The sequence below is a fragment of the Argentina anserina genome, chromosome 3 (genome assembly GCF_933775445.1).
Source record: "Argentina anserina chromosome 3, drPotAnse1.1, whole genome shotgun sequence".
NCBI classification, from domain to species: domain Eukaryota; kingdom Viridiplantae; phylum Streptophyta; class Magnoliopsida; order Rosales; family Rosaceae; genus Argentina; species Argentina anserina.
The window spans coordinates 7,086,291-7,157,820 of NC_065874.1; the positions used below are offsets into that span (position 1 = coordinate 7,086,291).

Here is a 71,530-nt window from a genome sequence, read left to right on the forward strand (position 1 = left end):
CCATTCAAAATTTAATTTCTTTTTTTGGTTTGTAATCTTTCACTAGAGATTTAGAATCAATTGAATAAACAGTATATATAATTTTTGTATAAACTTGTCTGTATTTTGAAAATTTTAATTTTTTTATTTTCGGCAAAAAATTTGTACGAGTTGTTCATATAATTAAGGCTAAATCATATATCGGTAAAAATTTATTACCAACCCAAAGTCTTAATATACGAAGAAGTTGGTACACGGATTTCTGTAATTGATAATGATAATAATTTTCTCTAGATTAAAATTTAGTAGATGGCATGGTAAAAATAAGTCGGTATCGTACTATCGTATCGAACTCATACCGTCCATATGTGAGTTGCAGATATCTATGACAACTTGTGATAATATTGTAATCAAAGTCGACAGACAAAAAATCAGTAGCCAGCTAGAAGGATATAGTGGTTATTAATCTATCATCAGGTTTCAGGGTGGTTCAGAAACAGGGTACGTAGGGCAAACTGCAGAGTCAAGGGAGGACAGAAGCAGAAGCAGAGTCAAAAAATAGGGACAATGATAGCTTATGGAATATCTCTTGTATGGTCCTTTTCCATCTCTCTCTCTCTCTCTCTCTGGCTAGATGTAAATGACGAACATGCCCCCATCTGCATTCCTGCCTGCAGATTCTTCAGTCATTTTTCTTTTCTGGGATTTAAGGAATATCAAAAACCTTTTTGTAAGAGAGTTTGTAACAAAAATTGGCTATTGCAGGGCTCCGGCACCTACCTAGAGGTGCTTCACATCAGAAAGTTTGATGTGCTTTGTGTATAAAAACACAGAGAGGTCAGAGGAGATAGAGAGCTGTAGCAGCTCACTGTTTTCTTTCATACAATTTTCTAGTTGCTCCACTCTAAATAATTAGCTAGTTATGGTCGATCAATTCTATGAAGCAAAGACGATTAAGATCTTATTCATCTATGGTTGAAGAAGCAAGTTAAAAAGGTTCTCACTCTGCATGGGATGTTTGTTAAAGTCCTACATAAGTACCCCCTCAAGCACTTGCATCTTACTCGGATTGTACCAAACCTCATCTTAGTTTGATTGTACATGGATACCTCATCTTCATTGTTTGACTCTGTACTAGATTACGATCATATCATTGTGAGACTGAAGTCACTGAACTCAAACACACATTAGTATATATGCTTTGTAAAACTCAACACGTTACAAATCTGTTATGCGTTCGCTTAAACTTTTAAAACAAAGTAATATTATTCGACGTTAGAATATTATGTTGATATAGAGATTGACTAACTCTATGTATCGATCAGTAGCTCGGTCTCGACCTAACCTAATTGATTGATTTTGGAGAATCAATGCTCAGATACAGTGGTGTAGCCATAGAGCCATACCAGTCGAATGAAAGCAACTTTACGGGCTAGAACTCACGTCCAACTTGTTTATAGATTAGAGAAGAGACTAGCTCACACAAATGCACCATTTCCGGCGCCATTGATTTTCAGTACGTACTAGCTGGCTCGCTAGTGACTTCAGGGAGCTAGAATGATGATGGTTTGAACGGAAATTTTGGTCAATACTCGTTTGATCATTTCAAGTGGGTTCCAGATTGAAGCTTCTCTGGAAATAATGATAGTAAAGGCTTCTAGTTCTATTTCACGTTCGTTAATCTCATCTACCTTCTGCAAAAGTTACTGTGAGAAGGAGACTTCTGATTGAAAGAAACAAGCCACTAACGAAAGCGAGATTCTTGCTGCGAATCACAATGTAGATCGATGCATGTATAAACATCAGGATTGGATCGAGTGCTACAGCTCACCTTATCATGTTAAAAGAACCCTAGCTAGCATGTATGTACATGCATTTAAACCTATTCCCAAGATTACATTATAAATTTGAAAAACAGTTTCAGATATCAAAGGATTATTTAGTTCTTTGTCCTTTGATGAAAATCTGATAACCTGGGGGAACTGTGTTGAAGCTTCCAAAACTGATCGAAATCAGCAGGTTTCCATCTTCATGTATATACCAGTAGCTAATCAACTAAACTGTAGTAAAATTGTAAAACGGGCGCATCACTTCTCGTGGATGTAGCATTGCGACAGGAGACTGCCAATTAGTACAAACAGCTCGATTAATCTAACTATCCAAGATTCCAAGTAGCTTTAAAGGTGAATTCAACTCGATGAGCGCTCCCACGACAGAATTGGCCCCTAGGTTCCCTCTGTGATTGGGGGTACGGTTAGCTGTAAGCTATTTGTATCAACTCGATCACGAGCCTTGTAGTTTATTGGCTACGTTTCAACTCATTATCAATTTGATTATAGAGACTTGGTTCCAGAATTTCAGACTTTCAGGTGGGCTGGAAGTGGGAGGTGGGGTTCGGTATGAGTTTATGACTTATGACACAATTTACATAACCCTAACCAATATACGTACAATTTTCCCCAACAAGGCAACAAGAACTCTAATCAAGTCGATCAATTATTAAGTTTTTTATTTTCTTGGACTTGGATCTCCATCAGTGCATGTCTATATTTGGAGGGTTTTATAGATTGAATCTGTTTATAGTATCCAAAGATGAGAAAATGAAATTTTCACCCATTTTTTCTTCATCTTCATCCAACTGTTGCTGAGATACTAGAGGATCGAATTGGTTTGATACATAACTGTTACGGGTGCTGAATTTAGGGGATCATACGTCTCGTCGCATGTATTCCGATGTAACAGCTCAGTAGAACATGCACACAACAAATGCCAAGTCAATTGGGCCAGCGGTGCGTTGGTCTTTGACCCTCCGAAGCTTAAGTTAGTATATGAAGTGAAATTCAAGTTCGGGAATTAAAGACTTAGGAACTAAGCTGCATGGAATCGGGCGCGGGTACGTGGAAGCGAATTGTTTGGAAGCGCGGAAGCGATTTTTTTGAATTTTTTTTGAAGTGGATACGTTTTAGAAGTGTCATAATAAAATAATATATATTTATATCTAAAATATATTATATAAAACAACAATTAATTACTAAAACATTATAGAAGAACAATATGATAAAAAATTAGCCCAATAAACATTTTATAATGGCCTAGAATAAACAACACAAACATTTGAATAACTAACATGATACTAGTAGTGTAACTAACCACAAATGATGCGTATCACCTTTCAGTTAATCCATCATACACCTGACAAGCTCTCTAATCACACTAACCAAGTGTGTGAAATAAAAAATGCATATATCTACATTTTGCAATGAGCAGCGCACCCTAAAGCTGAATGTCATTGCGCTCTCTCTGATCTTCATCTTAGTCTAGCCCCAAAATCCACAGCATTGATTTTTCACTCATCTAGTTTCAATCAGTATCTTGCTCCAAATCAAACTCATGTATAATCTTATATGCCCTTGTTGTCCCACACAAAACTAAAAGCTCAAAACAAATCCTCAAATCTCATTAAACTTGCTTGAACGATGCTTCAACTGTATGTTTTATGGGTTTTCATTCAATTCTAGATTTTGATTTATCTTTGGAATTATCGAGTCCTTAGAATATGAAGATTTTATGAAGAGATTTATATTAGAGACGGAAAAGAGAGAAGAAAACTATAAAAACCCAACAATTCTCGCGCTTCCACGACGCTTCCAATCCGGAAGCTTCCGCTTCCGATTCTGATTCCGAAGCGGGAATCGGACCTCCAGTGAAGCTTCTGTGCATCGTAGCTTAGGAATACATTACCATTTTAGGAGGTTTTTGGCTGTTTTATAGGCACATTGGAAAAAACGCAATTCCCTATTTCCGATGTGGGAAAACGTGTATGAGCACTGTGAATTTACTATTCTAGTGAGTTACTTTGGACGCCGCCAACAATAATGCATGAACCAGAGATTATGTGGCAAGTCATGCGCCAGCCTGGCACCTGGCTGCGTTGGGCCCCTTCCTTTCGGTCCGGCGATTAGAATAGGAGGAGATTTCGCCGTGAAATGTCTAGTTAGAGAGAGGTGTTAACAAGTCCCCAGTTGGGAGATTCCTTGGGTGAGGAGTTTAAATTATTTATTTCTGGTGAAAAAGTCCCCGAGCCCTAGCGGCTCGGGTTCCGGGCTGGTCGGAGTGTGACCTAAGATTTCGGTGCTAGGCTCGAGGGTTAACTAGCAGCCAGAGTACCCATGGATCTGGAGAGTGATCTAAGATCTCGATGCTAAGCTCGTGGGTTAACTAGCAGCCGGAGCACCCATAGATCTGAAGAGTTACTTAGGATCTCAGTGCTAGGCTCGTGGGCGAACTTGCAGCTGGAACACCCATGAATATGGAGAGTGACCTAGGATCTCGGGGCTAGGCTCGTGGGTTAACTAGTACTCGGAGTACCCATGGAACTGGAGAGTGATCTAGGATCTCGGTGCTAGGCCCGTGGGTTAACTAGCAGCTGGAGCACCCATGGATCTGGCGAGTGGCCAGGGTTATTTAGCGTATATTTGTCCGGAGTACCATGGTGAGTCCCTAAAGTCCCCAGTCAAGGAATGTCCATTTAAATTAACTAAGGTGGGCCGGGGCAAGTGGCGAACTTACCGTGAGGCTTATCATTTAATGTGATGGACAAGAATGAGTCCTTTGAGGAAGTGAGTCGTCACTGATGTCGACCGTTATGATAACGCCATGGGAAGTGGGTAGAGTTGCCGGTAGCATGTGATAACGTCATGATAACGCCATGGGAAGTGGGTAGCATGTGATGCGTGGTTGGGGAATTGTGGCATTTCAAGGGTTAGTGGGGCACGTGCTGATGATCCAACGGTTGTATATTGTTGGATTCCACGGCTCAGATTAAAGCTGGTGCTTATATATAAAAGGAAAAGAATTTGAGTTTCTCTTTCGCATTGTCTGAGTTTTGAGAGAAAATGAGAGAAAGAAGAAAGAAAAAGAAGAGAAAAATGAGAATTTTTTGCGGTGATTAGTCGTAAATGGACAAGATCCCGGCATTTGCAACCACCAAAATCAACTTTGAGTCCAACTACAATCACCTCAGGTATCTCAAAGCGTTTATGAGTTTTTGAATTTGGGAGAAGTGGGTTTTCTAGGTTGGACTAATTTTGTGAGTGTCGTGGGGATTGTAGCACATGGGAAAGTCAACCTAGTCCTCGGCCTTCTCTGGGTCGAACACCCCAGAGTAGTCTGTCAGTTTGGAGGAAGGCGGAGCGGCGGGTTTATTCCCAATGAGCGATACGGGGTCCACAAATAACCCGCTCGGTCTTTTGTTACAAGTAATCGAATAAATGCCAAAAATGAGAGAAACTGAGGCGGGTTCTAGCGGGGCGCAAAAGGATGGGTTTTGGTGATTTTCTGGGATGAGCACCACCGAAGAGGAGATATCAGCCATGCAGATGCTCTTTAAAATTTCAGCGGAGATCGTTCTAAGGCCCTTGGCGAATGGGGAGTTGGTGCACGATCCACCCTCGGCGAAGTGCTGCATGTCGGACCACGCGCTGGTGTATGGGTTATCACTCCCACTACCGTGGTGCATGTAGTATACGCTCTCGTGCCTCAACATCACTCCGGGGCAGGTAACCCCAAACATGGTGAAGTAGTTGCTGGGGACCATGGTGATCTTCCGTGCCAGGAGGCAGTAAAAGCCATGTTGACCGGAGTTCCTGACGAGTTGGGTGCCAAGTACTCCGACAAGACAAGGAGCGGGGGTTGCGTGAGTTTGGCTACTCGGGGCTAAAAGTATGCCCCATTGGTAAATGACCTGCCCAGTGGTACCCAGATCACTAGCGAGAGCGGGTGTTCATCGTGGATGGGGCGTGGAATAATCTTGACACACACTTTATCGTGCTCGGGTCCTTTCAACCAATGTGTAAGTACATCTCCCTATCAACGTTGTTCTATGCACTGTAATGTGTGAACACTTGTTTATTCTTGGCAGTTCCCATTAAGACCAGTCTTACACCATAGATGGAGAAGCGGTTGACGAGGTGTATGCTAGCATTTTCTCCGGCAGATAGGTCGACATTCCGGTTGTGCCATCCAGGGGTATAAATTCTACTGCTTTGGGAGATTTCCTGGTAAGTCACCATATCCGGGGTGTTGAGTTATTTGTTTTTGTTTAAAGTGAGGTGCTAATCATTTTTTGATTGCAGAGGCGCTGGTGGAGGCCGCGATGCCCCGCAAGAGGAACCATGGTCCTTATGATCTTCTAACAGACCTCGAGGTCCGGGAGGCGTTAGAGGAGCACTAGAAGGAGCAATATGAGTTTGATGTGGACGTAAAGACCATGTAGATGTTTCCTGCTGCGCTGCAACTACTGGACGACAAGGGGTTCTACCGGATGTTGCTATCGGTGAAGGAGTATTTGGAGCTCCCGGAGGAGGTTGCCACATTTTGGGGGTGACGATGGCCGAAGAACCCCTTAATGGTCTGAAGGGTGTGGTGGAGCCGCTTAAAGGCCTAGAAGTTACGGAGGGGTTGGTTGTGGGGTCACCGGGTGAGAGGAAGAGGCGAGAAGGGTGATGGTGGAGTTGGAGTTCGGGTCGTAGTGGGAGAGAGAGATATTGGGCGAGTCCCTTAGAAAGGAGCAAGTATTGCCACTGGCGCGACTGGTCGACCCAACTCGGCCGGCAAGAATATCGGAGGTGGTTGAGTGGACAGCGGAAATGGGCATCGCTCCAGTCGTAAGGGGCAGCAGGGGTGATGGTGCAGAGGTAGGTGGGGCGATTGTTACGTCTGAGGCCCACCGAAAGAGGAGTTGTGGTGAGGGGTCGGACCAAGGGTCTAAGAGTGCTAAAAAAATCAAAGTTCTCCAGTGGGGAGATCTGGTCCAAGGGTTGACCAAGGTCGGGGAGTTGGCACCCCACCTACGCCGAACGGTGGAGCATATGGGTCATAAGTTCTAGGGGCCCACCCTTCGATACAGCGAGGATCCGGCGGAAAACTTCCGGGAGGAGAAGAAGAACATAGTCCGGGTATGTGCAACTCCCTTTGTTGTTTTTCCTTTGTTTTCGTAACAGCTGCTGGTTCTTGATTAACCGTTTGTTATCCGTAAGTCCTTGACACCAGGGACTTCCTGGAGCCGCATGCCCGGGGCGAAGTGGCAGAGAAGGAGAAGGAGATGATCATTGAGGAGTATGTGGCGGCGAACCCACGGCTCCTGATAAAGGTGAATGAGTTGGAAGATCAGCAAGCGGGTGACTCGATCTGGTTGGCTGAGGAGAATGGGGCGGTGGAGGATCTCCAGATAAGTAAGGAGTTGGTCACCGCCAGCGATGCGAGGGTGGTAGAGCTGATCTGGGAGTTGTCAAAGGTGGAGGAAGAGATGGCGACCATGAAGGCCAATAATCACAAGAGGCATATATTTGACGCCATGATGGAGTATCGGTTGAAGGCGTGGGAGAAAAAGAAGGCATAGTGGGAGTAGGAGAAGAAGCCCTTTGACGAAAGGCACACGGCGGCGCATAACGAAGAAAAACGACCGGCTGAGAAGGCAACTGCAAGCTTCCGCAACCGCCCAGCTACATATAAGGCTAAAGGAGGAGTATGAGTGGGTGGGAAGCTGTAAACCCGAGAGGACGAGTTCATGAAGCAAGTTGAGGAGGAGAAAGCTGTGGCCGCGGGGCGAGCCAGGGAGGTCTATTAGGAAGGGGCCATTGATGGGTGGCAAGAAATTTTTGAAATCGGGCTGAAGCTTAGATTATTAATTTCAATGAGCCTCATATCTACTTGGAGGAGATCAATGTCTGAGCGGCGGAGATGGAGGAGTAGTAGAAGAATGGCCTCGATAACTATCTAGGCCCATCATTTTTTTGTAATGGGCCAGGATAAGCTTAGATATTTTAGCTCATGGCCCGGCCCAACCCGAGCTATTTTTGGCCCAGTATGGCCCGGACACGATAAATTCATGAGCCGGCCTGTTAAACACATAATTTTATATTATTTATATAAATATTTCAATAATTATAATAATGAGAATTGAATATTAAACCTTTTAAATATAAACCTCTTGATTATTTCAATATTTTAATTACATTATGTCACAAATATCATCAAAATAATGATAAAAAAAGTCATAGTTTTGGCATATATGACGTTTTAGAAGTAAGATTATAAAATATGTTGTAGTATTTTATTTATTTCACTATTCTAAATAGTTATATAAAACAAATATTCTAATTACACAATTTTTTTTATGTTAATTGAGTCTTATAAAGCTAATGGGTCGGGCTGGCCTGTTTTCTACCTGGCACGGGCCCGAGCCTGACCTAACATGGGCTTGGGCCGGGCCGGGTTTAGCATTTAAGCAAACGAGTCGGCCCAAACATGGCATAGGCACAGTTTTGGCCCGCTTAAAATGGGCCAAGCCGGGCCCGTTTGCCACCTCTACAATCAGAGTGTCGATATAAACTTGTCACTGAATCAAGGCGAAACATTACTAATCAAAACTTATCATTTAACTAAGTCTATAGGACAAATAATACATTGGCAAACATTAGAGAAAATAAACTTGGAGAAAACAAACTGACAATTGCTAACAATTGATTATGTAACCGGGTGGTCCATTATTTGGGAAAATAATGGAGATGTTGGGCGTTCCAAGGGTGGGTGAGTTCTCGGCCATTGGTGTCTCAGAGGTAAAATGTTTCCGGGCTGGCACAACAAATTATCTCCAAAGGACCTCCCCACTTGGGCTTGAGTCCGAGTAGCCTAGGGATGACCTCTTTCATGACCCAATCGTCAATGACTAAGTTTCGCGGCCGGACCTTCTTATTGTAGTGGTGGGCAATTCGTTGTTTACTGTTGACATTTCAGAGGTGGGCATTCTCTCGGCGCTCCTCTAGTAAATCCATGTTGAGCTGGAGGCCGACCATGTTTGTTTCCAAGTCATAGGCTTCAACCCGGTCTGTGGGGACTTCAATTTCAACTGGGATTACTGCTTCTGTCCCAAAAGCCAGGAGAAATGGAGATTGGCTAGTGGCTTCGATGGGTGTGGTCCAGAGCGCCCATCTAACCTCAAGAAGCTTGATGAGCTTGTTAACGGCCACAAGCTGACCTTTGGTCTAGGGATGAACTAGAGAAGCATACAAAGCTGTAGTGCCATTCTTGAGGGCAAACTCTTAATTCTTAAAACTTATTGTTGTCAAACTGTGTGCCGTTATCCGTCACAAACACCTCAGGATATCAAAATGACAGTAGATGGAGTGCCACAAGAAACTTATCACCTAATCTGTGGTGATCTTTGCTAAAGGCTCGGCCTCAATCCACTTGGTGCGGTAATCAACCGCTACTATAGCATACATGAATTGTCCCGGAGCGGTTGGCAATTCTCCAATCAAGTCTAGTCCCCACTGTGCAAGGGGGCATGAGGACAATGACAGAAAGTGGTGTCGAAGAGTTTTTGGTGTAATTGGCGTATTGATGGCATTGTATGCATGCTCCGAATATGGCCTTTAAATCTGCTTCCGTGGTGGGCCAATAGTATCCGGTTCGGAGGGCCTTAAATGCCAAGTTCTTTGCCCCGACGTGATTACCGCACACCCTGGCGTCCCTACTCTGGAGCTAAACACTTACGCTCGGGAAATGACTGGCCCATCTAGTATAATTGTCTATCCCAGACCATATATAAGGCAGCCTTGTGGCGTAGGCGCTTGGCCTTTGACCCATCATTGGGAAGTTCCCCCGTTGTAAGATACTTGACAAATGGATCTATCCATGATAGTGGCGGTAACTGGTCGATGGAAAATAACTCATAATAGGGTTCAGAGATGCTGGGTTGACCCAAAGTTTCCACGTGGACACCTGGTATGGTTGTTCGGGCACTGCCGTTGCCAACTGGGCAAGTGCATCTGCCCTAGCGTTCTTGGTCTGGAGTATCTACTTGATTACATAGGAGTTAAACTTCCGGAGTAACGACCCAGCCAAATTTTGATACAAAACCGAGTGTGGGTGGTTGGACTGATAATTCTCATTAACCTCATTGACTACCAACTAGAATCACTGAATATCCGGACATTTGTCGCCTCCAACTCGCGATATAGCTGTATCCCAACGATGAGTGCCTTATACTCGGCCGTATTGTTGGACACTTGGAATTTAAACCACATGGCGTAAGGGTACTCATTCCCCTACGAATAAGTGATAATAATGTCAGCACCACTAGATGTCTTGTTGGCAGACCCATCAACATACATGTCCCAAGTTCGTGCGGGTTTGGCAATCTCGAGGTTGGCCCCAACCGAGGCTCTCTCTGGCGGAATGAATTCTGCTATATAGTCAACGGCTTGACCTTTAAGGGCCATCCAGGATTTGAAATGAATGTCAAACTCTCCAAGTTCTATAGCCCACTTTACCAGCCGCCCAGAGATGTTCAGTTTCTGAAGGACTTGGCAGTGTGGATGGTTAGTCAAAACATAGACAGTATGAGCCTATAAATATTGGCGGAGGCGTCGGGTTGTGATGATCAGTGCCAGGGAGAATTTCTCGATTTTCAGGTACCGGGTCTTAGGGCCATTGAGAACTTTTCCATTGTAATACACTGGAAACTTACTGTTGCCCTCTAGCCGGACCAAAGCGGAACTGACCGCTGTCTAGGAGACTGCCAAGTAAAGATACAGGGTTTCGCCGGGCACCAGAGTAGAAAAAGCCGAGATCGAGGTGAGATAGGTCTTAAGTTGGAGAAAAACAATCCCTTACTTCAGGCCCCAGGATATGTGTTCTTGGTGATGGGTCCGAAGTATCTTGAAAAGAATGGGGCACACTTGTCCGTCAGATGAGAGATGAACCGGGCCAAGGCCACCACCCGACCTATGAGACACTGAACTTCGTTCCTGGTCTTTTGGGGGGCCATGTCTAGTATCGCTTGAACCTTCTCAACGTTGGCTCATGCCTTGCTCACTGACCATGAAGCCCAAAAACTTACCTCTGGCCACAGCCAGAACACACTTGGTGGGGTTAATCCGCGAGAAGTATGGAGAAAATCTTATCTATATTGACGATATGCCCCGAGGAGATTTTACTTTTGATCACCATGTCGTCCACGTAGACCTCCACGGTCTTCCCAATCTCTAGTTCAAACATCTGGGTGACCGCCATCTGATAGGTCGCCCTAGTGTTCTTCAGCCCAAAGGGCATGACTTGATAACTATATAAGCTCTTATCAGTCACAAAAGTAGTATTCTCTTGGTGATCCAAGTGCATCTTGATTTGATTGTATCCGGAATACGCATCCAGAAAACTTAGCAGCCTAAACCTGGCTGTGGCATCAACCAACTGATCTATCTAGGGGAGAGTGAAGGCATCAATTGGGCAAACTTGGTTTAAGTTGGTGTAGTCCACACACATTCGCTATGACCCATTCGATTTCTAGACCATCACCACATTGGAGACCCAAGCGGAGTAGTTGACTTCCCAGATAAACTAGATGTCCTGGAGGGTTGAACTTCTGCCTGAATGGCTTGATACTTTTCCTTGTTATAGGCCCTGCATTTTTGGCAAATTGGCCTGAGCCCTCAATGATATTAAGCTTGTGAGAGATGAAATCAGTGGAGATACTTGACATGTCCACATACTACCAAGCGAAAACATGTTGGTGTTTCTGGAGATATGTCACAAGCTGGTCCTAGAGACTTGGCTCCAAACCCATTCCTATCCTGAATTTTCAATCTGGGAGGCTCACTCACTTTGTGTCCTCTATTAATGCTAACCTAGCTTTTGGTAGGTGTTTATTGAGTTTCTTTTTGCTTGTCTTTGAAGGTTCCCCCACCAGGAGATCATCTCGAGGGTCATCGATGGGTTCCATCGGGGCTAGGGGCATCATCTTAAGACGGCTACGCCTGACGGTAATGAGATCGATGTGGTTCTGGAGCATCCACCTTGTCCCCGGTGACTGTCAAGATACCGTCCGGGGTCGGCACTTTCAACATGAGCTTATATCCCGCGATTAGACACGGGATCCCCCATAATATATCTCGTCCCAAAATGATGTTATAGGTAGAGGGACAATCAACAACAAGAAACCGGGTGATGTTCCTAACCAGTTTGGACCGTGATCCGAGGCTTAATGTGAGGCAATCCGACCCGAGGGGCTGGACAATCTCCCTGACGAAACTAACAAGTGGTTCGTGGTTACTGGAAAACTTTGTTTGGTCCCTGTGGAGTTTACGGTAGCAATCGGCGAACATGACACTGAATGTTGCCCCGATGACGACCAATGCACGGTGGCTCGAATAATGATCCACATGTACCGTGATTAGTAGTAGATTGTTCTGAGAGGCCCAAACTGCTGTCTGGAGAATTGGATCGTGTCCCAAACGGCCGGGGCGGCCCGTACTCTCTGTTCGAAATATCGGCGATATGGCCGATATATCCCCGATATATCGCTGATATTTTGAATCCGATACGATAAGAGCATATCGGTCAAAATTTATCGGTCAACGCAAAAATGATGGTCAACGGTCAAATATCGGTCAAACTTTGATTTTTTTATTATTTTTTCAATTTTTGTTTAATTTTTTAATATTTATTTCTTCTTCTTTTTTTTTTTTGAAAAACTTATATTTTTTTTTCATTTTTTCATATATATTTTTAATTTATATAAATTTTAAATATATATGATGAATTTCAAGTCTAAATAATCATTCTTAAATACCTTTTTTTATTATTAGATGTCGTTCATGTACTTTAATTGTCATTAAATCAAGTATTTATTTTCTTTAGTTTACTTAGTACCGTTTTTTTAGTTTATTTGGTACATAATGAAGTATAATTTTATAAATTTTATTGAAAATAAGCAAATCCGATAAAACCGATATATCCCCCGATATATCGTTTTACCTCTCGACCGATACGATGCCGAAAACGATATTTAGACCATTGCCCGTACTCCTTACCGAAGATCGAAAGCTCATTGGTTTTTTGTCGCTTCGCTGGTCTGTGAGGCGGGGGTGGAAGGGCCCCGCCCCATAGAGTCAAAATCACCCCATGAAGTTGTATTGCGTTGCCATTAGTACCCGGGGTCCGATAATGATCCAACCGACCGGACTTGACAAACTCTTGTATGGCAGTCTAGAGAGCATGGCAAACATTCGCATCGTGCCCACTATTTGCATGGTAGGCACAATGTTTCCGAGTCTTTCACATTGGTCTCTTGTCATACCTCTGTCGTTGAGGCTGTGACAAAATATCTTTATGATGCTCGTATATTTCAGAGTAAGACGTGGTGAGGTTGGTGAAAACTTCGTTCCAGGGGGCGCTGACCTATGCCTTAACGGGGATCTTTGATTCCGGACCGGATAAGGGTCAACTTGGACCCGGTTTTCTCAGTGGTACATGTCTCAGCGCCAGTCTCCCGTTTGATTTTCTTGTTGCCCTGCATCCCTAGAGTCATCCCTGCCCTGGGCGGACTGCTGCCCGCGGTCCGGCTCAACACACATCAAATTGAACTGGGAAGAAGTACTTGCAGCATTAGGGTTTCCATAGGTGTGGTACTCAACCTATGTCCATCGGGTTGATGCTTCCATTAACTCTTCATAGGAAGACAGAGGGTTCTCGTTGATCTTCAAAAGCAAAGTCCCCGGGTAGATTGCTTGTCTAAACACTGCCTCGGCGATTGAATAATCCAAGTCATGGCACCGTGCCGTGGCGGTCTGTTATCTGGATACAAAGTCTCGGAGGCTTTCATCCTTCTGTTGGTGTATCTTGAACATAGTATCGGTGGTATGATACATACTGGTTCGGAGGATATACCGGTTATAGAACTTATCAGTGAGTTGCCCCAGACTGTCTACCGAATCTTGTGGGAGGTTTAAGAACTAACTCAAGGCTTTTCATTCGTGAGGGTTTCTTAGAAAGCATGACATGTCATGGCGTCCGTGTATCTGGTACAGTTCAAAGTGGATTGGAAATTCTCTATATGAGTCCATAGGTCGAAGTGATCATTGTACTTGGTGACTTAATGGGTTTATCCCTAGCAGGCCGCCATCTACTTGTATTTTTTGGGTGAATTGATTGGCGCGACAATCACATCCCCCTTGTAATGGGCGTGGCACACTTCGGATCTGAATCCTTCTACCCTTGTAATGGGCGCGACAATCACATCCCCCTTGTAATGGGCGCGCCAAATGTTACTGGTGCTGAATCTGGGGGATCTACTCCTCGTAGCCTGTATTCTCATGTGTCAACTTAGTGGGACTTGCACACAACAAATGTCAAATCAATAGGTCAGGTGCGCCGGCCTTTGACCCTCCGAAGTATAAGTTAGTATCCAGAGCAGAATTCAAGTTGAGAGTTAAAGACTTAGAAATACATTACCATTTTTAAAATGTTCCTAGCGGTTCTTTATAGGCACATTGGGGAAAGCACAATTCCCTATTTCCGATGTGGGAAAACGTGTCTGAGCACTCCACATTTATTGTTCTGACGAGGTACTTTGGATGCCGCTGACGATAATTCTGAACCAGAGATTATTTGGCAAGTCATGCAAACATAGCACCTGGCAGGATTGGGCCCCCTCCTGCCGGTCCGGCGACCAGAATAGAAGGAGATTTCACCGAGAAATGTCTCGTTAGAGAGATGTGTTAACCATAACTGTCTTCAGTCAATGTGGTAGTTTCGATCGTGATCATCTTCAGGTGATATAAAAGATCCATTTGTTGTCTAACTTATCAGTTATCACAGATAAGAATAGATTCTTTCAATTTAGATATAATAGTGACCAGCCAATTGATCGGTATATGTGATACAGTCTGCAACCGCAACCTGCATATGGTAGTCCATAACTTGGTCATGGGCAGTGTTCCTTCTTTATTGGTGTTAATTCAGGACCTTCCACTTTTCTGATGAAATAGGAATGCAGAACTATATGTATGGATGTGTTTGCAAGACAAGAAAAACTAACAGTCCCAAAATTAGTAATTGTATGGTTAGATGTGTACAAGAATTTATGGTAATTACTCGTAAGTGAGTCTATGTTGGTACAACAAATGGTGATGTTCCGTCAAAATGTACATGAGAGTTTCCGACAAGCACGACATTTAAATACACGACTCAATGTGAATTACCAAAATAAATGACTTTAATATAAATTCATAATGATCAATATAAATGGCTAAAATTGCATTTTAAAATTACACACCGTGCATTTACTTTAATTTCTACAAACGGTCCGGTATACCCTAATAACAGGGTCATCTCAACCATTTTGAAGGCCTTGTGCGAAAGTTTACAATGCGGCTCTCAAAAGCTTTTTCTTATATAGAACCTAAAACTTCAACAAACTCATAATATGTAACCAAATACCTCTGTATTTTAACAATGTAACAATGTGTCCCTATAAAATTTTACTCATATATAAAATTTAATTAAACTTCAACAAACTCGTAGTATAGGCAAACTCGTAGTATAGAATTAATTAAATAGTCGTGCATTCAATGCCCGAATAGTGAAATTACAATTCAAGCAATGAGTTATAAACGTAAAATACCTCATAGGATAAATGAACCCACAAATAAAGTAATTACATATCTATTACAAGTATAAACTTACAATAAAAGATAATTATAAAAATGTGTTTGATCTAAAAAACAATTAAACTTGTGACTTATAAGAGATGTATTAAGGTGGGTTGATGAGGTGAGAATTGAGATCGGGAGGAAGACAGAGCGCAAATGGCCAAAGAACTTTGTCGAATAAAGGTAATTTTTTCCTATTTACTTTTAATTTATATTTATTGTAATAAAAAAATTAATAATGTAAAATGAGTCATATCAAGATGGGAAAAAACTACTTACAATTCCGTAGCCTTATATTACACATTAGGAAGGGCATAGTTTTAAGTCTAATGATCACAATAATGCATTGGCATAGTTTTTAATGGTTTTCTATACCAGAATGACCACTACAATATTTAATCAACCAATTGTCACCAGTAGCATTCATTGTTTGATATGAATTATGAAACATCATGACATATTGATGCGAACGCAATTGATGCCAGTTTGTAGAAATACCAACGAATTTGATGGCAAATACTTTCTTCTTTGGATTGAATAATGAGATTGAATTCTCAGACGTCTGAAAACAAACCTGAAAAAAGAACAATGTAGAACTCCATGAATTTCAACAACACATGCCAAAAAGATTTGATAGTAATTAGTCGAATCCTATGGGATCGAGAAGAACTGGCTTTAAAAATGGTGTAGAATTCGTAACCAAACCTATTGGATTTGACGGAGAGTTTGATAGTGTCTCAACTGAACAGGATTATTAGGAGACGTGAAGGAGAGGGGGACTGGAGGAGAGATGTGCGCACGTACTTGTCGGTGTTGAAAATTCTGTTATTGTTTAACTTTTTACTATTCTATTGACTGAACTGGAGAAGTGGAGATTCGGATGACGTGAGGGGAGAGGGGGGGGGGGGGGGTTTACGGAGAAGTTGAAGATTGAAATGCCTTTTACTGTTTTGTCCTTTAGGTGTTTAGTTTTCTTTAGGATAATATTTATCGGGAGGGGTAGAAAAAGGAAAGAGTTGCAATAACTTCTACCATTATTTTTTATATTTTTCATTTTGTTAATTACAACTATATTCTGCATATATTAAAAATTTATTGAAATTAATCTATAACCTAAAATTAGTTATTTATTTTAATTGATAAAATGTGTTTGAATTATTAATAGTATAAATTATATATAGTTATATACACAAATATATAACCTGAAAACTATTTCATTTTGTGGCCCTATACAGTCGCCCATTTTGCACATGCTTAGAGCTGCCTAATAAGATCACGTTATTTCGATTAATGTATGACAAACTGCTCTATTTATATCCTCTATTTTCAACTATTCAACTTGTGAATCCATCTCTTCTGCCCTTCTGGCTATCAAACTTTACATATATGTTCAAAACTAAACGTAATAGAATCATTTCGGTTCACTCCACCAACATTATTATCTATATCATAAGACCTATTATTCTATACTCAGATAATGTTGGATGATTGTCTATTCGAAAATAGTTGAAGTGACATGGATTCAAAATATATACGTCTCCTGCATGGTAGTGATGCCAGGTGTAATAACCCCAAGCATGCCGATGTGCCTAGGTTGGGAAGTTCCTAAGGAAACCCAAAACAGAATGCGACAGAGCCATGTGCATCACCCTGACTACACCTACCCAATAATGGAGATGTTTGATTCTCATCATATCTTAGGACTAAGAGCCTTGGATACCTAAGTAGCATGGAATCAGATTCAAGTACGTGAAAAAAAAAATGTTTAAAAATGTAAGAGTGATTTTTTGAATTTTTTGATAAGATGGTACATTTTAGAAGCGTTATAATAAAATAATATATATTTATATTTTAAAATGTATTATAGAAATAACAAATTAATTACTAACATTATAAAAAAAATATGATAAAAAATGAGCTCGATAAACATTTTGTTATGGTTTAGAATAAACAACACAAACACTTCAATAATTAACATGATACAATTAGTGTAGCTAACCACAAATTATACGCATAACCTCTAAGTCAATCCATCATACACTTGGCGATCTCTCCAATCACACTGACCAAGTATGTGGAATTAAAAATATATGTATCTACATTTTGCAATGAGCAAAGCACCCCAAAACAGAATGAATTTGCGCTCTCTCTAGGTTTCATCATAGCCTAGTCCCAAAATCTACAATATTGATTTTTCACTAATCTAGTTTTCAATCAGTTTTTTGCTCCAAATCAAACTCATATATAATCTTATATACCCTTATTGTCTCACCCAAAACTAAAAGCTCATACAAATCCTCAAATCTCGTTCAACAAGTTCAAATGAGGCTTCAACTGTATGTTTTATGGGTTTTCATTCAATTCTAGATTTTGATTTTATCATCATGAAATATCGAGTTCTTAGAATATGGAGATTTTTAATAGGGATTCATATTAGAGCCGGAAAAAAGAGAAGAAAACTATAAAAACCCAACCACCGTCGCGCTTCCTCGGCGCCTCCGCGTCACTTCCAAAAATTTATTTTTCGGGAGCGCGCTTCCGCCGCGTTTCTGATTCCGAAACGGGAATCGGACCTTCGATGAAGTTTATGTGCATCGTTGGGTGTACGTCATGTTTTTATTAGTTGAGTTACATATGATATACGTGATCATCGTCTCGAAATGACTAACTTAATTACTCTCGGTCTTTAACTCATTAAATATTACGTTTTGGTTAATACTCAATCAAAACTAAATTGATTTTATTTGTTGTTTCCAACTTATCATTATTTAGTTTACTTATTTTACTAATTTGATGTACTGAATTTATAGTTTACTATACTTTTATTTTAGTTTTTGTTTTAAGTTAAATGCGAAAAATTATTACGGATAATAAGTTATATAACTAAAATCGAACCAAACCGAACCGAGTTGTAGGTTAACCAAAATCGTGGTTTTTAGATATTTTTTCCGATTTCAGTTTCAAGAAATACAAAACTGAAAAATCTTGATTTCAATTTTTAGTTAGTACTCTTAAACTGAACCGATAGAATCGAGTCCACCCCTAGGCCCAAGTGCTTCTCAAAGCTTCAAAGGTACATGTTGACTACGAGTAGAAACAAGTTGTTAGAGAGTAACAGATCGATGAATGTCATGGCGCTAAGACATGCATGAATGCATGATAGTGGTGCACAATAGATTTGTCGGTGCATGTTTTATGGATTTCATAATATATACTATGTATGTGTATTCTTCCCTGAGGGATTTTTATTTATAAGATCCAAGGGTGATTCTCTTATATAATAATATAGGGTTTAAGAGACTCACGGCATTTTAACTGTAGTTTGTCGGTCGATGTGAGTGTACATTTTTGGAAATTAGTGACCGTTAGATATTAAATTATATCTGAGCAATAGACTTAATAAATATGTCAAAAATATGAACTGTTGCAATTCATAATTAAATAAATTAATACACCACATACATTTTTGAATACTTTTATGATTTTTTATTCGATGAAAAAAACATAATTTACTTAAATATGTATGCTTTTACACTGAACGTCGAGATGTGGATATGCAATCTAAATGCATGCAAGACAAGATCTACTCTTATATGTGTGCTTTTACACCCATTCAATTTAGACATGCAATCGAAATGCATGCAGATAAAGTAAAATAAAACCATTAAATTGTCTTCGATCATTTTATAAATGCTCGTTAGAATAGCTACCCGATCCCATATATCTCCAAGGAATCTCGTCTCTCAATATCAAAAATAATTTCTTGCATGCATCGCTTATTGAAGAAAAAGGCTAGGCAAACCTAGTGAAAAGAAGGTAAGGGGTAGAGGTGGATGAGACTCGGTAAAAGCAAATGAGGCCGAGAAAGAGAAACGCAATAATAAAGTAGTAAAGGGTGGCTGACAGGATCTTGTTTGTCAAAACTCAAAACTAAAGATTAGAAAGTAGTAAGGCTCAATTGTAGTGCAGCATGTGGAGGCAGCTCAGAAGTGCTCGATCAGCCTCAGCCTCTGCCGCGTCTGCCCGGGTCTACAAGCTCATGTCATCTTGTGTGTGCTTATTATGTGCTATGATTGCTGCAAAGTGCAAGCCAAACCAGCTCACCACATTGGAGACTGGCTAGCTAGTAGCTACTACACCGGCGGCAGTCTCATCACTCGCATGCCTTCATGTCATCAATCATGTATCCTTCTGTCGTTGAAAATGTTGGCCATCTCCTTAGTATTACCAGGATTGAGGTATGCATGGACACATTTATCTGGGTTTGAGTGTGAGATATGAATTGTTGTTGGAAGCAATTTCAGAGATTGCAAGCTCCAAGAGCTGTATAAATAGTTGATGGACATATCATATCTTGTACATAATCATTGATGGACAATCACTTGCAACTTGGTGCCTACGATACTTTTCAATCTTTATAATGAAGGTTCGAAAAATATAATGGTGTATTAAATTTCTGATCACACGCTTTTAAAGAGTCTTTCAATATATCTTTTGTCTATTGTATCGATTTGTTAAGTTGATTGATAGGAGAACTAAAAATTCACATTGACTATAATCGTCTTGCATAATCATAATGCACACATATATAATTAATACCATTCGCTCCATGTGCAAGATATCTCTACTCTGGAGGGTTGGGGTTCCAAACTTATTGCCAACTAATTGCATTGGTTTACTCCGGCCTCCAGGCTCACTGATTGCATTGTACACTAAGAAGTATGTGAATAGGAGATTACTTTCGTTTCCTACTATTCAGTGTAGTGGTATGGTATCAGCAGTTAGTAATTACTTTGTGAAAAACAGTTAAATGCCTGCTTAATTCAGTTAATTGCATGGCTGATAATTACATCCCTCTAGTTAACAGTTTAACTTACTTGATAGAAAATGAAATTGAAATTTACAAACTACTGTAGTCTAAGACGTAAGGTCTGTGGAACCCATAACCGGGCCATCTGCCCTTCTGGAAAAGGAGCTACTCTGACGTCTGTGCTTCCTCAACCACCATTGTTTCTTCGATTAAGAACTAGCCACTGCTTACTCTCTGCCATGCCCCCTCAGCTATCATATATGATATATCAGACCTTTATAACAGTTTGCGACTTATTTGCGTTGGTCAAAACCGTTGCCGAAAACGAAAGCAAGATCAGAAAATGAAAACTTTTTTTCCTCATTTTGGCTTTGCTGCTTTTAACGAACTTCTCTGCGTCGACCATCATGAACTGTTTTGTATATTTTATTAACCACGACGTCGTGAACTCGTGATCATCACCTTATTTTTTCCATACAGTACATTACACCACCACCACAGTCCTCACAATTCTACGATTGATTTCACTAGTACTGTTGGCTGCATTTATTTAATGCTATGAACACACGTACATAAATAAGTTGACTACATAATTAAAACACTTAAAACAATCTTAAGTTAGTTTATATTTGAATTATAGTATTATAGCAATCTATTTGATGTATGAGCACTGCTAGGTTTAGGGTCGTTACAACATAACGTCAGATTCGACGTCATAATCATAATTGGTATGCACTGTCAACTTATCACGTCATTAATTAAAATAATCATTAAATGTCTTTTTTTAATGAAAATATAATCATATCTTATTAATTCAACAGCTCTAGATTATTATAAAAATTAATTTTTACGAAAATATGCTTGAATATATATATATATATATATATATATGTGTGTGTCTGTGCAAAAAATATTTTTAAAATAAAATTCATCCGATAAAAATATAGACGTGTGTATCCTAAATAATTTTGTTAGAATTTTTTTCATATTTTTGTAATCTATTTAATATTTCGATAGAGAATATATGGTAATTTTAGTAATTAATTATAGCCATTAATATAATTCGTAAATATAAATAAAATTTAAAATTTGAAAAAAGTCATAAATTAATTTGAAAATTTTCTTGACATATTTAGTGATAGAAAAATGAGATTTTTTGGGTAAGATTCTTAATTAAGAGGAAACACAATTCAATGATAATTGACTAATTCAATTAGATAAAAAGTTTTTGGTAAAGATTCTTTTATTTTGGTGATTAATTATCCCTTAATTATTACCGATATCATCTCTAATAAATTAAATTAAATTATTTATAAAGATATAATTGTTTTTTATTTAAAAATAAAATTTTGTGATATTTTAATTACTGACGTGACATACCACATAAGATTATGTTGACGTCATATTGTGACGCCCATACATTTTACTTGATGTATATAGTCATTTTAATATCTTCATGGTTTTCTAAACGGTAAACCTAACTAGTGATATTTCAGTTTGTGATATGGTCATGAGTTATTATAGGTCATTGTACCTATCCATGAACTTAATAATGGTTCCATCACTTCTATACATGTTCGATCAGTTGCATCCAAAATTACTGCAAACAGAAACAAAAATGAATGGGGATCAATTTGACCAGTCCAGCACCAAACAGTAGAACTGTATAGAATAACAATAACTCAAAGAAGCAAATAAATTTAAAGCATATATACCAGCAAAGGTCCATCGTCTTAGCTTTACATACAAAACAAAATTGGTAGCGCTGAGAGCCTATAAACCCTTCAGATAATAAGATAATATACTAGCTCTCAGCAGCCACCTAAAGCCAGCAATGGAAATGCTCCCATGCACATTACCCCGTAATTAACACTCACTAATACAAACAATACATTACACAGAAATTTAAGCTATATTAAGTTATTAACCGTGGATCTAGACCAGCCCTTTGTATTAGTACCTAGTTAATAACATATTTCATAGGCTGGTGTCGATAATTGAAGCCCTACGACCATTTTTTATTATTCATGCATAGTTGATAGTTTGGCCGGTCACTAAGAAAGAGGAGCCCTCTGAGGAGCCCCCTTTCTCCTGCTGCTGAGAGAGAGCATGATCCCTGGGATGATCCCTTTCTTCTTCCTCTTGACGACGACCTCTGGTTCACGTGACATTACCGAGTCGCTGTTGTTGGAGCATGATGAGCCTCTCCACTGCATTTCAGGATCCCCTACGATAGAGCTAGCCATCATTTGGCCATCGTCATCGATCACCTCCGAGCCATCCATCCGCAGCCCCTCGAATTGAGAAATTGTGAAGTCAGATTCATCAAACCGGTAGAGTATCCCGGATAAATCTTCCTCTTGGAGCACCAAGTGATTGACCTGAAATAAGTTCTCGGTTTCAATCTACATCAGCGACACATTATGTGATAGTATCAATTAATTATAACAATCCTACACTAGAGAACCACATTAAGTGTCTGAGATATGTGTCAATTATCAACTAGCTTAGAATCTTATGAGGATTTAGCTATGATAATTGTAGGGCAAGTGTGTCAGAAACTGTGGAAACCCTTGAAATAGGCAATTGGACAATGAGAATTGATATGGACCTTGCATGAGAGCGAACAAAAGCGAAAGGGCTCTTGAAGAATCCTGTCACAAGTGAAACAGATATTGGCGGCAAAGCCTTTGTTGCAATTAGTCCGGGACAGTGGCCTTGACTGTGGCCTCTGATTCAGGAATATAACTTTGGCACCGTTATTGGAGTAGGGCTGCAGTAAGTGCATCCAAACAATGAATACAATATAGCGAGGCATAATGGTTAACAGAATTGAGAAAACAAAAATATACAGCAACTTGTGACTAGGCGAGTGACCCGATTCATACTTCTTTCACCATCATGATTCATGAACACATAAGAAGAAGACAAACCACACCTGACATAGCCTAAATGCATGTCTTTTTTCTTCTTCTTAGAATATATATCATGCGTTAAATTTTTATTTATTATATAATAATCTTACAACTAATTGCATAACATTTACAATTCAAACAAGCATACGGTATTAATAACAAAATTACTATATTTAAACATACGGTATTCACACAGTTACATATAACTAAACAAAAGACAATTAATAAGAAACTTGTTAAAATGTTCCAAGTGAAGTAATCATCTTTAGTAGAACTATAATCATCCAAAAATTAACTCTTTTGTACCATAATGACAACAATTTTATGGATATGTCTGTAAATGTCGGTATCACATGCATGCAGGTAACTGTGGATTTCCCTTGCATTATATACACTTATCTGAAACACAGCATGATATAATTTTTGCTTTACAATTCAGTTTGTTTGATATTGAACCAAAACCTCAATATACCTGAATATAGGAACAGTCAATGAGCTTCTCAAGATCTCCCAATCTAACTACATCATGGTAGACATATCTTCTAACCTGTCATATGGAGTCAAAAAGATTATGTCAATTGGAACTTGTCTGGCCAGAAACTAGTGTTACAATACCAAAGAGTTAACTGAACAAAGAACATTTGAGCTGATTTTTTAAACCCGATTGGGTTTGAACCCACACAATTGAGTTATGCATATGACATCAGATTAAGATGATTAACAGTAAACACCAAAGTTTAGGTAACTTTCAACTGCAGAAATTTCCTTTCCAAACATAGTAATTTATCAGAGATAACCATAAGTTATTACCTCACCAGGAAACCAGTTAATAATTTAAGTGCATTCATTTATGTAATTGGAAAGATCTAGTCAAAGTTTCACTTCCATTGAAAGCAACAGCTGAGAGGAACTTTTGCAGGGTGCAAATGGATAAAAGGAAATCTTCTACTGATAAGGAAAAAAGGAAGCAAGTCTAAAAAGTGGGATACAGAGAAGTCATAATGAAACTCTTTCTGGGACATCACTCTATCAAAATTAAAAGAAATTGCATGAATACAGAGTAGTAAATGAGACACATAATTGAAGGATCCAAAAGTTTAACAAGAATTATCTTCTTCTTTTTGTTTCTTTGGCAAATCAAGATCATCAGAAATCAAAGAAAGTTTCTGAAGAAGTAGAAAGTAGAAGATTCAATATAAGTTGACAAATTTCTGGAGTGTGAATTACAACATTTCAGCTAAAAATTTGCAGAAAGGTATCATGGAAAACCAAACAAAGTACTAATCAAGACAGAAATTAGGAGAGACCCGAACTAATCCAATTCCTAGAGTTTGAGAAAGATCCATAAGAATGAATTAGTTCATGGGTAGCATTCAATTAAATGAAATCTTCAGTGAAAATTCACCCTGATTGTGCAAGTACTCGAAAATCCAAAGAAAGACAAAGAACCAGAACTTCTTTTTCTTCCCAGACAAAATAATTAAGTACAACAAAAATTCAAGGCCAAAGTTGCAGAGCTGCACATGAATTCAACAAGTAGCTGCAGAGTGCAGAGGGTAAGAGAATTCTACAGTGGAATTGCAAAAGAATTTTGGACTAGACCCAGAAAAAGTACATAACAGAAAAATCCAAAAGGAAATTTGCCAAGAATGAATCGAAGTTGAAAACTTGAAACCAGAAAGAACCATAATTTATAAGAATTGAAAAAGTAGTCAGAATTCAACAATTCTAGATGAAAGCAAGCTTCAATTGTAGATGAACAAGAAGATGATGATGATATTTACTTAACCTGAAGTAGAGGATGGGAGCGATGAGAATGAAGGCAGTGTGGGCAAATAGAGAGGCAGCAGTGCAAACAGAAGACGTTCTTCTCGCTCTTCCTGCGGTTCTCATGGACCCCACAACCACCAAAGAATGTCTCCCCCATCAAACCTTGTAGCCATGCAGGCTTCATGTGATTCATTTCATCATCCTCCATACATGTTGTGGATGAGGAAGAAACCTCTCTCTGATGATGATGATGATGTCTCACCATAATTCAATTGATGAGATTCTCTCTCCACTGTCTTGAAAGAAAGACTCAAAGAGTGAGTGGTGTTGGTGTGTGAGCTCAAAAGGGGTATTTAAGCTTATGGCCACCCAATAGCAAATTTGATTTCTTTTTTATTTTCCCAAGCGGGTTTGAAAACCCTAAACCAAAACTTGGTCTTTTATAGCAGGGGAGGTTCCAGAACTGTTGTCGTTTAGAGACTCAGGGAGAGAGACTGAGGGAGAAGGTTTTTATTTGAGAAATAATCAAGAAACTCCAGAAAGAGCAAACATTTTTGCAATAGAGAGAGAGTGGTGACTGGTGACTATTGTAGGGTGCGGGGGAGTGGAGTTAATGGCGGGAAGACAGCCCACCAATCTGTACTTCTTCTTCTTGTGCAGTACTACTAGCTAACTCGCTCACTGCATTTGCATACTACAAAATTGAAAATTCCAGTTCCTGCAATCCTGCTTATAGCTATATATTACAATGCACTCTTTGCTTTGCTTTATTTGAAGGGTGCACTTATATTTTATGTTTTTGGCCAAAGAAATTTGTTCAGAAAGCTTGGAGATCAGAAGAACGATGTCTTAAACAAGCTTCAGTTTGTGTCAAAGAGTGGCCACCTATCAATTCAAGTAATGGGCTATGTCCAAGCTTATGCAGTAAGTTTCAATTTCCAACAGTAAAAGGCACAATGTTTTACATCGTGTGCAGTAAGTTAAGTTGTACGACTTGTGCAGTAAGTTGAATTTTACATCTTGTGCAGTGAGCTGCTACAGCAATATTTCTCAACTCACAGCTCATGTTATAATCGAAAATGAAAAAAGAAGAAGCAACACTCTTCATCATTGGCGGACCTGTTTGAAGGACAGTATAGCTGCAGCCCATACTGTTTTTTCAATACACATAAACTTTTGCACACACTACTAAAATCTTGTGTTCAGTTAACTTACTATCTTTACAAGCACACCCCATATCCTGGGTTCGAACCTTAGCATGGATTTTTTTTCTAACTTTTTACAGTTTTTCATCTTTCTTTATTTTCTCCTTCCTTTTTCATAATATATATTTCCTATTTTCTAGTTTTTCTTGTGAGAGAACCTCTTTTCTATGTAAAAGTACTATTTTTCTTCTTATTTCCCCCCCCCCCCCCCCAATTTTTCCTCTAAAATTGGGTTTAATAAGGTGATTGTATTGAAATACCATTTTAACTAAAGAAAAAAAAATACCAAAATTATATTGACGTAACCGATTGCTTACAGGGGAGGTAAATTAGCTTAGACTAAATTCAGTTCCTAAATCCGCCTCTGCTCCTCATATGGTGAATAGTGGACTTCTGGAGTAGATCGAGGCATCGAGCAATAGCAACCACAAAATCAACTAAAATCAAAGCTATTATCACATTTTCCCTTTTTATTTTTTGTCTGACAGATGCATAACTTTGGAACCATGAAGTTTGTTCTATGAGGTTTTGATTGAGTTGCATTATTTATTTGCTGGGGTTCCCATATTTCTTCAACGTACAGAAAAACCCTACAAGAAAAACACACAAAAATCTTTCTTTGACCATAGAAAGAGAATACATGCAACCACTGGGAACCACTGGGAATGCATGTATATTAGTTTCAGTTCATCAGCAGTACTACATCAATCAAAAAAGCGTTAATTACTTTAATCCTCCTGTTCACGAAACATATAGGAGATTAACAACAAGAAAGAAAGAACTTCGAAATCTAGGAGTGTCCAAATTTTATATGCAAAGCTTAATGAAGAAACAATGGGAAAAAAAAAAGGATTTCAAAAAGAAGAAGAACAAGGGTACTCTCTTTGAGTATCATTATTAAAATGGCCCTGGCCGGGTTGGTTTGTCTATCTTACCTATAGGTACAATCGCACTACCTCGGTTGAAAAGCTTTGGCATATGACCTACAGGTCCTTTACTTGTATTTATGCCTACTTGGTGTGTCCTTTTTCCCCCATTTTAATTGTCATGCAATAATTTTATGAATCATATTATTTTTCATGCATAAGGTGATATACTCAATGGTCTGACTATTGTTTATCGGGATCGTATCGGTTAAGAGATATGATATATTGAGGATATATCGGATTTATCGTATTTACTATTTTTAATTAAATTTATTAAATTTATCAATTTTACTACAACCAAGTATTAAATAAAAATACATAAATGGTTTTAAATAATAATAATAAAAAAGTGTCTAAATAACGATTTGTTGGATTTTGAGGCATATAGAAAGTGGTTTGACTTCACATATAACGTTAGAGGTTTCAACTGATGATATTTTTGGCTTCTCTGATTAAGAGATCGGCGTTCAAAATTACTTTGAATATGAATATGAATATGAAGTTTTTGTGTTCGTAAAATATGAAATTTTTCACTAATATAAGACGCATCGCGTCTCAATTTTAGATTTAGTCATTTTTTATTTTCTTGTAAAAGTAAAACGATGACATTTTTATTTGAAATAAAATTTAAAAAATCTAATATATCGGATCAAAATCTGGTTGACCCGATATATCGAATTTTGACTATGAAATTAGGGTTGACCAATAACTTGAAAAGATATATAGAATATTGTATCGTTTTCTTAATACCGAAGATATATCGAGAATATATTAAAGATATATCTGGATATTTAAAACAGTGGATATACTTCATTCATACTTGATCTGTCCATTTTCTGGATATAAAATTTCATTGGATTACTCGAAGAAATATTTTGTATGGTATGGGATGACTCAATAACACAATTAGGTGGTCATGTTTGTCTCCTAATTTGGGGAGGTGCGTCCTATTTTGGAACTTACCCAAGTCCCCTTATGCTGTGTTAGACTGTTGTTACTCGCTTAACTAAACCTAGCAGTGATTTTCAGGTGGGGAAGGTCTCATAGAGAGAGAACAGCCTCATTGCACGTTTACTTGAGTGAATGAATGAATGATTGCAACGTACAAATACTCATGTATTTACTTATTAACAGTTTAACACAAAGGAATCAAAATGATCATAATGAAAGCATTTTTGTGTCCAATAAAACATTAAGGAATCGCTATTTGTACACTCATGAATTTGATTACGCATGGAGGAGATGACTTTATGAATCAAATCATTTGTAGCCATAATGATCTCTTCTAACATTCCACTTGTCTTTGATTGATGATCAGTTAAATTGAAGTAGGCTCCCGTTTTACATATCTGAAATATTAGAATTATTCAAAGTACTATGATAATTTGATTAATATCAAACATACACTGAAGATCATGTTCGAATCTTTTTTTTCTTTTTCTTTTTTCCTTTTGATCTAATTTATTCAAACGTCAAAGGTTTTTTTTTTTTTTTTGGTTTAGTAATTGAGCAAGATATTGAGAAGAAAACAAAGAGAATGTGCCCTCATTCTGGAATTTATTTGGTGTGATATTGTTACTTACGCAGAGACGCACGTGGAAATGCATCGGACAATTAGCTTTCCAAAATATTCCCATAGATAGTTAGGCTTAATAGGCTATAGATCTAACAACACTGTTTGGTAAGTATATAATAATCTGGAATAACTAGGTTCATTCTCCAAACAACATTATTTGATGGTAACTGAATGTTGTGGTAGCTTAGGATTCCAATTGTTGACTTGGTAACTAAACGTAACGTCAAATTCTTCCACATCAAACGTCCAAACATATTCGTCTTTGTATTCATTCTGAGTTCGGCTCACGTTCGAAATAGAAGTTAGATGTACGACATCATTAATAGACAGGCACCAAGTTTGAGTCAAGGAGACTATTCAGGCCAAACAAATTACTTAACATTTCATCCATCGCACAGGTTCAGACTTCGTAAGGTTTCAAGATTTAACACAATAAGGTGCTAGTGGGTCAACAAAAGACAAGTCAGTGGGGAGAAGAGAAGCTTATAATCAGGTAGTACCATGATTTCATGTTGCATCTTTTGCTGGCAGCTCCACTAAGACGAGCCTTATTTGCTTCTCTCTTTGTTCACAAGTCCGGCCTGCAGCATAACAACATTACTCAGCTATGATTTAATGGTAGGAATGAAGGTGAAAACTATACGGTTTAGGTGAAGTTAATAAAATCCACTTCCTCCGAATAATATAATGGTCTAGGAATAGCCATAACTGCATATATATCATGGGTACATGCTTATTAACTGTGATTGTAAACTGCCGTTAACTATTCCAATAATAAAAAAAAACTAGAACATAATAATATCAGCATTCTGGGCTGAGGGAGATGAAGAAATTAAGGTTACAAGAGAGCATAGGATATTTAAATGAGTTTTTTTCTTGGTCAAAATGAAAGGCATGAAAATGTCAAATAGATGGGTAAAGAATTACTTGTAAAGTTGTTCAAAAGTTTCTTTCAAGTGTGCAGCATCAGCACCAACAACGTCAGCAGCTATTTTCCCGTTTTGAAAGAAATGGAATCTTGGCTGCAGAAAAATGCACATCAGCAAACTAACATTCTCTTTTCTAAATATAAAATGTCTGAAACATATATACTCACTTAACCAACTGTTTAGCACCCTTGCTAAACATTACCTGATATCTAATTCCTCTAAATTCACAATGCCATATATCATACTGTTTATGGCACATCAATTAGCACAGAATGAAAACAGCAGAGGCAATGACAATGATGCAACTGAACATCCGTATTACAGTTATAAGGAATTGGAACATCGGAATACTGATAAAGAATATATTCAACAGTGCAGTGCAAAAAGAGATAACCGCCAGTACACGTGAACTGTTGGACCACGGAGCAAATTATATGCATTTACACTTAAAAATATAAGAGGATCAAACCATTTACCACAGCGGAAATACCGAACTTGTCCAATGTGCTTCCAAGGCCCTCCTATAGAGAGATCATATTAGTTCTACAGTTATGAGGTATAACAAGAAATGATATCATATTTCATCTATAATATTCTGCATGTTGAACAATAATTAGTCTATTAGAAAAATTAACTGCATGGGCAGGACATTGATGCATTGCCAATAAATTATGTTAAGACTTATTATTTACCAGATACTTAGCCTAGATGAACAGACAAGCATGGGAGAAACCTCATGCAAATGCAAACAGAGGCCATGTCGGGTAGTTTATGGGGTTTATTTTAAGCTGGATCAACATTAACTTAGAAGTTAGAATATTATAAATTAATCATGCAAAGGTCTGCAGTAAGAATTATATGGGATCTATGGGTCAGAATGATGCCCTGGTTGAACTGAACATACAGAAATAGCTTCAACCTAGAGAACTTTCTAAGGATCATAAATTGTTTGTAGGTTTGTCTATACAGAAACATTTTTTTATTATTATTGTTAATTAAGTAAAGGCAATTTGCTTTCATACTGTTACTTCCAACAATAGCTTCAAAGCATCGAGTCAGGATAGTCTAATATGTATATGATATCAATTATACAATTGCATCCAGCCAAGATATTCCCCTTCAGCATACGACCTAATATAAGTATATATTATACCATCCCGGCCAACTACATTAATGATTCAGGTGTTCTCCATTTTCTCATGTAACTTGTGCCCTATTTTGTTTCAACATTAAACCCAATTTCCCCAACAAAAATAGCTCAATAGCTCATAAACCAAAGCATTCTGAACTCAGTCTTACCATTTCTAAGAAGCAATAACAATTCGACACCGAGAACATCACAATCCTACGACAGAATTGTTCTGACTAAACTGCAACCTAATGTAGCTATTTTCCGCATAACTAGAACTCAAAACAAACCAAACAAAAGTAACTCATCATACTTAAGAACCATAACAACACAATTGACAACTCAATCAGCAACAACTACAACACACCTCATCAATGTCAATCTTAAATGTTGTCACATGCGGGTATTGCTCACTCAGCTCCCCAATTACTGGAGCTATGAACCTGCCTGCACAACAGAAACAGATATCAGTAAAGTCACAAACTCCTCACATCAAGTAAAAAAAGTAAAAAGTAAAATCTTTTACAACTTACAAGGCCCACACCAAACCGCAGTGAAGTAAAAAACAGCTGGCAGATACTCATCTGTCACAAAACAAAGTAAAAGATCAAAACTTTGGATCAAAGTTACCAGCTTTATGGAATTCAAAGAGGGGTAAACAAGCAAGTATTCACCTTCAGCTTCGCTGAGTGCGCTCTTCAGTTGTTCCTCGGTCTTAATTATTACAAGGTTTGAGGGGGCAGCTGGGGAAGATGAGAAGGATCGAAAAGATGGGAAATTGGAGGAGGGTTTTGGGTTGGGAGGAGGATTTGGGCCTGGTGAAGATTGGGGCTTTGAGAATGAAGAGAGGGTTCGGATTGAATAGGAGGGGAGGTTGTTGTGGTGAGGAAGAAGGGAATTGGCAAGCAATTGGCGCACCAGGAGAAACCCTGAGTTTCTTCTCGCCATAGTTGTTGCGTGTTGATCTGCTGCTTCCATCTACAGATGGGTTTAAGAGCAAGAAGAAGAAGAAGAAAGCGGGCCTTTAAGGAATCAAGTAGAACAGCCCACAGTATATGGGCCATTAAGAAATTTGGTTTTTTGTTTTTTGGGTTTAGAATACGAGTCTCTTAGATAACTATGAAGTTATCCCATGTATCATTTGGTACAGTGCCATAAATTATAGAACGGGGAACTTAAGTCTCTGTGTTGATTGCGCAATACTTTCAAATATTTTTGTAACAAAAGCACACTTTTCTCTTTGGATTTAAGCAGAAAGAATGTCAAAATTGTTAATAACTTAATTTCGTGAAATGATTAGGTGTTTGTAATATTATTGTCACGGTGTACATTGTTTACTTTTTTTTTTATATCAAGAATGATGGTAACAGATACATGGTTCATGGTTGGAGCTTTGAAGGCTACAGATGCGGGGTTGAAGACATGTAAAATGTACCATTACCACAATGGGATAGAAATTATAGAATGTATCGCCATTAGGTGTTAGAAACACTACAATGGATGTGTCTCTGAATCTCTGATTTTGCATTGTTTGAACATCAGTAAAATCTATTGCAGGATTGTATTGTAGTAGCAGCAGGATTGTATAGTTGTTTTATTCTTTATAAAATTTGCTCAATTATAGATGTATTGATAGTATTTTGTGGGTGCCATAGCCCACAGTCAGATTGAATTGCTTCCCCAAGTGGTATTGGAAACACCTGACAGTCGAAATATACAAGTTTTCTAGTAGGCTTTACAATTGTCAAAAGCAAGTATTCTATGATCCAATTCACAACTTCCATATCAAATCCCAATCTCCAAGCGCAATCGTTCGGGCAATTAGCCACGGAAACAAAATTCAACCTATGCCGGCCACAATTTCACAAGGAAGCAATTGCCTCAAAATTTTTTTTTTTGAGAGAGTAATGAATAATTCATTAATCAAGGGCAATCCCAAATTACGAAAATACATAACCATAGAAAGCAAAGCCAGTAAAATACGCTAATAACAAAGAGCGTATGTCTCCAACTTGATCAAATTAGAAAAAGTGACAAAAGACCCACAATTCATTAATATAAATGCAACAATACTAAGATATCTACCACACCCACCACCAATGCTTGCTAACATTGTTGTCGCCATCAACGTCGCCACCAACAACCACAAGGTAGTGAGGAGTAAAAAATCAGAGCGATGATGCTCGAGAAACTGAAGCCAAATGAATCCCATGGTTTATATCATATGGAAAATCACGACCCCGAAGAATAAATCTCTCAAAACAACAAACAAACCATTATTGAAACCCAAATCATGAAGGAGCTGAGGCTGACTAAAAGGGACCAAGAAACGTGACAAAGAACCATAACCAAATAAAATGGGAAGTGATAAACTCACGTGTGAGCACCCATAATCTGACAGGTAAGTGTCAAACTCCACTTTAAGCGTACAGGCACTCGAGCTCTCATAAAGGTACACAATGGTAATTGATAGATAGTTTTGGTAATGAGTAACCACAAATCCAGAAACAGATGGGATTGATTGACACCAGAGTAAGAAACCAAGTCCTTCCGTTCTGGACAAAGCCAGTGTAATCCACAAAGGGAAAAAACACCACATGGGTGAATCAGGGACAAAAACAAGTCGCTCGATAAAGCTAGAGGTAGTAATTAAACAGAAACTCAAGATAAATACCTCATATTGTCCAAAACTAGGGGTGGGCATAAAAAACGGAAATCCCGATCTCGTCCCGATCCCGTCCGGTTTCATAATAGTGGGACGAGACGTGGGACGAATAATTTATATCCCGCTTCGTCCTGTCCCGTCCCATCCCACCTTTAATAAAAACTTAAAAATTCTTATATATTTGTATTAAAATGAAACTAATTTATGTTTTTAATAACTCCAAAATTATTTCAACTTGCTAATATGCTAAATTATAATATTTTGAACATAATATGCATTTTTTTTGTTAACATTTCATTATTAAATGTTACTTTGTTAATGAAAAAGTAAAAATTTAGGTTTTTATTTAACTTCATAGGAAGTTGGGATTTGTCCCGTCCCATCCCGATCCCGTCCCGTCCCAACCGGGATTAATCCCGAGTGGAATGCATTCTTAAAAACCCTCGTCCCGTCCCGATTCAAAAGAGTGGGATGAGACGTGGGATGAGCTTCGTCCCGTCTCATCCCGTCCCGTGCCCACCCCTATCCAAAACCCTAGACCCAGGCCAAAGCCCAAAACCATGCTATCAGATCATAAGGCCCACAACCCATTGGTACACCAGGCCCAGTGTACCTTTGCAGTACACCCAACACATTCGACTGCTGCACCGTAACCACCACACCGTTGTTGTAGTCGTCGTCGTGTCGTCAGATCCAACCATAAACCCGCCAGCCTGCAAGAAGAAACCATAGTAGCTAAGTAGCACGGACACGAACACGAGTGTCCATATTGGACACGATTCGATACGTAGACACAGTATATATAAATTTTTTTGGACAAGGAATGTGGTGGACACGTTAATTAAATATTATTTTAATATATATATTTATTTTATAAATATGAAAGTATTAGAATTTTAGATGTATATATATGTCAAAGTGTGTATTAAAATTAGAGGTGGGCATAAAAAACGGAAATCTCGATCCCGTCCCGAAATTCGTAGGGACGGGACGGGACGGAGGTCTAAAAACGTTCGTCCCGTCCCGATCCCGTCCCGTTTCATAATAGTGGGACGGGACGTGGGACGAATAATTTATATCCCGCTTCGTCCCGTCCCGTCCCACCTTTAATGAAAACTTCAAAATTCTTATATATTTGTATCAAAATAAAACTAATTTATGTTCTTAATAACTCCAAAATTATATCAACTCAAATAATGATGGTAAATTATAATATTTTGAACATAATATATATTTTTTTTGTTAAAATTTCATTATTAAATATTATTTTGTTAATGAAAAAGTAAAAAAAATGTTTTTATTTAACTTCATAGGAAGGTGGGATTTGTCCCGTCCCGTCCCGTCCCGATCTCGTCTCGTCCCAACCGGGATTAATCCCGAGTGAGATGCATTCTTAAAAACCCTCATCTCGTCCCGATTTAAAAGAGTGGGACGGGACGTGGGATGAGCCTCGTCCCGTCCCATCCCGTCATGTGTCCACCCCTAATTAAAATGATGAAAACATAACTTGAAATAATATATATTTATTTATTTTATAAATTCGAAAGTATTTAGAACTTTAGATGTATATATATGTCAAAGTGTGCATTAAAATGATGAAAACATAACTTGTTAGAATGGCTAAGGACTTGATAAGTACATTGGATAACCAATGTTCAAATCCCACCACAAGCATTCTTATTTTTATCACGAATTTCTGTCTTTATATATATTAAAGTGTGCATAAATGTAACAAAAAACTAAATATGTTGGAATGGTTGAGGAGTTGTTGAGTGCCTTGGATGATCAAGGTTCGATTCTCACCATAAGCATTTTCATTTTTATTATGAGTTGGTGCGTGTCCGCGTGTCCGATTCGGATACTCGCGTGTCGGGATCGTGTCAAAAGTCAGTTCGCGTGTCCACGCGTGTCCAAACGTATCTGTGTCGGACACGCAATACGGTACCATGAGCACGTGTCCGTACTACCTAGCATAGTAGGCAGGTACACCAAACACAAACCCTCTCAATCTCATTCGACTGTTGCACCGTAACCACCACACTGTTGTCGTGGCCGTCTTCATGTCGTCAGATCCAACCACAAACTTACGAGCCTGCAAGAAGAAACCATAGTAGATCTGAGAGAAATCCAGATCTATGGAGACCGCAAACAAGACGAAGTGTAGCGCATCCTTCCAGCCACTTCAGCAAGCCGACTCGTCGAACCACTGACTCAGCCGTTGTTCCTCATTGCATTACCATCGTAGCCAATGCTCTGCCGTCAGGATCGGTTTCCCACCAGCTTAGCAGTGTAGAGACATCTACACACCCCTCAGCATAGAAACACGTTTCCTCATCGCAAATCTGAGTTGCTCTATCGAACCACTGGCACCGGCATTGACCTCTAAAAGGTGATATTCCAAATCCCTTGACCAAAGCCCCATCAATCTCCCATAGTAAGAAACTCACTGCAACAACCCCTTGAAACCGGAAATAATGTGTACGAGGAGTGAAACCTCCCATCCTTTGAGTATCGCATACATCAATAACAAAAATAGGTCTCATCCAGTCGATCGTATCGTGTGTGCCAGCATGGCTAAAAGCCCCCCTAGCATTGCGGCGCAGCCAAACGAGAGCGAGAGAGACCGAAATGGAGATCTAGGTTTCGCGGGTGAGGCGAGTACTATTTTTCCTAAGAGAGTGCGCATTTTTTCACTTGTCAAAAACATCGGATCTCATAGGATGGTTCTTCTTCCTTGTTCGTTTGTGGTCACTAAGCATTAAATTATTGGAGTTTTTTTCTTGTATCTTTGCTTCTGATCAAATTGCCTCAATCATGTATGCAAAGTAAGTAACTTTCTTCTTCATCTCCAATACATGACTGTTATGAGCTGGGTCTGAATGTTTTTTCTGGTTGAATCCTTATTCTGCTCGGTGCCTACAAGACAAAAACCATGTCAAAGATCAAGATCGATGGGGTGTTGGCCTATGACTCTCTGATGCTTAAGTTACCAAGTATTAGACTCTTAAGCAAGAGGTTAAGGGCTTAGATAAAAGTTCATAATCTATTTTGGAAGATTTTAGTCCCTTTTATAGGCTTTGGGAAATGCGTATGTTTTTCCACACATCGATGTGGGAGACTGTCACTGTGAACAATGGTTCGGCCGTCGTGGCCGGTGCTAGCGGCGCATCTAGGCACCAATTCTCAGAGGCGGGAGTGGTGGGAGCAGATTCCACCTCCGCCCCCCCTGGAAGGTGGTTGGAAGTCGGAGAAACTCGCCAGAAAAGTCTCCATGACGAGGTGGAGTTAACAATGACAATGAATCAATGGCCCGTCATACAACCAAACACGTTAGTACGTTGTAAAATTCTATCAAGTAAAATGCATTGTGTAAGTTCTTATATAGAAATTGTAATCCACATACACAACAATAGTGTATTAACAAGATAACGAGATATATAAGATGAAATACAACTCGACTCTTCCTCCTTGTTAATAACTATCTATGTTTATTTTGGAAACAGCATAAGCAGCACGCCCCGATCAAGTCCCCAATATTTTAAAGCACATTAAGTTTAGACATGCAACGACCCATAACAAATTTTGCTCATAGCTAGACGTTGCACCAACCAGTTAAGTTTTAGCTCACCTGCTTAACCTATTCCTCAAGAAACATCACAACCTACTTAATCCCCTTATATCTCAGACAAGGACATTGCCCAGTTTATGTGTCTCTATCTCATCCAGTTATGGACTTAACTTGAAGCAATTGGGACGGATGGGTTTAATAGTATTCAATCAGAATTGGGATTGATCACCTAATACATTGGTTAAATGACCATATCACCCCAGTACCACAAAGTACAGGATGAAATCCCAAATCCCAAATCCCAAATCTTGAATCATGTTTGCCCCTTTCTCATTGGAGGACATAGATGCCTTTGAGTGGAAGCATGAAGGGACTCCCATTGTTTAATTTTAGCCTGTGTTGTCTTTATTATCTTGGTGAGTGTTTTTAGTGGATTATATCATTCAATCCTTTTTGCAACTTTGTTTCTCCAATATAGTTAGTGGAAATAATGTCATCTTTCCAACCAAAATTATACTCGTACATGGAAATATTGTAGAAGTTGAATTAAAACAAACACTAACAGAATGAAGAGGAAAAGTAGCGGTCATTGTTCGTGAGAGCAAGTTATAAGATTAAGCAGACACCATGTAAAATCTCTACATTAAGTTTGGGCGGTCAAAAGTGATTCGCTATCCATATTAGATTTGATTTAGATGTCAATTCTTAGTACTAGTCTAATCCCCATGAGACAAAAAAAAAAAAAAAGGAAACCCTAATCGTAAGTTCGGTTCGTAACAAGTCTTAATACCTTCTAACTCCTAGTTTGAAAAATAACGGTAAACCTACTTTTACCATTCAAAGGCAAGGGACCTCACAACTCTATGAGTGACCAACTATTTGGAATATACATCACTATGAAGCGTATGAATACTCTAGGGGAAATCTTATATAACGTACTCCAAGTTCATTAAAGGAAGGTAAATTAACTCCCTAATTATTTTGACATGCCTCACCAAGTTCATTACTCTCATAATCTCATTTTCACCGAGAAGATTATGACAAAGAAGGCAGGAGAAGAAGAAGATGTTGAAGAAGAAGTCATCAGCGTAAGCACTTGAGTCACCGTAGAATTAGAAGCCTGATCAAGCCATTGGACGGCTTCCGTCTCCTCCATTACGTGCAAAACAAGATGTTGACGATTTTCCGTTACACCCATCAGGCCAACACTAGTCACTGATATACCGAGACTACCCTCGTGCAAGTCCCGCATTTTTCTTTGAAGATTTGGTAGGCGTGTGAGGGTCACGTTTTTTGTTAAAACTTTTGCTGGAAAACACGTTTTATAATATGACGAAATCTGTTTGGATTTCTTGTTTTTCGCTCCTTACCGACGGAAAATATCAAATATGACAACTGCAGTGAAACTGAGAAGAAAAACATTTAATAAAAGGACGAAAAGGCACATGGTCAGGCCCCTGGAAATAATCATATTATCGGAATATTAATTGACTCCTTGCCTGTTTTTTAGAGGGAAGATTCTGAAATCTATATTATTAATAACTTAAATATATTTTATCAATTAAAATATCTGTGAAATTACATAAATTATCTTAGATTATATGTTAATTTAAATAAATTTTTAATATATAAAAGATGTAACTGTAATTAACAAATATATATAAACAAGAAAAAATAGTGGGTAGAAGTTACTACAAAATAACTTCCATATCCCCACTTCCTATCTCCACTACTTCTATATTTTTGAGGGAAAAAAATGTGTAGGTGAGTACTAGTAAGAATAACAAATAGAAACCCAGTGGGATAATTTAAATCTAAATTTGGTATTTAATGTATAATATAGTATTTAAGTAACACGAAGTTAAGATTATATGTAACTTCCTCTACTTGTCTCTGTGTCATTTATAGTGACATTTTGCTTTCGTACTCATTGTTTATTGGTATGATAATTTTATATAAATAAGTTTAACTTATACTTACGATATCAAGAAATGTATCGCTTTTATATATATAGAAACACATGAGAATGATATATATATTTTTTGTAAATAGACTTTTAATTATACTGTAGCTTACCATGAATATAAGTTTCATCATCGATCTACTTTTGGTCTTCTACATGTCTTCTTTGTATTCGGTATACTATCGCTATCTATCTGCAAGGAGTCCATTTCTCTTTTTGATAAGTATAATGGATTCTAATTATAGTACAAGAAATAAGAAAGTCTCACAATTGTCATGAATGGGTCATATTCTCAGATGACTCATACACAATTCATGTTTCCCACCCTTTAAAGAGTCACAAAAGTCATATCATTAGTGTTCATGTCTTAAGAAAAGTTAAGCAGTCACTAATAAAAAGGTCTCATAAAACATGCATAGCTAAAGAAAACCTTTCTCATACATTATCATCACCAAGGAAAAGTTCCCATTAACAAAACAAAACACAACTGAAAAAATAGTGCATAAAAAAAAAACTCTTTAATTCACACGATCACTTAATGAAAATTTATCATCAAACAGTCTAACATGTTATATCGTTAAACTACTACTATCCGATCATCGCATACTTTCTTCACACGCTCATGGATGCACCACACCATATGGCTAAAATCAATATCGCTAAACGGTAATATATTACTAAACAGTCTAATACGTTATGTGATGCTTACGAATGTTCCCCACACCTTCTTACACCCAAAAACTTGACAAAGCAAACCATCTTTGTACTACACAAAACCAGCTCGTACAAGTACAATTCCACTCGTCAAATGCGAAAAACACCCAGAAGGCCAAAAGCGTAATTCCCCCAACCTCCTTTCCTACCAGCTCAGGAACTTCAGTTAAAAAATTGCCGTCTCACCATCTCCCTCGGGAAAAGTCTCCTCCCCTCTTCTTAAACCATCCCCTCATTCTTTCTCTCTCCCCCAAAAAAAATCAAAATCCCCCCCGGAATTTCACAAATTCCGACTCCTCCGTTCTTTTCTCCGAGCTCGGTGTTCACCTTCCTCGCAATGGCGCCGAGCCTCAGGGACCTCCAGCTCACGCCGCTCCCCAAGTCCTCCTCCTCCGCCGGCGGAGACCTCGAGGACGTGAGGCTTTTGGATTCGTACGAGAAATCCGGAGAGGGAGCTGAAGAGGAGGAGGGGATGCGGAGGGCTCAGGTTAGAGTCACGGGGATGACGTGTGCTGCTTGCTCTAATTCCGTCGAAGGCGCTCTCCGCTCCGTCAATGGCGTCCTCACCGCCACCGTGGCTTTGCTTCAGAACCGCGCCGACGTCGTTTTTGATCCCCGCTTGGTCAAGGTTAGTCAATTCTTAAGCTTTTCTGGTTTTGATGATCGGAAGCTTGGGATTGTATTAGTTGATTGATTTGTGGTTGGATCATGATTAACGCCCCCTAATTATTCGGGAATTGGGGTTTTGTGTGATCATTAGAATCTTGAAGCTGAACTGTAGTTGGTTGTGATCATGTTTTAAATTCCGCATTACTTTTTCTCTTCTTACTTTATGCATTTGGGTCTGCAATAATGGCACGTATTGGGGTTCAGTGACATCTTAGTCCTCCTCTACTTCTCTTTAATGATGAGCTATGCAACTTGGATTTCTTCCTCCTTTACAACATTAATGTAGTTTTGGTTTGACTGGAAACTAGATATCCTCTGTGCATTATGATTACAAGTCCAGATTTTCGACAATCGACATAGCTAGTAAATGTCTGAAAATTAGAAGTAATGCCAAGCCTGTTATAATGTAGACAACGTTAGAAAGATAACTTGGCATCAGTGTTGAGAGCATGAAGCTTGCTTGGAGTTATCTTATGTGTACTGTGTACTTGGCATCAGTGTTTAGAGCATGAAGCTTGCGTGAAGTTATCTTTTGTGAAGTTCTTGAGCCGGTGTAGTTTACTGATATAATTTAGGCCACTTTTGATGCTTGCAAAATTAAAGTTATTGGGTATTATGCTTCTCAAATTTATTATTTAATGGACAACTACTCCACTGAGTACCCAATAGAATACTTTGCTGCTAAAAAAATGGATGCTTTGCTTCTTCTTTTTGTGATTGAATTGATGTACTTAAATTTTTATTATTTTGTGTTCCCTTGTTAATTGCTCGAGGATATAATTTTTATTTTGTATCCGTATGTTCTTTTCTCTGATGATGCCTTTATCATTGTATTCAGAAGTAGGGGTTTTTATATTTTAAATAATTATAGTAACTTAAGATATTGTTAGCTTTCTAATGTCAGGAAGAAGAGATAAAAGATGCAATTGAAGATGCCGGGTTTGAGGCAGAGGTTATACCTGAGCCCATTACAAACGGTGCAAAGCAGCATGGAACCCTGACGGGTCAGTTTTCGATAGGAGGTATGACATGTGCAGCTTGTGTGAACTCTGTTGAAGGTATTCTTAAAGGGCTCCCTGGGGTCAAGAGAGCTGTAGTAGCTTTAGCTACTTCACTAGGAGAAGTGGAGTATGATCCTACTGTAATTAGTAAAGATGACATAGTCAATGCCATTGAAGATGCTGGTTTTGACGGATCGCTTGTACAGAGTAGTGAGCAGGATAAAATTATACTGGGAGTTGCTGGCATGTTCACTGAGATAGATGCACGGGTTTTAGAAGCCATACTCAGCAACTTGAAAGGGGTGAGACAGTTTCGTCTTGACAGGATTTCAAGAGAACTTGAAATCCTGTTTGATCCTGAAGTTGTCACTTCTAGATCCTTGGTTGATGGGATTGAGGGGGCTAGCAATGGGAAGTTCAAACTCCAAGTAGCAAACCCTTATACAAGAATGACTTGCAAAGATGTTGATGAAGCTGCAAAAATGTTTCGGCTTTTCATTTCCAGCCTGGTTCTCAGTGTGAGTACTTCTTCTCAGTATCCACATGTATTTTCTGCATCATATCGTTAACCCTGTCATATGTTTTTGCCCACTATTCTCTCTTTACTATGTTTCCTATTTTTCTTGTAAGAAAATGGACTTCAATATCAAAGACAATCGTTACATGTTTATACCGAGTATATCAAGTTTAAAATTTGGAATAATAAGCATATTTTTCTTCTGTAGTTCATTCAGAATGGATAGACCATCATAATTTGGATCTTTTTAGATACACAAAATAGTGATTAAACTGTAATAGTTCTCATATGTTTTACTTTTTATATTAGTTACTGACTGACATTCATCAATTTTGTAGGTTCCTGTCTTTCTCATTCAAGTAGTTTGTCCTCACATTCCACTTCTGTATTCATTAATGCTCTGGAGATGTGGCCCCTTCGAAATGGGTGATTGGTTGAAGTGGGCGTTGGTGAGTGTTGTTCAATTTGTAATCGGGAAGCGCTTCTACATTGCAGCTGGAAGAGCTCTACGAAATGGTTCCACTAATATGGATGTTCTGGTTGCCCTGGGAACTTCAGCCTCTTACTTCTACTCTGTTTGTGCACTCCTATACGGTGCAGTTACTGGATTTTGGTCTCCCACATACTTCGAAACAAGTGCCATGCTAATAACATTTGTACTGTTGGGTAAGTATCTGGAATGTCTTGCAAAAGGAAAGACATCAGATGCTATCAAGAAGTTGATAGAACTTGCTCCAGCTACAGCTTTGTTGCTTGTCAAAGATAAAGGTACTGTTTTGTGTTATTTTTCTGTTTCCTGCACAACCTTACCAATCACTATATTTTTGTTATAGACTAAATGATGCAATTTAGAGTAATGCTGGAATTGAAATAAAAACTTCTGAGTAAATGGCTAGTCTTGATTGTATTGTTATTAGGTGGGAGATATGTTGGAGAAAGGGAAATTGATGCTCTGCTAATTCAGCCCGGAGATACACTGAAAGTTCTTCCTGGTACAAAAGTTCCTGCTGATGGTACGGTTGTGTGGGGTTCAAGTTATGTAAATGAGAGTATGGTCACCGGTGAAGCTATACCTGTTTCAAAGGAAGTCAACTCATTAGTTATTGGGGGAACAATAAATTTACATGGTGCCCTTCACATTCAAGTTACAAAAGTTGGATCTGATACAGTTTTACATCAGATAATTAATTTGGTGGAGACAGCTCAAATGTCCAAAGCTCCTATTCAGAAATTTGCTGATTTTGTAAGTAATTGTGGCTTTTCAATTAATATATATGTGTGCTATATCATTTGAAGTGTATTTGAATTTTTTAGTTCATTTGTTTCTGACCCCCTAGAAAAACATATGCATAGAAGGTTTCTTGCTTTGTCCGTATTAGCTACCTCAGAAATGACGTTATGATAAAGAAAATGTCTTCCGTATCAGCCTTCTTTTTAGTGACTCTGCATCCTCTCTTATTAGTTTTTTCCCTTGTTTATATTTGTGCCAAATTAGAGCTAAAGCTTGGAGGTGTTCATCGATTTTTAATTGGAAATTTCCAATACTCAAATAAAAAGTTATTTCTGTACCAGGGCCTGAATTTATGATGTGTGTAGTACATGTCTTCAATCTTAAGTGCAACTAGTGTCTTACATGTTGCTTAACTTCCTAATATCTGCAGGTTGCTAGCATCTTTGTTCCTACTGTAGTTGCATTGTCATTGTTGACGTTTTTGTGCTGGTAAGTTCACAGTGTGTGTTACATTCTTTTCACATAATAAGTTAATTTTAAGTGCTAAAATGTTCATACCTGTGATTGACGTGTATAATCCATTGATTGTTGTAGGTACGCTGCTGGAGCCTTTGGAGCTTACCCAGACCAGTGGCTCCCCAAAAATGGAAATCACTTTGTTTTTGCCCTTATGTTTTCCATATCAGTTGTGGTCATTGCATGCCCCTGTGCACTTGGCTTGGCAACACCAACTGCTGTCATGGTTGCGACAGGGGTTGGTGCTAACAATGGTGTGCTGATAAAAGGAGGGGATGCTTTGGAAAGAGCTCAAAAGGTTAACTACGTGATATTTGATAAAACAGGCACCCTAACCCAAGGAAAGGCTACAGTGACTGCTGTAAAAGTTTTCACTGGAATGGATCGTGGATATTTTCTCAAGTTGGTGGCTTCTGCCGAGGTAAATTTTTTATTTCCACTAGTTTCCACATGCAAGATTAATCATGCTCTGATAGTTTGATTTCTTTAAATTGGATGTGAAAGATGACAACTGTTTGCATATTTATATTATACATGGAGAAATGTGGATGTTGAATTTTTCTTGTGCCTTTACATTGGTTCAGGCTAGCAGTGAACACCCACTGGGCAAAGCAATAGTTGAATATGCACGCCATTTTCACTTCTTTGATGAGTCTTCTGTAACCAATGATGCAACAAATCAAAGCAAGGAGCTTGTGATCTCTGGATGGCTTTATGATGTCTCAGATTTCTTTGCTTTGCCAGGTCGAGGCATCCAGTGTTTAATAGATGGAAAAATTATTCTGGTAAGTTTTAATTAAATATGCCTTATTCTATTCTCTCGCTTTGCCCATTTTAAAGATTGCTGACCAAATGTATCGTATCTACAACAGGTTGGTAATAGAAAATTGATGACTGAAAGTGGGATCGACATTCCAACTGATGTTGAGAACTTTGTAGTAGAATTGGAAGAAAGTGCAAAGACAGGCATACTCGTCGCATATGAAGGCAATTTAGTTGGAGTATTGGGGGTTGCTGACCCACTAAAAAGAGAAGCTGCCATAGTCATAGAGGGACTTGGTAAGATGGGTGTCATACCAGTTATGGTTACAGGAGATAATTGGAGGACAGCACAAGCTGTTGCTAAGGAGGTTTGTATTCAACTGACTATACGTTCCAGCTTTTTAAATAGTACCGAACCTTGTATACATATGCTCTCATATGCAGCCGTTAGTAGCTTTATATGATTGGTTAGTAATGTAGTAGAGATGTTTAAACGGATTTGGGTTTTATGTTGCTGGGCAGGTTGGCATCAAAGATGTGCGAGCAGAGGTAATGCCGGCTGGAAAAGCTGATGTTGTACGTTCATTTCAAAAAGATGGAAGCATAGTCGCGATGGTTGGTGATGGAATCAATGATTCTCCTGCCCTAGCTGTTTCTGATGTCGGTATGGCAATAGGAGCAGGAACAGATATTGCAATTGAAGCAGCTGACTATGTATTGATGAGAAATAATTTGGAGGATGTGATCACAGCCATTGATCTCTCAAGAAAGACCTTCACTCGTATTCGGTTGAATTATGTGTTTGCCATGGCCTACAACGTGATAGCTATTCCTATTGCTGCAGGGGTTTTCTTCCCTACACTGGGGATCATGTTGCCGCCATGGGTAGCCGGTGCATGCATGGCTATGTCATCTGTAAGTGTTGTATGCTCCTCTTTGCTCCTTAGGAGATATAGAAAACCCCGACTGACTGCCATACTGGAAATAGTTGTAGAGTAGAATGAAGAACAAAAAAGTAAAAATTGTAGGGTTTGCAGGAACTAAAATGGGATAAAAGATTCCGAGGTGGAAGTAATCCCAGTTTTGTGAAAACGTTTTCTGTATGAGGTGAGGTGAGGTGATGGCGTGTAATTTCTTTCTCGTCATTTGTACATTCCACTTGTATAATAACTCCCTCATCATTGTTGATTTGTTGTTGTTCCCTTTTTTCTTCTTTTTTACATTGATTTTTCAACTGGATGTGAACGTGCCATCATATTTTTACATCATTAGCAAGGAATACAGATCACGGATGACCTGTAGACAGTTCACAGATGCATCCTAGTTTAAGATGTTAGGATGTAGATTTCATTAAGTAAAAATACAACAGAGGCGTTATGTCTCGTTGAGAACAGTTTACAACAACGTAAAGAACGTGTGGTTATTCATGATACACGAGCAACGAGAGAATCACGAGAAAATTAGGATCCTAATTCCTAAAATATGTACTTGTGCCTTAAATTAATTTGGACTCTAATTGAAAGTTTCCTCCATATATCATCACACTGTAATTTCATATTGCGAAAAATAGTTCGAATAAGAAATTCTTTACATTTTTCAACTGCATCAACAAGTAGACAGTTTAAGCTTTGTAAATGATTTCTGAAGTTCGAATCTTACAAAGATCTCAAATGGGACATTTATCATGCATGTATGTCAGTAAGAAAACGTTTAGATAAAGTCCAGCTACAATTGGATAGGAGATATGAGTATTGCTTTAAAGTCAGAGATCCATCAAGTTTATTCTCTCACTTGTATGTATAACGAGGAGAGTGAGTTCATAATACGAAGCTCAATACCTTTTAAATCAAGTTTCTTTTATCACATGTCTGCATCTTTACAGTTCGAAAGTTTCATGTTGATATATTAATCGATGCCAAATTGAAGTGTAAGTACCCGAATCAAAATTTCAATTTCTAGGGTTTGTGAATAGTGCCGATTTCATGTTCTTCGTTGTTTGGACTGTTTAGACTCGGATTTAGACCTTGGTGTCAACTAGGAAGTTGTTGGAAATGTTGTTTAGATTGTGGTGGTGAAATTGGTGATGATTGGTGGCGGTCGGTGAACAGTAACGCCGAATAAATAGTAACTGTGAATAGTAACTCCACATGAATAGTGATCTGTAACTGTGAATAGTGATCTGTAACATTAAATGTGAGCAGTGTCATGGTAAAACAGTAACTTGAACAGTGTTTTGGTAAAACAGTAGCTGTGAACAGTGGTTTAGTAAAAACAGTGATTAGTAAACATGAACAGTGTTCCGTGAACAATGTTTTATGAACAACATTTAGCTGTGCTGAACTCGTCACCTGATATTTTAAGTATCATTTTCTAAGCATTTATCGTGCTATTAGGTGACTGACGAAACGAGTGAGGAAATTACTTTCAGGGTCGTGGAAGTTGCACGCAGGAAAGAAGGTGAGTAAAATCTCACTTATTTACGAATCTACCCTTGCAGTGATTCAAGATTTTGCAAGAGTTTTTAATATTGAATTACGACACGTATACAATATAGTGGATTACATATATATCGTATAAATGGTAATAAGTACATATATATATATAGTTTGTTATATTATATACTGTTATGAATTCATTGGAATTGGTCATTTCGAATGACGAAAATTAAATATTGAGCATGTGATTTGATTTTTATACAATATGAGGTGTGATTATTGTACGTGGTTTTAACATGAGTTTGTTAAAATGTTTTGTCTTCGGACGAGTTTTTTGTCTTCGGACGTGTTTATGAAATATGACATGTATATGATATAATGGATTATATATATATATTGTATAAATGGTAAATATGTACATATATATATAGTTTGCTATATAATATACTGTTATGATTTTATCGTGATTTATGTCATTTCGATGACGAAATTTATATATCGAGCATGTGATTTTGATTTGTACAATATGATGTGAGATTATTGTACGTGATTTTAACATTGAGATTGTTAAAATGTTGATTTGTCTTCGGACATGATTTTTGGTACAATATGATGTGAGATTATTGTACGTGATTTTAACATTGAGATTGTTAAAATGTTGATTTGTCTTCGGACGTGATTTGGTACAATATGATGTGAGATTATTGTACGTGTTTGGCAAGTCGGAACCTAGCCTTTGGCCGGGCGAAAGTTACGATACAGTTAGAGCTCTAGTCTGTCTGCCGTAGTACTGCATGTGAGGTAACGGGTGGTTATCTGCTCATGGGTACTCAGATTGTTTTGGATGTTGGGTAGCAGGTGGCTATCCAATATCGGCGGTGTATTACGAGAGGGGTAACAGATGTGTACCAGCGTTCTTGGTACCCGTAATATAAATGCATTTGGGTAACCAAAAGGGTTACTTAATTTCTCATGAGCGTTTTATTTCATATTTCTTTAGGACGACCAGATGGGCCGTCCATTGACTCATGAGTGCATTTATATTTGTTTGATTTCTGGATTTTCGTATATATTGATATGCGAGTTGTATATTTTCATTTTACTCATACGAGCTGTAAAGCTTACCGGGTTTGTGTTTACAATCCCGGTGCACCAATTCGATGGTGTAGTGGATAACTCTGCAGGTGTGGATTAGTGGGAATTGACGTACCGCTCAGTGGACTTAAAGTTATTTATCTCTAGCTGGTGTGAGGATTTTGTGTGACTATCTTGTGAGTTTGTTGTGAGGATTACGCAATTCCATTGTTATAATATTGAATTATAATTTGGGTTGTAATAATCGGTTTGACTGAGTTGTATTTTGAACTCAGAGATGATCCGCTGTGGCATTTTAAATGATTTCGATTCGTTGAGATTTTTGGTGTTTAACGATTTTGAAATTTTGAGTTTTTATACTCGAAATTTTGGGATCGTTACAACACGTGAATTACCTATCTTCAAATCCTTTTTCATAATCGTTCGCTGCTTCCTTACTTTTATATTATTATGATTTAATTTACTTATTCCTTATGGAAAATTCTAATATATATCAATGTATGCTATATATCTCATATTCGATGGTCGATATTGTTTTGTGAGTGGAGTCAGAAAAATAATATCCGTTGTCAACCGTCAGATATGAGATGTATAATAGATTAACCCCTTTCTTGTCCTGTATCACTAATTTCTGAAAATTTTAGTAAATTTGATTATAGTTTGGGTATTTGTAATCAATTGTGATTTACTAAACATGAACACGAATAGTTGATGTTAAATAATTTTTGTTTGTTCATATATATGACCTGGTTTAATATTGAATGATTATCAATTTGATTGAAAATTATCACAAAATCCATGCATAATGAACTTAAAACTGGACGGTGAAGATACCGATATGTGACCAGAAGTCCAGAAGCTTAGTTAATTAGTGGTGGGCTCTAGAGTTTTCCCCAATGTATAACATCTACAAATTTACATTTGCTCTCACGTGTCGTGTGTGTAACATATTCAAAGTGACACTATGTAATCAAACAAACAGAGAAGTGAATTCCAAAGTATTATACCTCATGGCTTACTGTAAAACAAAATGGCGAAAATTGTGGTATTTAGACAAATTGTGAATTCATGTTCGAACTTTATCTAAATAGCCATCAGTCTTTTATGCACGTGACTGACGGTGTGGGTTTTTTCACGGGGCCACATGTCATACACATGGTAATTGAGGGTTTACACTTCACACCACACACTCCAACTCTGGTGGCCGGGTTACATTGGTTCAATTAGATCATACATGTCAGTCCTTGCTCTTCAAATTTGGGTTGTGTAGTCCGCAAGAAAGGTAAAAGAAAATGATAGGAGCGAGAAAGAGTATGGCAAACATTCAACTCGGTCTTCCATTTCTAGCAGCTTGATTAATCAACCGAAGAATCGATCCCAGCTCACTGGTGACGCAAAGAGGACATGGTCAGACCTAAATGTATGTGGTGGTCGGTCAAAACATATCCTAGCTTGATCATGATCGATCTGCAAGGGTTGGAAACAAAGAGTATAGATTAGACGATTAGTGTTGTCTTCTTGAGGTTAATAATTATTGTTTCAAAGAAATTGTCCATCTTTGAGACTTTGACCCAATATATTCAACCCTTAAATTTTGTCACCATCATATTATAGTACAAGAGCATCTAAGTGAGACTATACCTTCACTATTTCACAATTTACACACAGCTAGTTCGGAAATTAATCGAACCAGCTCGTTATAAAACTAGACCGAGTTCATGTACGATTACTATATATGATGTATCTATACACTAATTTAGCCTGATCTAGAGGTAATTTGCGATATAGGTAGCTAGTCTACTACTATACTTAGACAACTGATTTATATTTGGATAATATTTGGTGTACTGATACATCTATATACCGTAGACATACTTATACTTCTCGCCATGCTGTTAAAATTTGACCTTCTTTCTTTAGAATACTACTTTGGGAGTTGTCTTTGCAAAAAGCATAATAATTGATATATAGTCCAAATTATTTGCCTGGATGATAAACAATGCCGATCTAGACAATCTAGGATTACGATCGGGGATTTATAAGACAAGTTGAGTAAAAGAAAACTGTAGTCCGGAGGGAACCTGAAAACATAGTACGTTTTGATACAGTTTGGACTGGGTGTGAACCTAAAAATATAATCCATTAAAATTTCGACTTCCTAAATCTTCCGAATTTGTGTACTTCCATATGAGGGAGAGAAACGTACGACGAGAGTTGGTGAAGAAACTAAATGTTTCTCGCATTTTTTTTTCTTTTGAAAAATGTTGCATGCATTATGTTGTAAAGTTCCCTGGTGAGTTGGTGATCATGAAGAAGATATATACTTTCTACATTTGGAAAATATTAGCCTCGTGAGTGTTTTTAAGACGAGGATAATTGGTTTGGTAAAGCTTTGTATACGACAGTTTGGGTTTACACATTGCAGGACATTTGGACATATATAGAAGAACGAAACAATTTTTTACATCAAGGAGTATAAAGTGGTCTCGTTCAATTATAATTCATAGGGAAGAGTTCCACACTCCAAACTATGTTACAGGCTGACATTTGCATCCAAACTAGAACTAAGCCAAGCCGGTTCAATTTTCCACCAATAAGAAGCCAAATTAGAACGACGCTATTAAGTATTAACACACAATTTTTGTTATTCGCGTGTTACTAAACTTTAACTTTATTTGTTTACAAACTACGAGTTTAAAGTTACTTCTCATTGTCTCTCATCATAAAAAAGTATAAATAGGTTGCTTCGAGAGCAGGGAAAAATGTGTAAATAGCACCATGCAATCTATATAGAATCAGTGAATCACCATAGGTGATCGATGTGTTGCCAATTAATTTATTTCCAAAGACAAGAAAGACCTTAAGAAGTGTTCAAAGGATCGAGTGTAATCTTTTCTTTTGGTCAAATACCACATGTTTATAAATATATGTCAACTTGCCCTACAAGCCAATTCTTGCTAGTGACTCCATATAAATGGAGAGGCCCACTTATTTTGCTTCACTATATATGTATATCCGATCTGTTTATAATTAAAGAAAGTGTGATTGTTTACAACCTTTGAAAGCGAAATAAGTTGGGATTAGTTTTACTGTACACCAGACCCAACATATCACACTTGAAAAATAACTCAAGCAATTGATTTAGCTGTTCGATAATCTCTCCAATTACCATTTTTTGTATTATAATGATTCAAGGATGTTCATAGAGAAAAATGAATGAAATGAAGTACTACAATCGAATTGTGCAGTGTCGTGAAACCACGAAGGCAGTTGTTGTTACGTTGTGAAAAGAGAGAAAGAAACCAAGATATATATGGCGGACTTGAGGTCTTTGAAAAACCCTAGCTCGATAATCGTCTCCGTCGCTTGCTACCAAAAATTCTGAATTTCGAGAAATGAGGGTTGATATTAGACATACACACAGTTAGAGAGAACCCGTGGTTCCGTTGATCGATCCTAGTTCTCTTAAATAATTTTATTTTAAGTTTTAACATTTCCCGTTACTTTCTTTTTTTAGAACATGGAACCTGGAACCTGGGGTTTCCTGCCAGTTCTCTTGAATCATTTATTTTTAAGCAATTCTGTTTATCTATATAGTGAAAGTTCGATAAACTCATGAAGTGTTTACATATTTATTCCCAATCATTCAATTTCTTTCATTCTCTATCTTTGGTTTGAACTTGACCATTGACCAGCTAATGCATTATAAATGTCTTTCAGTTGATATGATACATTAATTAATTGATATGTTATATCATTCGCAATGAGATAGTGATCGATAGGGGAACTTGTTCAACTTAGTGGACGAAATAGCCTATTGATCGTTGAATTCGAATTTGATTGAGCTTAGAATTGAACATAGAAAAAGGCTATCCCATCGATTAAAATACAATGTTTCTATTGATCGATCAATCACCCATATTCATCAATCGAATATGATCGGTAGAAAGTAGGAATTTGTTTTCGGTTTCTGTATACTGTAGCTGACATTTGAGACAATTGAGAGTGGAACCTGCAGTGGAGTAGGCAATTCATCTCCCTAATAATTAAGATGGTCGATGTCATATAACATAATAAAATGCATGGATCGATCATCAACCCATCAAATTAATTAATAAATTATAAGTTTCGCTGAAAGACTGAAATGTAGTAAAAATACTATTGATAGGTGCGATGAGTTACGCGTGTAGATTTGTGTACGTTCAAAGTGGAACTCTAGTTCCAGGTACGTGAAAAACTGAAAATTAGTGAGAAAGCTGACTTTGGTTAAATCGTGCATGAACTCAATCCTCATATATATTAATTGGGTTATAAAGAGTAAAACCTACCAGACTGCTAACGCGGATATGTTATCATCTTCGATTGGCAATTCTTTTGAACAAAAGATGATGCCCTCGAAGATCCGTGCACGCTAGCGGTAGTATTAATCTCTAGAAACTAAATCATTAGATAATCCTCTAAACAAAAGCTTCAACGCTAGCTTCGTGCTCAAGTAATCAAGAAAAATTGTATATCTTGATACAGAAGTAGTCATCCTTGCAGCGAGAGCTAGCGTCACCTTTCAAGCTGTTTAGACAAGGAACAGTGAAATACGACCTCTATTATCTATTAAGTTGCTAGTATCTTTGTTGAGAAATACGAGTATTAGTATAGTATGAAGTAAATAGTATCATCAAAGAATGCTGTTAATAACCTCCAAAAACAATTTATGGTATGCTTACGGAAACCAATTTTCTGACCACCCTTTATTTACCTACTTTGTACCAATCCTTCTAAACTCATGTCATATGTCAAATTGCTCAATTATAATCTAAATATGAGTTAAGAAAAGACATATAACATGAGTTTAGAAAGGTGAGACAAGGTGGACAAATGAATGATTGTCGGTAAATTTGATTCCCTCTATTACCAGATCATTCATGATATCATATTTTTTCTTTAGATAGTGACAATGCTACCAGATCATTCATGTTGCCATCTTCATATACTAACTAAACGCATGCAACGTGTAGCCGGTGTAGAGCATTGTCTCACAAATTTAATAAGTAATTTAAATATCAGTTACTAGATAAATTAATTGGATCATAATTTCTTCCTATTAAATATGCGGTTTTCATTTACTCTCATAAGTTTCATGATATTCTGTGGCATTCCAGTACGCTTTTGCTTTGTATTGCATGCATGCATAATTATGTTGATGATCCACTTAAGCTTTACATGCTAATTAACAAATTTTAAGCTTTTAGGATATATAATTTGCTTAATTAGATAGCAAATGTATCATCAGACAGTACTACAAATGTACGTTCGCTATAGCTCCTCTCAGAGATTGGAATCACATAATTTTCTTGTAAGACTCCGATCATTTGTAATCATGCATTGGATGCCAATATATCATGTGTTCTTCAATTATATATGCCGCCATGTATGTAGAGACGTACGTAGAGTTCATGTATACTAAAATATGTATTCAACTGTGGTCAAATTAAGAAACATAGTTGCTCATCCACACACTGTTAATTCAAGTCTTATGATGCATGATTAAGTTCATAATTAGTTAGTCTCTTTCTCTCACTGAAATGCATTCACACATGAAGCCCCCAATTAGTGCTTGTTTGTTCGTGATTATATGTTTATTTCTCCTTATCTGAAAAAACAAGGATTTGTTAGGTGAGCAGTAGAAAATCAAAACTAGAGAAATTATTATATATACCCGCCACATATATCACGTGGTGTACTCTTAATGTTATTAGTATATTTTTATTGTGATTGTTTCTGATTGGTTATTATATGTAAATAAAATTTTGTTATTTTCACCGCGTGCATGTTAATTATACAATGTCGTAATATAATTGACTGAGTATACCACATGTCAGTGTGACGGGTACACAAAATAATTACTCATCAAAACTAATCAATCAGGATAACTAAACCCTTTCTTAATAATGGTTGGCTTCATTTAACAATTTTCTGACCAAGAAAGCACAGACCACCTCAAAAGGCCAAACATCACAAATTAATTCGAGAGTCGGAAAGTGATGTGGATATGTAATTTCGAGGAAACACCTTCATAGCATATAGATATTTCTATCGTCTTCTCTGAAATGAAAGGTCAATATGGTAGACTTGTCCTAAGCTTGACCAAAACAAGTCGCTTATAAATACAATGTAAATAGAAGATCAATCTTTCATATGCACCACTTCGCTAGAGTTCACAACAAAACGAGACCATTAAAATTGATTAGCATCATGGCTCCTGGTTCTAATGACTGGGAGCAATACTACCAGAAAAGCTTCACTGCAACTCCCATGAATGGAGGAGGGATCATTTCATCAGATTCAACTGCTGTAACAGCAAGTAGTAGCGCTGCTGTGACTGATCAAAGCTTCATCAGTACTAGCCCCAGCAATGGAGGTCAGCTAACTCCTACCGGAAGTGTAGCGAAACCAATCCGGCGGAGGTCTAGGGTTTCCAAGAAGACCCCCATCACTTTGCTTAACGCCAACGCCAACAACTTTCGTGCTTTGGTGCAACAATTCACAGGCTGTGCCGCTTCAAGCACGCCCATTTCGTTCGGGAACCAAAAGGGACCGATCAATTTGAGTTTCGGAGCCAACAGTTCAGGTACTAGTTCTGTAGATATGGCCCCTTTTGAAAACTCCAACTATAGTTACAACCAACAGCAGCAGCAACAATTGCAGCGGCTAGCACAAGTGCAGCAACAACAGCAACAACAACGGCAACCACTACTGCAACTGCAAGAAAACCATGTGCAGTTGCATCGAGAAGAGCAACAGCGCATGTACCCGTTTGATAATGTGAGTGGTAATGATCATGTGTTTCATTATTCATCGAATTCGAGTAGTTCTGGCTATAATCTTGTGCAAGCTGGTATGGAGATCGGTGATGGGTTTGATGTCATGGATCAGGAAGATATATCTTTACATGAGTTGCTTGATTAGTTGCTAGTTTCTACTAGGAGAAAAGATCGATAAAAGGTTCTTATTATTCGAGTTTATGTTCATTAATTTATGCTGCAATAGAACATATATATCTATCTACTTCTGAATAATTCATCATCTATATATGTATGACGTACGTATACTCTCTTGAATCAGTAGTCTTTTGCCGATCAGCTCGTATTACTCGGCAACGCGATTGAGCATCTAACCTTATACTTGAAATAATTCACCCCATTACTTATGTATGAATGGAATTGTTTTGTGAGATTAAGAACATTTCTTCTTTCTTAGTGACTAGTACTCTTTTGCTATCTGTCGGCAAACGATCTGAGTCTCAATCCTCTCTTTCTCATTTCTTTCTTTATCATGGTAAGGACCCGAGTTTACTAAACGCTTCGATTTTAGACATCTATTAAAATGGAGGCGAATTATGTTTCCAGCTTCTCTTTTCGCTTAATGTCCCCCTTTGACACTGGGATTTGTTCATTTTGTTGTTCCTATTTCTCACACGAATATATATTAAGGGTCAATGTTCTTTAAGATTATTCAGTGTACGTACGTTGTTCTTTTCTTATTTAGACCACGAGTTGAGTACGTCCCCCAGTTCATTTGCTAATATATTAAATTAATAAAAATACAAATTAAAAGATAGGTAACTAAAATGTTTGAGACTGTGATGAAGTACTTGATTCAAAAAAATTGATCCATTAATCCACTTCATTAAGTCTTGGAAGATTTCACAGATCGAAGGACCTAATGGTGCAGTAGTATATGTTAAGTAGCTAGGGTTAAGAATGTGAGATCATTTTGAGTATATATAGAAAGAAATTAAGGGTGAAGACTAGCTCGCTGGACAGTATTGACTAGACAGTGGAGAGTGACTGAGTGAGAATGGGGTTGGAAGGATCGGAGCAGGAAAGTGCTTGCGATCAATATCAGCTGCTCCAGTTGCGGGTTTGAGGGTCATTTGCTTGATCGATGGAAATTATTCTTCCTTGGCTTTATCTTCAAGTCCACCATTCATACATTGTTGACGAAGAATCTTAGATAGTTATCTTCTCTTCTATATATTGTCTCGGTTGGCTTGCCAAATGCAAAATTGGACTCATTCAACATTGTTTCCACACTGTTCAGAAAAGTAAGAATATGATAGTACGTAGTAGTGTTGTTTATGTGGTTTGGATATCAAAAACTAATTCTATTGACTGCTTAACGAATCATGCGATTGGCATCCAAGCCTTGTAGGTGTAGAAGATTCTTATTAGCACCCGTTGGAAATGACTCAAAAGAACCTTCTGAAATATGTCTTATGATAAACACTTTCTCTTCATCAGTAGCTAAGACGTGCTTCAAACATATATAAGTTAGCAGGACTGCAAGGGGTTGTGAGCTATTGTTCTTCAGAAGTGTAAGTAGGAGTTGCAAACTACTGAAACTAGCTAGCTAGATGATGATGATATGTGCACGTCTAGTATATACAAATTGTTCCTTATAACTCTATACAGATTACAGACTGTGTGAGCTAGGTATTTGTAGTGTATAAGTATGCTGCGTCTGAAATCACTATACACCAAGTAATGTTAATCGAGATGGACTTGAATTTAGCTGTCAATTTTCTGGCCCGTAGGGTATCGTTCTTAATTAGGGTTGACTCTGATCTCACAAGCCGCCAATATGGGAGCTTTATTAAACTTGAGAGAGAGAGAGAGAGAGAGAGAGAGAGAGAGAGAGAGAGAGAGAGAGAGAGAGTCAAAATAGAAATGAAGCTACACTGTACCATCGAATGTAATGTCCACAGTGTAAAGAAATTAAGAAGGCATTATTTTTCGATCCAATAAATAAAATCACTCATTTTAAAATAAAACCACATAAGGTGGTACACTGCATCAATTGCATTAAAATTATAAACTACCTATAAATTGCCCCTGATTATGGGAATCTCTTCGCTCGTCTCAGCCAGACCATCCCATAGTTGGAACATTTCAGATGCTCTGAGGGAAAACGTTATGAGGCTAGAAAGTCTTCGAAGTACCGTAATACTCTAATAACAAAAAACCAGAGCTTTCAAAGTACCTCCAATTATTTCTCAACTCCAATCTTTTCAATTTCATATTTTCATTTCTTTTAGGTAACAAAATAGCACAACGCAAGGGTCGAGACCTGAGACCCATCGACAAAAAGACGCATGGGTTGAGAGGCCCATTGAATTCAATAGATTCCAGCGGACTGAGAGAAGATTCAGGCAGGCCCCCCGGGTCGGGTCAAATCCACTGCTTTTTGTCGCATTATTCTTTGTTGGCTGAAAGCCTGAAATTGATGAAGCCGTGAAGAGAAGAGAAGAGAAGAGAAGTGCGAAACTATGTGGGCAGCAGCTTCAGTCTCTTTTCCGTCGTACAACTATGGGAAACCCATCAACACTCTTCAAGCTTGTGGCTCTTTTCCTAGGACGCCCAAGTCTTTGAGGCTCAGAGCTTCCTTCTACGACTATCCTCTCGGAAGCAGAATCATGGTCAAAAGTATGCTCTTTTGTCTGTCCCTTGTTTCTTGTTGTTTGAACTCATTATGTCTCTGTTGATTGTCTTGAACTGTCCTTTTACTGTCTCACTATGTGAATTGTGATAAAGCTGGGCTCTTTAGTATTGGTTTACTCTTCTCCTGGTTTTTGTTCAGTTTGTGAAATTTATGAATGTTTTGTGGTGGATGAACTCTTGTTTATTGATTTCACTATGTGGTCTTGTTGAAAGTTTGGATTTTGACATGTTAATGTTGTATTTTAGCTCTTGGTTATATAATTGGCATAGTTTAGCGCATTGGGGATCATGATGATCATCTCTGGTCTGGACTATGTTCTCGCTTATTACAGGTTGCAGAGGTGAGAGTGTGAAGTTTCTTAGGGGGGAAGAACTAGTTAAGTTGAGACGCAAGCAGACTGAAGATGTAGTATAAGTGAGGGAGCTCTTTTACTGACGACTAAGAGAAACACAAGGGTGACTGATTTCGTTCTTGGGGTTCGGTTTATTTGAATGGAAATAGACTGCAAAACCGTTATTGATAATGAGAATAAAATGAAGGGAAATGCCTATTTGTGGATTGGTGGAATATGATATAGGTTACTAAGGCTGTTACTAGGAACATCATGTGTACCTTTTGCAATTTGTTTTTACATGGAATGGAAGATCACTTTTCTGTAAGTTACTTGAAGATTAATCACCTGCTATCTTTCTGCTAAAACTAGCATTGATACAAGTGGAGTCAAAGTTGCTAATCCGGTTGTAGTTGCAAGAGGGAGGGGTTGGATGAAACCGTTACTGTACTTGCTATATTGATCCACCATGATACGGTAGAATGATACAAGATGTCGTATTAGGTTTCGAGCTTTTTGTTGACCATGGTAACAGTAATAGAAACCTCACCTCTATCATCATTAATATATTAGGATAGTTGGTGATTTCTTTTTGTGCTTTGTTTTCTGAAAATATTTATTATTTATTTATTTTTTGATTCATTTAATTACTTTTGTATTACATTAACCCTTGGAAAAATCTATTTTTATGCCTCTCTACCTTTCAGTCTTATTTTAATCAATTATGGTTTCTGCCTGCTCCAATTCCAGATGTTAATTTGTATTTCTAGCCAGTGACTCTTACTGACCTTTCTATCTGTTCTGTCGCTTGAATATGACGCTAAGAAAGACACTTGCATCTGGTACTAAAATTATACCAGAAATCTGTTGTTACAATTCTAAAGTCACCAAAGAGTATCGAAGCAATTTAGAACAAAATTTTCATTTCAAGTTGTAAGTGTGCTGCTTTATATTGCAGATATACCTTATTCCACGTGTGAAGATAGTCTGCAGCAGAAGTTTTCAAATTTTGGAGAGATAGCTGAAGGTTGTATATCTTCTTATCCTGTCTCACCTAGTTGATTACCTTGGATTAACATATTTGGGTTCTTTGTCCGAATACATTTCTCCCAGTCATATGACTGTATTACTGTTCCTAACAGTTAAACTAGTGAAGGATAAAACTTCAAGGAGGTCGAAGGGGTTTGCATTTATTCAGTACACCAGCCAAGATGATGCAATGCTTGCCCTGGAAAATATGGACCACCAGGTTCGATCTTCTCATGTTTTCATGCCACATATTTCCTTGGAAGTATTGTGCTTGTATCTCATTTTGTTTGCCTATTAGACTTTTGATGGCAGGGTCATCTACGTGGAACTTGCAAAACCTGGTAAAGATGCTTATGCAGGATGCCCAAAAACCACTGGACCCCCAAGTAAGCTGTATATGCAGCATCAAGAGGAAGTTACAGACTGCTGGTATTGATATCAAACGAACAAACAAGAGAATCCAAGAATTACTGAATGCAAAGGTACATTTGACTTGGCATCTCAGTGTGACTCCTAGGCCATTATTAAACTGACTGACAATCATTCATTTCTGTATATTTTTTTGTATGCTTACTCTTTTTGTATCAGAATGTATGGGTATAACTTTTTCTATTACTGGGAGTCTCAAATGTCTACGTGGTCATGGAAAAAGGGAACTCGAAAGATTAAACGAACTATGTTTGCATTTAAAAAAGAAAAAAGACTATAGATAATGATATATGTAGAAGTGTAGGATTGGTTTGTTGAAGTGTGTTAAGCCTTGACAAATGTAAGAAACAGAGATATGATGTCAATGAGGTATGTGCATATTCATCTAGAGTTTATGAAGTCATATTATCAAATTATCATCATCCTAATCTATTATGTATAGAACTGATCTGCATCTCATCAAATATGAATTCCTTTAAATTGACTTCACTTGTATGCAACAATTAGAGATCAGTAAGTGCTTCTTTCTTCTTTATCTGCAGCCAAATGAATTCTTCGTCCTGTTAGCGTGAATGTTCACCATCATGACTAGCCACTATCCTTTAATCCATTCATTATGTCTCTCAATGTGAATACCAAAACAAAGAATAAATAGAAAACCTGATCCAGACTTCCAGGGTAAGTACTTAATATCAATTAGTTCTTCCAGGTATCGCTAAATGTGGAAGCCGCATCTTTTTGCAAAATTCGGAATCTGCACGGTTCTGACTTTCGAATCGATTTCTATGTTGATTTTTATTATCGTCATTACACATGCTCAATGTCAAGAGTCGAGACTAAGAAACAATAGAATGAATAGAAAACCCAGGGCAGAGAGTATTCAATATCCATGCCTCCTCAACACCTCAGACAGAGTGGAATTACAAGACTTCTACCATGCCTGACTGAAACAATGGAGCGTAATATCGAATTTAGTACTCTTGACTTTAACCTATTCCTTCCTATAAGTACGCTGTCACCCAGTTGCAACAGAAAGTGCTATTTTCTACCAGTATGGGCAAACTATATCCTCTTTCTGTTGTTGTGCCCATATTTTTTTATTTCCAGTAAACTTTGGGTGATGTTGAACTTTCAGGCGGTGCGAAATGCATCGATGAAGAGAGACGAGTGCTTCTCACCTTCAAACACAGTTTCTGATGTCGAGTGGGATTTCAGGGACTACCAACAGTCTTGCGTGGGTGGTAAGATACATCCTTCTTTGCTTAGCTTAAAGCATTTATCGTACTTAGACCTAAGCTGGAATGATTTTCAGGGGATTCACATTCCCAGCTTCTTGGGGAAGCTTACGAGCTTAAGGTATCTCAATCTCTCCAGTGTTGCATTTTCGGGGGAGATTCCCCATTCTCTTGGTAACCTCTCAAACTTGAACTATCTTGCCCTTGACTATTGTCGTCACAATAACGGTCCTGATGCAGCCCCTTCTTCCAAAAGCTTGAAGTGGCTTTCTCATCTCTCTTCCCTGGAGTATCTCAATCTGGCAGGAGTTGACCTCGGCCGGGCAGGAGTGAGTTGGTTACATTCCGTCAACATGCTACCCTCACTGTTAGAGCTGCACTTATCTGAATGTGGCTTCGATACAAATCAGCTTCCACTGTCCTTCCCGACTGTCAACTTCACATCCCTTTCAGTCCTTGACATATCTCAAAATCTTTTCAATTCTTCCGTTCCCATCTGGTTTTCTAGCCTGACAAGTCTGAGGATACTTGATCTAAATGGCAATTCTTTCACTGGTCCCATACCCAATCAATTTGCTAGCTTCAAAAATCTTGAGCACCTTGACTTATCTACCAATCGACTTGATGGTCAAATTCCCAAACTCATTGGGAACTTTTGTACCCTAAAGACATTAAATCTTGCTGAAAACCTGTTTGGAAAGAAAGGTATACGAGATGTTTTGAATGGCCTCACAAAATGTCCGAATGCAAGATTAGAGTCACTAGATTTGTCTTTCAATTCGCTTTGCAGCAAATTGCCTGCCTCCATAGGGGAGTTACACAATCTGCAATATCTCAACTTAGACCAAAACTACTTTGTAGGATCAATTCCAGAATCTATTGGGAACTTGTCATCCTTGAAAACACTGATCCTCTCTGCAAACAGTATGAATGGATCCATTCCTGAAAGTTTAGGGCAGCTTTCTCAGCTAGTTCACTTAGACCTGTCCCAAAATCTTTGGGAAAGCATCTTAACAGAATCCCATTTCATAGGTCTTAAAAAACTAGAATTTCTTGCATTAAGCAGAGGGGCCTATGCCTCTCATTTTCAATCTGACCTATGGCTTTGTTCCTCCTTTCAAGCTCGATGTTATTGACATTGAGAATTGTCTAGTCAGTGATGCATTTCCCGTCTGGCTTCAATCACAAACTGAAGTATCAGCTGTCTCCCTTATTGGTACTGGCATTTCTCGGATACCAGACAAATGGTTGTTGAAGATATCTTCCCATGTTGAGATTTTAGACTTTTCCAACAATCAAATCCAAGGAAAGCTACCATTTCGATCCAAGTTCCCGAAATTGTTCAGATTAGATTTGAGTCGCAATCGACTTTCCAAGTTTAATCCTTTAAATTTTGGACCACTAATGCCAAATCTAGGACATTTGTTACTGTCTGATAATCAGTTAAAAGGTAAAATTCCACACTGTTTGTGAAATGCAGTATCTTGAAACCTTTTCTCTTAGAAACAATCACTTGTCTGGCAAGTTCCCTCGAGCATGGAGTTTATGGCGCGAAATTGATGCTGTGGATGTCTCAAGAAACAATCTCTCTGGTAATATTCCCAGTTCAATGGGTATCCCAAGTAGTCTCTTTATATTGAAGATGAACAACAATAACTGGTGAAATTCCTTCTTCCTTGCAAAATTGCTCCGGCTTGAGTAGAATTGATCTCGGCGGCAACAAATTTTCTGGAAATCTACCTTCATGGATATGATCAATGGTGGCAATGCGTATGCTTCAATTGCGCTCAAACTCTTTCAGTGGTCACATTCCCCCATCAGCTGTGCAATCTTCTCGACCTCCATGTCCTGGACCTTGCTCAAAACAACTTTTCAGGCACCATTTCGAAGTGTTTGAATAATTTTACTTCCTTGGGCAGTGAAGGGTCCGATTGGGATCCTTTCAACGGTGAAGAGTCCGCTTGGGCACCCTTCCACTTGTATTCCGAGCAAACGTCAATAATTTCAAAAGGAAGAGAACTGGAATATGGTCCTTCCAGTTTAGAATTGGTGAAAAGCATTGATCTTTCTTCAAATAACTTCGAGGGTGAAATTCCTGGGGAGATAGGCAATCTCATTGAATTAACTACCTTGAACTTGTCGAGGAATCATTTATCTGGAAAGACTCCCTCAACCATTGGAAACTTGAGTTCACTTGACCTCTCACACAATCATCTCTTTGGAGAGATTCCTCAAAGCTTGTCTGCCTTGTACTCCTTGTCTCACTTGGACTTGTCTTATAACAACTTTTCTGGAAGAATTCCTACGGGCAGTCAACTCCAGACACTGGACAATTCATCCTATGATGGCAATCCATCATTGTGCTGGCTTTCGTCTTTCAACCAAGTGCCCCGGAGACGACAAACCTACAATCAGTGGAAACCTTCCGGTTCAAGACAATGATGATGGAGATGACAATGGAAAGCTTGGTCTCTACGTTAGCTCTGTGCTTGGATTTATCATAGGCTTCTGGGGTGTTTGTGGCACATTACTTGTGAAGAAATCGTGGAGGTATGCCTATTTTCACTTCTTTGACAACATCAGAGAAAAGATAGTAGTTGCAATTGCAGTGAAAGTAACTCGTCACCGAAGGAACCTTTGATCGGAAAAGGGACATGTACTTATCGGTGTGTTCTACTTTTGTAAAATATGTATGATGCAAGGTGGATTTGTTTTCTTTGCCCTGCATTCCTTGTTTTGTACAACACTAACCCATCAGATTGCAAGTTGAAATAAAAATGATTGTTCTACCAGGAATGCTTCTGTTTATAACAACTCAATTAAGTGGCAAACTCCGGCTCATACTTGCTTCAAAATCAAAGTAAAACCATCCGGCATGCAACGAAAAAATGCGATTGTTCACATCTATATCACTATATGTTTAAATACCATATATACATCCATATTAAAGTATTTAATTTAAGTACTCGTCTTGAGTCGTGTATCTACACGCAGTGTACTAAAGACTTACGAGGATTTAGGGGTGACGGGGAATATATACTAGTAAACGTCTACGAGCCAGATCGATCACGACCACTGACGGCGGAGTTTTGATCGGATCACCATTTTTAGCTTCTAGGCAGATCGATCACGACCACTGACGGCGGAGTTTTGATCCGCCACAAAAGTACGCTCATTTCTTTGCCTGGTTTGTTGCATTTATAACTAATCATCTGCTTGATTGAGTGTTTGAGCTATCTTTATATTGTTTATGTGAATCTGATATACGTTTTGAGGTTGGTGAACTGATGTCTATTGATTTTACTATCTGGATTTTATTGAGAGTTTGAATCTTGGCATGTTAATGTTGTACTGCTGTAGTTTAGTTCTTGGTTAAATAACTATCGTCAATCGGTCAATCCTTGTTGGGTTACTTGAAAAAAGTAGCAAGTGTCCTTAGTTGCTTCCAGCATGTATTTCAATGTGCAGACCAGAGCAGTGCTTAATATCAGTTCTTCCAGTTCCAGGCATCCCTAAATAAGGAACGTGCATCATGCATGTAATAACCCGACTTTTTCAGAACGATGTTTGGTTGATTTAATTTCTATAAAGTTGTGAAATTCATTTAAAATGAAATTTAGTTGTTTGCGACATTTCGAAACAAGAACGGAAACGTTCTCGGAACGTTTATTTAGAAAAACGTTACGTTTCCGCGACGTGAGAATCGATTTGTATTCCGTCACTCGGTTGTGAAAACTTCCTTCACGGACGTTGTAGAGCTTGTCGATACGAGTTTGTGGACATGTCATGTGTTCGAATCGGACGTCGGACGTGAAAGTTATTAACGACGGAAGTTAGTTTCCGATTTTAGAGGGGGGTATAAAAGGAAACTTTGTGAAGTAGGGTTTCCATTTTCGGAAACCCACTTCTTCTCTCACCCTCCCCGAGCCCTCTCTCTCTCTCTCTCTCTCTCTCTCTCTCTCTCTCTCTCTCTCTCATAAATCTCCGCTGCGATCTGGCAGCTCCGGCCTCCGTGGCTCACACCGCCACTCTCTAAGCCACCGCGAGCACGACCCCTCCCCCTCCTAGGCAAGACGCGACCTCCTTCGTCGCCAGGAAGCTACGCTGAGCTCCTGCGTCTCCTGCAACGAACTGCCGCCGCCCAAGCTTCCTCCGATCGAGTTAGGGTTCAAGGCAGGTGCATCTCCGCCGCTCTTCAACCTCAGTACCACCTACAATCGGAGGGGAAACTCAACGCCTCGCCGCTCCTCACCACGAATCGAGCACTGACGGTCCGACGAGCTCCGGCGCTTCCAAGACGTTGATTAGGTGAGAATTTGATTTAAATTGATTGTGTGATTGTTGTTGATGATTTCGGGTTTGAAACGGAGTGATTTTGGAGGAGGATCGGAGGTGTAGGTGGAGAGTTGAGCACCGCCGCCTTAGGCGGCGCGTGTGAGTGCGTGAGGCGGTCTAGAGGTGGCCTTGGGCCGTCCAGGGGTAGAGGAGAAGGAGAGGGGGAGAAATGGGGCGGCGGTGGCGTGCTATGCGCCGGCCTTAGGCTCGGCGCGTGTGCCCCACGCGCTGCTACAGTGAGTGGCGCGTGAGCGCCATGCGCGGCCTGCCGGGAGTGGCGCGTGTGTCCCACGCGCCGTCACGTACGGCGGCGCGTGAACAGTGTTTTCGAAGGGTAAATTTATAATTTATTTTTACGTGCGGTAAATGTAAAAATGTGATTTACGTACAGTAAATGTAAATTTATTTTACGTACAGTAAATGTAAATGTAAATTACTTTCAGTAAATATAAAAAGTAATTTCGGAAGGGTAAATCAGTAATTATTATTTACTGAGACAATATTTACATTTGAATAGTATTCATATGTACAGAAATACGTAAATAGTATGTATACGAACAAAGATACGTAATTGATGTGTATTTGTATAGAAATACGTGAATAGTAAATACATGAATAGTAACCCCGTGAAACAGTAATTTCGTGAAACCAGAAATTGCTGAACAGTAACTTATTATTTCTGTTTCGGCATTTAAGGTTTACGAAACGATTCTAAATTCTTTTCTTATCCTTTCAAGGTGATCGATAAATCAAGGAAATGAATACCTTCGGAAATTGTGGAATTACGCTCGAGTTGATAAGGTGAGTAAAATCTCATATATTTACGAATCTACCCTTGCGGAGATTCAAGATTTTGCAGAGTTTTAAAGATTGAAATACGACATGTATATGATATAGTGGATTATATATATAATTGTATAAATGGTAAATAGGTACATATATATATAGTTTGCTATATTATATACTGTTATGATTTCATTGTGAATATGTCATTTTGATGACGAGAGTTACATGTTGAGCATGTTGAGTTAATTTGTACAATATGAGGTGATGATTATTGTATGTGGTTTTAACATGGAGTTTGTTAAAACGTTTTGTCTTCGGACGTGTTTATGTATTCGGACCAGTCTTCGGACGTGTTTGGCATGTCGGAACTAGCCTTTGGCCGAGCGAAAGTTACGATACAGTTAGAGCTCTAGTCTGTCTGCCGGAGTACTGCATGTGAGGTAACAGATGGGTTATCGGCTCATGAGTACTCATATTTTTGGACGTTGGGTGGCAGGAGGTTGTCCAATGTCGGCGGTGTACTATATGAGGGGTAACGGAGGTGTACCGGCGCTCATGAGTACCCGTGTTATAAATGCATTTGGGTAATCAGAGGGGTTGCCCAATTTCTCATGAGCACTTTCATTTTATTTTTTTTATGGACAACCAGATGGGCCGTCCATTGACTCATGAGTGCATTTATAATTGATGTTTTTGTGGATTTTTGTATATGGTGATATACGAGTTTTATTTATGTTTTACTCATACGAGCTGTAAAGCTTACCGGGTTTGTGTTTACAATCCCGGTGCACCAATACAATGGTGTAGGGGATAACTCCGCAGGTGTGGATTAGCGGAAAGTGACGGACCGCTCAGAGGACTTGAAGTTATTTATTTCCAGCTTGTGGTGAGGATTTAATTGTGGATTTTTGTGAGAATTTGTGAGGATTACTACATTTCCATTTGATGTAACGTTAAATTATAAATTTGGTTTGTAATAATTGGTTTGTCTGAGTTGTATTGTGAACTCAGTAACGATCCGCTGTGGCATTTAAAATGATTTCGATTCATTGAGATTGTTTTAGTGTTTTCATAACTTCGAAATATGAGATTTTATACTTGAAATTTTGAGGTCGTGACAATGCATGATTCCAAACGTGGAATTTCGACGTTACTGACTTTCAGATAGACTGCTATGGTGAATTTAGTATCGCCATTACACATGCTCAATGTCAAGATTCATGAGCAAGAAACCAATAATAAAATGAATAGAAAACCCAATCCATGCCTCCTCCATACCTGAGTAGAGTGGACCTTGCTAAGTTTATAAGTTATCACATGCCTGGTTGAAATTTAGAATGTTATCATATTGAATTTAGTACTAGAATTTTCCCTCTCCTTCGTATAAGTTCAGTGCAGTTCTCATTTCACCCAGTTGTAACAAAGGAATCATCGTTTGTACTACAATGGAGTGCGTGTGGCGAAATTCGTGTTGTGGATGTGTCAAGAAACAATCTCTCTGGTAATATTCCGAGTTCAATGGGTATACCAATTACCAAGTACTCTTGTTTTATTGAAGATGAACGACAATAAGTTTGGTGGCGAAATTCCTTCTTCTTTGCAAATTGCTCCGAGTTGAGTAAAATTGATCTCAGAGGCAACAACTTTTCTGGAAACTCTTGGTTACCTTGCGTATGCTACAATTGCGCTGAAACTCTTTGAGTGGTCACATTCACCGTCACCTGTATGCAATCTTTTCGATCTCCATGTGCTGGACTTTGCTTAAAACAACTTTTTTGGTACCTTGCTCATAACGTCTAAAATTTGCACGATAATTGGTATGTATGGCTATGAATTCTGCTTCTTTCTCCTTCCCTTTCGCCTCTACATATTTACTGATGAGTGATGACCACCAGAGTGTTCCTATGATGCACTGATGCTTTTCCACTTTCCACACTCTTATGCATCGACGGTGGGAGACTGGAAGTGCTTCTAAAAAAACACGTCATATTGTAAATAGAGATGATCCATATCCTTATGATCAGTCCTGTTTGGAAGGTTAGATGGATCCTTGTTCGCTTGCTTGATAAAGGATAGTACAGTAGAATGAACTGCTCTCGCTTGCTCAGTTCTCATCCTGCTAACGTGCTACGTTAACGCTCATGACCAGCCCCACGTTCCTTAATTTTCCTTGCATTATGACATTATGTATCTCAATGTGAAGACCAAAACAAAGAATGGAAAAACCAATTCTTCCAAACCTGAGTCAGAGTGGACTTGCTAAATATTGAAGCTGCATCTGCATTATTCGAAAACATGAAATCTGGACATCCTTTCGAATTGATTTCGACATCGAATTCAATATTTGCCTTTACACATGCTCGACTCAATGTTAAGAGTTGTATATCCATCAGAGTGGACAACGCTAAGCTTCCAACATGCCTGGTTGATACTTAAAATGTTAAATGTTATTAAATTTCTAGTACTCGACTGTATTCCTTCCTGTAAATTCAGGTTAATACTCAGTTGTCACCTACTGCAACAAATAGATCTTTTAAGTTTTCACATGCCTCGTTGAAACCTAGAAAGGGTATCATAATGAATTTAGTACTAAAATTTTCCCATTCCTTCCTATAAATTATGTTCTAAGCTCACTTGGCACCCAGATGTAACAAAGAAATCCTGTTTTGTACTACAATGGGCAACTTTATCCTCTTCCTGTTGTTGTGTCTATATTTGTTGATTGCCAGGGAACTTTGTTTGGGTGATGAACTTCCAGGCGGTGTGAAATGCATTGACGAAGAGAGACGAGTGCTTCTCACCTTCAAACACCATCTTACTGATCCTTCCGGCAGGCTTTCTTCTTGGTCAGGCCGCAATTGCTGTCAATGGAATGGTCTTTCATGTGACAACCGCACCGGCCATGTTGTAAAGATGGACCTCCGAAATCTATATCCGCACACAGTTTATGATGTCGAGTGGGATTTCAGGGACTACCAACAGTCTTGCTTGTTGGGTAAGATACATCCTTCTTTGCTTAGCTTAAAGCATTTATCATACTTAGACCTAAGCTGGAATGATTTTCAAGGGATTCACATTCCCAACTTCTTAGGACAGCTTACAAGTTTAAGGTATCTTAATCTCTCCTATGCTGCATTTTTCGGAGAAATTCCCCATTTTCTTGGTAACCTCTCAAACTTGAATTACCTTTCCCTTGACTATAGCCGTAGAGGTAACAACATTGGCATTGGCCCTTCTTCCAAAAGCTTGAATTGGCTTTCTCATCTCTCTTCCCTGAAGTATCTAAATCTGGGAGGAGTTAACCTTCGCACGGCAGGAGTGAGTTGGTTGCATTCTGTTAACATGCTGCCCTCACTGTTAGAGCTGCACTTATCTAAATGTGGCTTTCATTCAAATCAGCTTCCACTATCTTTTCCAACTGTTAACTTCACATCCCTTTCTGTCCTTGATATGTCTCATAATTTTTTCAACTCTTCCATTCCCATTTGGTTTTCTAGCCTAACAAATCTGAGGTCGCTTGATCTAAACAGCAATTCTTTCACTGGTCCCATACCCAATGACTTTGCTAGCTTCAAAAATCTTGAGCACTTCGATTTATCTACGAATCAACTTGATGGCCAAATTCCCAAACTCATTGGGAACTTTTGTACCTTAAAGACATTAAATCTTGCTGAAAACCTGTTTGAAAAGAAAGGTATACGAGATGTTTTGAATGGTCTCACAAACTGTTTGAATACAAGATTAGAGTCACTAGATTTGTCTTTCAATACGCTGCAAAGCGAGTTGCCTGCCTCCATAGGGAAGTTGCACAATCTGCAATACCTCAACTTAGACGAAAACTCATTTGTGGGATCAATTCCAGAATCTATCGGAAACTTATCATCCTTGAAAACACTGATCCTCTCTGCAAATCGTATGAATGGATCCATTCCTGAAAGTTTAGGACAGCTTTCTCAGCTAGTTCACTTAGACCTGCTTCAAAACTTTTGGGAAGGCATCTTAACAGAATCCCATTCCATAAGTCTCACAAAATTAGAATATTTTGCATTAAGCACAGACGGGCCTATGCCTCTCATTTTCAATGTGACTTTCGACTTTGTTCCTCCATTTAAGCTCGATGTTATTTACATTACGAATTGTCTACTCGGTGATGCATTTCCCGTCTGGCTTCAATCACAAACTGAACTGTCAGATGTCACCCTTAGAGGTACTGGAATATCTCGCATACCAGAGGAATGGTTGTTGAAGATATCATCCCACGTTGAGTTTTTGGATTTGTCCAGCAATCAAATTCAAGGAAAGCTTCCATTTCAATCCTTGTTTCCAAAATTGTCCAGATTAGATTTGAGTCGCAATCAAATTTTCAAGTCTATTCCCTTGAATTTCGGACGGCTAATGCCGAATCTAGAAACGTTGTTCCTGTTTGACAATCATTTGAATGGTACCATTCCACCCTCTATTTGTGACATGAAGAATATGTGGATGCTTTCTCTAAGAAACAATCAGCTATCTGGAGAGTTCCCTCGAGCATGGAGTTTGTGGAGCGATATCATAGTTGTGGATGTGTCAAGAAACAATCTCTCTGGTAATTTTCCGAGTTCAATGGGTATCCCAAGAAGTCTTGAAGTATTGAAAATGAACAACAATAATTTCAGCGGCAACATTCCTTCTTCCTTGCAATATTGCTCCGAGTTGAGTAGAATTGATCTAGGAAGCAACAATTTTTCTGGAAATCTGCCTTCATGGATAGGATCACTGGTCTCAATGGTTATGCTACAATTGCGCTCAAACTCTTTGAGTGGTCACATTCCCCATCACCTATGCAATCTTCTCGATCTCCATGTCCTGGACCTTGCTTGCAACAACTTTTCAGGTACCATTCCGAAGTGTTTATATAATATGTCTGCTTTGCGTGGTGAAGATCCCTTTGGTTGGGGTATCTTAGATTATGCTGAGCAGACAATAATAATGACAAAAGGAAGAGAACTCGAATATGGTATGTTAAATAATGGAGATTTGGTGAAGATTATTGATCTTTCTTCAAATAATTTGGAAGGTGAAATTCCTCAAGAAATATGCAGTCTCATCGAGATGGGCACCTTGAACTTGTCGAGGAATCATTTATGTGGGAAGATTCCGTCCAACATTGGAAACTTGAGTTTGCTGGAAACACTTGATCTCTCACACAATCACCTTTCTGGAGAGATTCCTCTGAGCTTGTCTTCCTTGTGCTCCTTGTCTTACTTGGACTTGTCTTATAACAACTTTAATGGAAGAATTCCTTCAGGAAGTCAGCTCCAGACACTAGACAATTCATCCTATGAGGGCAATCCATCATTGTGTGGCTTTCCTCTTTCAACCAAGTGCCCCGGAGATGATAAACCTACTAGCAGTGGAAACCTTCCTGTAGAAGATAATGATGAAGATGACAATGGAAAGCTTGGTCTCTACGTTAGCGTTGTGCTTGGCTTTATCATAGGCTTCTGGGGTGTATGTGGCACACTACTCGTGAAGAAATCGTGGAGGTATGCCTATTTTTGCTTCTTTGACAACATCAAAGAAAAGATAATGCTGGCAGTTGCAGTGAAAGTAACTCGTCACTGAAGGAACATGTGCTTGGATGTGTTTTCTTTGCTTTGTATTTCTTGTTTAGTACATCTTGTTTTAATAAGATGTTCACATGACAATTTGAAATAATAATGAATGATTCATTCCAGAGTTGGAAAACAGGAAAAGTAAGCATTAATGTTACAACGATAATATATCACACATTCACACAAGGTACTGCAGATTTTTATTCAACTCTCTGAACTGCGCAATGCTGAACATTCAGCAAATTAATGTTGGGTTATATGATCAATCTGTTCCACTTTATATTGCTAGAAGCCACACATAACAGTTAGCATAACAGAGTAATCTTGTAGAGAAAGAAAGTTGTAGGAAAAGCAAGAACAATGTCAATCACTGTTGGTTTCTCGCATTGATGTACATATATGTGTTTTAATTGTGTTTGCGTTCATTTCA

General features: G+C 38.4%; 5 protein-coding genes and 1 pseudogene across 6 annotated transcripts; 4 read left to right on the forward strand and 2 right to left on the reverse strand.

Moving 5' to 3' along the window:
• Nucleotides 1–21,981: 21,981 nt before the first annotated feature.
• Nucleotides 21,982–25,338, reverse strand: LOC126789529 (protein RGF1 INDUCIBLE TRANSCRIPTION FACTOR 1). The gene is made up of 4 exons (XM_050515716.1): nt 24,985–25,338; nt 23,668–23,742; nt 22,892–23,053; nt 21,982–22,661 (listed from the first exon to the last, which is right to left on the reverse strand). Exons 1-4 carry the CDS (start codon nt 25,228–25,230, stop codon nt 22,335–22,337), a joined length of 810 nt encoding a protein of 269 aa, XP_050371673.1. The 5' UTR covers nt 25,231–25,338; the 3' UTR covers nt 21,982–22,334.
• Nucleotides 25,339–29,028: 3,690 nt separating this feature from the next.
• Nucleotides 29,029–31,709, reverse strand: LOC126789534 (thioredoxin O2, mitochondrial-like). Its single transcript, XM_050515724.1, has 6 exons — nt 31,405–31,709; nt 31,264–31,314; nt 31,098–31,177; nt 30,078–30,122; nt 29,600–29,694; nt 29,029–29,253 (listed from the first exon to the last, which is right to left on the reverse strand). The coding sequence occupies exons 1-6, from the start codon at nt 31,706–31,708 to the stop codon at nt 29,241–29,243; spliced, it is 588 nt and encodes a 195-aa protein (XP_050371681.1). The 5' UTR covers nt 31,709; the 3' UTR covers nt 29,029–29,240.
• An 8,130-nt stretch (nt 31,710–39,839) lies between these two features.
• LOC126789508 (copper-transporting ATPase RAN1) lies at nt 39,840–45,538 on the forward strand. Of its 2 annotated transcripts, none has more exons than XM_050515671.1 (9): nt 39,840–40,268; nt 41,214–41,828; nt 42,166–42,595; nt 42,745–43,070; nt 43,489–43,547; nt 43,653–43,995; nt 44,159–44,359; nt 44,447–44,704; nt 44,859–45,538. In XM_050515671.1, the coding sequence occupies exons 1-9, from the start codon at nt 39,978–39,980 to the stop codon at nt 45,333–45,335; spliced, it is 3,000 nt and encodes a 999-aa protein (XP_050371628.1). In that variant the 5' UTR covers nt 39,840–39,977; the 3' UTR covers nt 45,336–45,538. The 2 variants fall into 2 exon arrangements, with proteins under 2 accessions (XP_050371628.1, XP_050371629.1); XM_050515672.1 differs by having other exon boundaries at nt 40,123–40,268; nt 41,200–41,828.
• Nucleotides 45,539–57,141: 11,603 nt separating this feature from the next.
• On the forward strand, nt 57,142–59,336 carry LOC126789536 (organelle RRM domain-containing protein 6, chloroplastic). The gene is made up of 4 exons (XM_050515726.1): nt 57,142–57,345; nt 58,651–58,719; nt 58,835–58,941; nt 59,020–59,336. The coding sequence occupies exons 1-4, from the start codon at nt 57,189–57,191 to the stop codon at nt 59,155–59,157; spliced, it is 471 nt and encodes a 156-aa protein (XP_050371683.1). The 5' UTR covers nt 57,142–57,188; the 3' UTR covers nt 59,158–59,336.
• Nucleotides 59,337–60,303: 967 nt separating this feature from the next.
• Nucleotides 60,304–62,827, forward strand: LOC126786923 (receptor-like protein EIX2; annotated as a pseudogene).
• A 5,355-nt stretch (nt 62,828–68,182) lies between these two features.
• LOC126786924 (receptor-like protein EIX2) lies at nt 68,183–71,110 on the forward strand. Its single transcript, XM_050512880.1, has one exon. It carries the CDS (start codon nt 68,183–68,185, stop codon nt 71,108–71,110), a length of 2,928 nt encoding a protein of 975 aa, XP_050368837.1.
• The last annotated feature ends 420 nt before the right edge of the window (nt 71,111–71,530 follow it).

Coding starts and splice junctions, on each gene's coding strand:
- LOC126789529 (XM_050515716.1), bottom strand. CDS start 25,230: ATGGTGAGACATCATCATCATCATCAGAGAGAGGTTTCTTCCTCATCC. Junction 23,054..23,667: donor TTGACTGTTCCTATATTCAG/GTATATTGAGGT, acceptor CACTTACTGCAG/CCCTACTCCAATAACGGTGC. Junction 22,662..22,891: donor TTTGTTCGCTCTCATGCAAG/GTCCATATCAAT, acceptor AACTTATTTCAG/GTCAATCACTTGGTGCTCCA.
- LOC126789536 (XM_050515726.1), top strand. CDS start 57,189: ATGTGGGCAGCAGCTTCAGTCTCTTTTCCGTCGTACAACTATGGGAAA. Junction 57,346..58,650: donor AAGCAGAATCATGGTCAAAA/GTATGCTCTTTT, acceptor TTTATATTGCAG/ATATACCTTATTCCACGTGT. Junction 58,720..58,834: donor TTTTGGAGAGATAGCTGAAG/GTTGTATATCTT, acceptor TGTTCCTAACAG/TTAAACTAGTGAAGGATAAA.
- LOC126786924 (XM_050512880.1), top strand. CDS start 68,183: ATGGGCAACTTTATCCTCTTCCTGTTGTTGTGTCTATATTTGTTGATT.
- LOC126789508 (XM_050515671.1), top strand. CDS start 39,978: ATGGCGCCGAGCCTCAGGGACCTCCAGCTCACGCCGCTCCCCAAGTCC. Junction 43,071..43,488: donor TTCAGAAATTTGCTGATTTT/GTAAGTAATTGT, acceptor TAATATCTGCAG/GTTGCTAGCATCTTTGTTCC. Junction 44,360..44,446: donor TAGATGGAAAAATTATTCTG/GTAAGTTTTAAT, acceptor TATCTACAACAG/GTTGGTAATAGAAAATTGAT.
- LOC126789534 (XM_050515724.1), bottom strand. CDS start 31,708: ATGGAAGCAGCAGATCAACACGCAACAACTATGGCGAGAAGAAACTCA. Junction 31,315..31,404: donor CGCACTCAGCGAAGCTGAAG/GTGAATACTTGC, acceptor GTTTTGTGACAG/ATGAGTATCTGCCAGCTGTT. Junction 30,123..31,097: donor TTAAGATTGACATTGATGAG/GTGTGTTGTAGT, acceptor ATCTCTCTATAG/GAGGGCCTTGGAAGCACATT.